This window comes from Gymnodraco acuticeps, unplaced genomic scaffold, assembly GCF_902827175.1.
Source record: "Gymnodraco acuticeps unplaced genomic scaffold, fGymAcu1.1, whole genome shotgun sequence".
In the NCBI taxonomy this organism is placed as follows: Eukaryota; Metazoa; Chordata; class Actinopteri; order Perciformes; family Bathydraconidae; genus Gymnodraco; species Gymnodraco acuticeps.
In genome coordinates, this window is record NW_022992090.1 from 911 (window position 1) to 72999 (window position 72089).

The window sequence follows — 72089 nt, forward strand, 5'->3', positions numbered from 1 at the left end:
CTTCAATATTTTCTCAAGTCGAGAGAAATGGCCAAGAGACGTCTTGATATGGGTGTAATCTGCGAGACACCGCCACCTAGTCACTTCCTGTGCGCCTGTATACAGCAGTATTGACTGCAACTTACAAATACTTGCAAATAACATGAAATATACAACCATATATTTTAAAAGTAATGTCTCAGCTCTAAAGAGCAAGGTCCCGCCACCTAACCACTTCCTGTGCCCCTGTATACAGCAGTATTGACTGTAACTTACAAATACTTGCAAATAACAAGGAGAAAATAAAATGCTGCCCCCTACGGTTTTACAAAATAATAATTTTATAATGAATCACATATGCATAGGATCAATGTCCCTGCCACCTAGTCACTTCCTGTGCGCCTGTATACAGCAGTATTGACTGCAACTTACAAATACTTGCAAATAACATGAAATATACAACCATATATTTTAAAAGTAATGTCTCAGCTCTAAAGAGCAAGGTCCCGCCACCTAACCACTTCCTGTGCCCCTGTATACAGCAGTATTGACTGTAACTTACAAATACTTGCAAATAACAAGAAATATACAACCATATATTTTTAAAAGTACTGTCAATCTCACTAACTCTCTCTCTCTCTGCTATTCTCTGCCGTGAAAAGTTTGGTGAAACAGTCTGAAGACAAGCTAGGACACGTCATAAAACCCCCCGACATCCTCTGCAGGCAAATGGTAGGGCGATGGGGGGGGGACACACACACACACACACATTTAAATTCAGAGGATGAAAAAGCAGAAAACATAACTTGTTTTGTAAAACGGTCAGCACGTCAGTTTCAAGAAAGACGTTTGCATACATAAAAAAGTGTATCTTACAGTTCCTTTTGTGAGAGAATTACACACAAATCTGCAGAGTGTCACTAAAAAGTTGTAACACAGGGACTGACATTCTGTATGGGGTTTCACACGGACACAAAGTCTACTTCATTATACTTTGTCAGCTTTTATACACAAAAGTGTATCTTTCAGTAACTTTCTCAGAGAATTTAAGCATAAATCTGTCAAAGATTCTTAACGAAATCTACTTCATTATCTACTTTTCAGCTTTTATACACAAAAGTGTATCCTTCAGTAACTTTCTCAGAGAATTTAAGCACGTCAGTTTCAAGAAAGACGACAATAATTAGTAGTTAGACATTTTGGAGAAATGTTCTCTGTCGTTCTTAATGCAAAAACAAATCATCTCTACTCCCTTTGGGTGAAGTCCAGGAATGTTCTCGGGGGGAGTGGACACTTGCTGTTACATGGCATAAAGCTTCTGCAGTGTGCCAATAAATGTATAGTTTCCCTAAAGCTCCATACATTTACACATATTGACTAATGACTCGCACATGAGGGGTAAATACAAAACAAATCTAAATATCACCAATTATTCCAGAATGTGACTAGAATAGAGTCTAGAGAATGGACCCAGGCTTTGTCTTCAGCCATCAACTAAATAGGGGCGTGCTTTTTTTTTTTGAATCACCAGTATGTTACTCACCATTGAAGACAGTGTTGAGGGGGCAAGCAAAGTGTACTCAGCAGAGCAGCATTGCATGGAAGCAGAAAGGCCTGGCTCAGACACCATGTCTCCAAAGGTTGACGGGGAACTTCCAACCAGTTCCATCACCTGTTTAGCTTGAGGGAATTTAAACACCATTAAAAATATGGATTACAGAAAAACAATATATGTAGTAAATCGGGTAATCATAATAAGGGGAAAATGTGCAAGTCTAACCTGAGTCTGGCATGAGCACTTGATCAATAAGGTGGATGACAATGTCCTTCTTGAGCACCATCTTGATGCCATTGACTGTTAAACTCTCGCCATCACAGCCTTGAAATCAAAGTAACGCTTCTAAAACAATATATTTAGAAAAGTAATGTTAGTCATGTCAAGTTATCAAGACTGCTGTGTTTCATCGAAACAGTGTACAGAGCAGGAAGAAAGGGAACATTTGTCGCCACATTAACACTACCGACTCCTCTATCAGTTTTTGCATACATAAAAAGTGTATCTTACAGTTCCTTTTGTGAGAGAATTACACACAAATCTGCAGAGTGTCACTAAAAAGTTTTTACACAGGGACTGACATTCTGTATGAGGGTTTCAACACCTGAGCTGCTGGGGGGAGGGCGTTGAAAAGGGGGTGAGTATGTTTTGGCTCTCTGGTGTGTTAAGAGTCACAGTCTTAAAGAAAAATCTGGTCAGAAAAAGTACTTAACTTTCTACCAGTTGTAAATTTGTCTTACATATAAAAAAGTAAGAGACTTACTCGTTTCCTCCTTTGTGAGAGAATTACACATAAATCTGCAGAGTGTCTGTAAACAGTCTCAAATCACAAAACTGCAGACGGCCTCAAGGAGAGACTTGAAAAGATCCATGCCGAGTGGGGGAGAAGAAGAAGACTAATTAACCAGCAGTTGACTGAAGCAAGGGACTTTTTTCTTTAAAGTAAATAAAAAATGGAAACTACTATGCAAACGCTCTGTATATATTGATCAGAATGTAGTCAATACCCTTTTAATAAGTGTGGTGATGAGGACGATTGAAAACAGAACGATTAGTGACCCCTGTGTAAACAGAATGCTGAAGTTTGTAAACTAGAAGACATTTTGGCTATTGTGCGTTCTGGCAGTACTATCCCCGGTCATTGGGAAACGATTGTAAACGAAACATTAAAGTGGTCCTGGAATCTTCATTTTCCGAAACATTCTGTAACATTATCTCAGAAATGAAACAAACATCAAAAGTGTATCATGTGCTCTCAGTGTATGCTCTGTTTGTAGATGTAATGCAATCTATGTGCAGAAAGCAGCATACACATGAATATTCTGACTGAAGTTGAAAAAAAACTCCATCACGATATCTCCAGTAATATGGGGAACTCTAAGCTGGAGACGGTCCCTGCGGATGTTGCAATCAGTATAACTATTTGAATTTTGGGGTGAAAATCAAAAAAGTGTTTTTTTTACATTTAAAAACTGTTGTCTTCATTATAGCAAGGGGGAGCGTGTCTCATACATGTGTATTACAGTCCTTCTCTTTTTGTGTTTTTTCCAGTGTTTTTCTGTGTGTCTGTGTGACAAAGCACAAATCATTTCAAACAAACCCTGAATCAAATTTAGAGAGGACCATTAAGAGTCAGATTCTTAACAAAACTCTACGGACACAAAGTACTTCATTATCTACTTTTCAGCTTTTATACACAAAAGTGTATCTTTCAGTATATTTTTTGAGAGAATTTAAGCATAAATCTGCCAAATGTTTCAAAAACAGCCTTGTTTCACTGAAATAGCCTCAAAATCACAAACTGCCATTAAGAGTCAGATGCTTTTACGGAATCTAATAAAACAGAGTATTTTCTACAGATGACTCCTCCCACTCAACGCAATAAGTTACCATCCCATTCAGCAAATCATATAAAACTAAGGACCCCCACTAAGACGACGTTGAAAGTAGCCATGAATCTGAGAAAAACCAAGTCTGATATAGCCTCCCCTTATTATCACCAGGATAACGGATATGGGCTTAATGACTGGATGTTACAAAGTAAGGGGGAGGATGTTCCCGAAGAAGAGCCCTCCTCTATATCATATCCATGTAAGGTCTTTAGGACAAAAGAGGACCACGATAACATGACATATGAAGAATATCTTTCTTTAAAAGAGGGTATTATAGATAACCTTGATAGAAACAGTATATCTCACACCACTCGCCAAGATCGCACACGACAATTAGCAGAAAAGAAAAGAAAAAGTAAAGAAAAACGAAGAAAATTAAAAGGAGAAGAAAATGAAAAGCAAACGCAGAATGCCGAATGAAAGAAAAGGACGGAAAACCAAAAAAGACAAAACGAAGGAAGGTGAAAAGAAAAAGGAACAAAGTGAAGAAATGTAATGGTGTTGTTGAGTCATTACCGGATCATAATAATCTTATAGATCATCTACCGCTAACCCGACGACTGCTGCGAATGTGTTGAACAAATACCAAAAGCAATGGCAGAGCTTTGCTTCAGTATAATGAGAGAAAAAGCACGATACTGTGGAATTGCCCAAATTGGTGACAGTGCCCAGAACATGCATTAAAAGAATGTTGGAGGATTTCTATTCCTAGTATCGGTTGTCATTACATCGAAGGATATGCCAAAACGTGTGACGACATAGACAAAGCTTTTGAAGACAATTATATGGTACCTGTCCTTACAGCTAAACAAATCCTACGCCAGGTATTCAACAGACCACAAGAAGCACAAGAAGCCCCAGAAAGGATTACATTCAGAGCTATTAACGGTGAAACCCGAAGAAGAAGCAAAGCAGATTATAATCGTTGCGGGTGAAGGATAGAGACTTTTGCATGTGATGTTAATGCATTTATCTGATATAAAAAATGCATTTGTTTACTTCCAAGAGACCCCTAAACATCTACTTGGGCAATGTGAATTGAACGATAAACCGATCACTGTCAATGAAACGCGGAGAGAAGCAGCAGTGCAAATCGTTAAGTCTATTACCTTGTATGCACTACGGCATTAACTTGGTAAAATGTAATGTGTTTTTTATGAAAGTGTGTTGAATGTTGTGTTTTCAATTAAACAACCATTACAAAATGAAAATATGTTTATTATTTTTTTGCTCTCATATATAGTAATAGTATTGTAAACGAAACATTTATAATAAATCTTCGACAGGCTGCCACCAGCCTGCAATTCCGTCACCCCCGACCCTCAGTATGTGCACTAAAGAATGGGCAAAGATACGGCTTTTTTCGGTTTTCTAAACCACCATTAGGCGTCTAAAAAAGAGTTGGTTTTACTGAGGGCACCATTTTTTGCACGTAATGGATGTCCTGTGGTGCTGGTCAGTCAGAGTTGAATAGGCCTGCGTCAGGGGTTCACACCAAAGCCATAAAGGAGTCTTTTGTCATTGATGAGCGAGGCTCATCTCTCTCCTCCACTGGCCAATAAACTTTCACATTCTCCACTTTTTTTATGATTTTGTTTTAGCTCACGGACCCCCAAACAAAAGTGCAAAGAATTGAATTAATCACAGGGAAATGAATAAAGGATTAATTTGCATTGATTTTGCTCACCACAAATGGAGTCATTTTTCTTGACATAAGGACCTGAGATGTGCACCAACCTGGTGACCCAAATACAAGAAGCATCTGACCTATGTGCTGTCCAACAAGGGTTTCTCCACCAAGTACTAAGACATGTTTTGCAAGGGGATGAAATACTTATTTCCTCCACTATATTTGACTCTTCACTTGCTGTAACAAATATGCATTTCCTCTCTGTGGGACGAATAAGGGTATTCTGATAATTCCTCATACATACTCCTTTAAACCATTTTTTAAAAGTTAAGACATTCAATGGTAACCTTGTTAACAGAAGTGGCAATAACAGAGTGATTTATTTATTATGCACTTTTTTTCCTGCAGGTGTGGCTTGAGGAAGGAACACAACGGCGGAGGAAAATGCCACAATGTCAATGGGGGTACATGAGCCAACCACCTTAGGTATAAAGGCAGGGTTGGGCTTCAGCAACACTCTCGTTTGCCCCGGGGCAAACTGAGTGCACGAAGGATGTACAGGCAATAAGGCTGTAAAACTCCTGAGCTCTGTGAAGTGTTTTTACTTATCTTTTTTATGTCTTGAGTATATTGTATGTTGCATTATTGGAGAAGCTTAGGACCCAGGGTTAGGTTTAGGGTTTTCATTGCCTAAACAACGCTGTTGTGGCATACATTAATGTCAATACAACTTGGTATGTTTGAATTGAAACTTGTGTCCAACAGTATAATCAACCAGTGCTGCTATAAGCTCCGTGGCAGGGGGGAGACGTGATGGCAGCTTTATAGCAGCACTGGTTGATTATACTGTTGGACAAAAGACTCCTTTATGGCTTTTGGTGTGAACCCCTGACGCAGGCCTATTCAACTCTGACTGACCAGCACCACAGGACATCCATTACGTGCAAAAAAATGGTGCCTCAGTAAAACCAACTCTTTTTTAGACGCCTAATGGTGGTTAGAAAACCGAAAAAAAGCCGTAATCTTTGCCCATTCTTTAGTGCACATACTGAGGGTCGGGGTGACGGATTGCAGGCTGTGTGGCAGCCTGTCGAAGATTATTATAAATGTTTCGTTTACAATACTATTACTATATATGAGAGCAAAAAATAAATAAACATATTTTCATTTTGTAATGGTTGTTTAATTGAAAACACAACATTCAACACACTTTCATAAAAAACACATTACATTTTACCAAGTTAATGCCGTAGTGCATACAAGGTAATAGACTTAACGATTTGCACTGCTGCCTTCTCTCCGCGTTTCATTGACAGTGATCGGTTTATCGTTCAATTCACATTGCCCAAGTAGATGTTTAGGGGTCTCTTGGAAGTAAACAAATGCATTTTTTATATCAGATAAATGCATTAAACATCACATGCAAATTCTCTATCCTTTCACCCGCAACGATTATAATCTGCCTTTGCTTCTTCTTCGGTTTCACCGTTAATAGCTCTGAATGTAATCCTTTCTGGGGCTTCTTGTGCTTCTTGTGGTCTGTGAATACCTGGCGTAGGATTTGTTTTAGCTGTAAGGACAGGTACCATATAATTGTCTTCAAAAGCTTTGTCTATGGTCGTCAACGGTTTTGGCATATCCTTCGATGTAATGGACAACCGATACTAGAATAGAAATCCTCCAACATTCTTTAATGCATGTTCTGGCACTGTCACCAATTTGGGCAATTCCACAGTATCGTGCTTTTTCTCTCATTATACTGAAGCAAAGCTCTGCCATTGCTTTGGTATTTGTTCAACACATTCGCAGCAGTCGGTTAGCGGTAGATGATCTATAAGATTATTATGATCCGGTAATGACTCAACAACACCATTACATTTCTTCACTTTGTTCCTTTTCTTTTCACCTTCCTTCGTTTTGTCTTTTTTGGTTTTCCGTCCTTTTCTTTTCATTCGCATTCTGCGTTTGCTTTTCATTTTTTCTTCTCCTTTTCATTTTTTCTTCGTTTTTTCTTTACTTTTTCTTTTCTTTTCTGCTAATTGTCGTTTGCGATCTTGGCGAGTGGTGTGAGATATACTGTTTCTATCAAGGTTATCTATAATACCCTCTTTTAAAGAAAGATATTCTTCATATGTCATGTTATCGTGGTCCTCTTTTGTCCTAAAGACCTTACATGGATATGATATAGAGGAGGGCTCTTCTTCGGGGAACATCCTCCCCCTTACTTTGTAACATCCAGTCATTAAGCCCATATCCGTTATCCTGGTGATAATAAGGGGAGGCTATATCAGACTTGGTTTTTCTCAGATTCATGGCTACTTTCAACGGTCGTCTTAGTGGGGGTCCTTAGTTTTATATGATTTGCTGAATGGGATGGTACTTATTGCGTTGAGTGGGAGGAGTCATCTGTAGAAAAATACTCTGTTTTATTAGATTCCGTAAAAGCATCTGACTCTTAATGGCAGTTTGTGATTTTGAGGCTATTTCAGTTGAAACAAGGCTGTTTTTGAAACATTTGGCAGATTTATGCTTAAATTCTCTCAAAAATATACTGAAAGATACACTTTTGTGTATAAAAGCTGAAAAGTAGATAATGAAGTACTTTGTGTCCGTAGATTTTGTTAAGAATCTGACTCTTAATGGTCCTCTCTAAATTTGATTCAGGGTTTGTTTGAAATGATTTGTGCTTGGTCACACAGACACACAGAAAAACACTGAAAAACACAAAAAGAAGGACTGTAATACACATGTATGAGACACGCTCCCCCTTGCTATAATGAAGACAACAGTTTTTAAATGTAAAAAAACACTTTTTTATTTTTCACACCCCAAAATCAAATAGTTATTACTGATTGCAACATCCGCAGGACCGTCTCCAGCTTAGAGTTCCCCATATTACTGGAGATATCGTGATGGAGTTTTTTTCACTTCAGTCAGAATATTCATGTGTATGCTGCTTTCTGCACATAGATGCATTACATCTACAAACAGAGCATACACTGAGAGCACATGATACACTTTTGATGTTTGTTTCATTTCTGAGATAATGTTACAGAATGTTTCGGAAAATGAAGATCCAGGACCACTTTAAATGTTTCGTTTACAATCGTTTCCCAATGACCGGGGATAGTACTGCCAGAACGCACGATAGCCAAAATGTCTTCTAGTTTACAAACTTCAGCCATTCTGTTTACACAGGGGTCACTACTCGTTCTGTTTTCAATCGTCCTCATCACCACACTTATTAAAAGGGTATTGACTACATTCTGATCAATATATACAGAGCGTTTTGCATAGTAGTTTCCCATTTTTATTTTACTTTAAAGAAAAAAAGTAAAGACTCCTTTATTGGCTTTGGTGTGAACCCCTGACGCAGGCCTATTCAACTCTGACTGACCAGCACCACAGGACATCCATTACGTGCAAAAAATGGTTGCCTCAGTAAAACCAACTCTTTTTTATGACGCCTAATGGTGGTTAGAAAACCGAAAAAAAAGCCGTAATCTTTGCCCATTCTTTAGTGCACATACTGAGGGTCGGGGTGACGGATTGCAGGCTGTGTGGCAGCCTGTCGAAGATTTATTATAAATGTTTCGTTTACAATACTATTACTATATATGAGAGCAAAAAAATAAATAAACATATTTTTCATTTTGTAATGGTTGTTTAATTGAAAACACAACCATTCAAACACACTTTCATAAAAACACATTACATTTTACCAAGTTAATGCCGTGTAGTGCATACAAGGTAATAGACTTAACGATTTGCACTGCTGCTTCTCTCCGCGTTTCATTGACAGTGATCGGTTTATCGTTCAATTCACATTGCCCAAGTAGATGTTTAGGGGTCTCTTGGAAAGTAAACAAATGCATTTTTTATATCAGATAAATGCATTAACATCACATGCAAATTCTCTATCCTTTCACCCGCAACGATTATAATTGCTTTGCTTCTTCTTCGGTTTCACCGTTAATAGCTCTGAATGTAATCCTTTCTGGGGCTTTCTTGTGCTTCTTGTGGTCTGTTGAATACCTGGCGTAGGATTTGTTTAGCTGTAAGGACAGGTACCATATAATTGTCTTCAAAAGCTTTGTCTATGTCGTCACACGTTTTGGCATATCCTTCGATGTAATGACAACCGACACTAGAATAGAAATCCTCCAACATTCTTTTAATGCATGTTCTGGCACTGTCACCAATTTGGGCAATTCCACAGTATCGTGCTTTTTTCTCTCATTATACTGAAGCAAAGCTCTGCCATTGCTTTTGGTATTTGTTCAAACACATTCGCAGCAGTCGGTTAGCGGTAGATGATCTATAAGATTATTATGATCCGGTAATGACTCAACAACACCATTACATTTCTTCACTTTGTTCCTTTTTCTTTTCACCTTCCTTCGTTTGTCTTTTTTTGGTTTTCCGTCCTTTTCTTTTCATTCGCATTCTGCGTTTGCTTTTCATTTTTCTCTTCTTCCTTTTCATTTTTTCTTCGTTTTTCTTTACTTTTTCTTTTCTTTTCTGCTAATTGTCGTTTGCGATCTTGGCGAGTGGTGTGAGATATACTGTTTCTATCAAGGTTATCTATAATACCCTCTTTTAAAGAAAGATATTCTTCATATGTCATGTTATCGTGGTCCTCTTTTGTCCTAAAGACCTTACATGGATATGATATAGAGGAGGGCTCTTCTTCGGGAACATCCTCCCCCTTACTTTGTAACATCCAGTCATTAAGCCCATATCCGTTATCCTGGTGATAATAAGGGGAGGCTATATCAGACTTGGTTTTTCTCAGATTCATGGCTACTTTCAACGGTCGTCTCTTAGTGGGGGTCCTTAGTTTTATATGATTTGCTGAATGGGATGGTACTTATTGCGTTGAGTGGGAGGAGTCATCTGTAGAAAATACTCTGTTTTATTAGATTCCGTAAAAGCATCTGACTCTTAATGGCAGTTTGTGATTTTGAGGCTATTTCAGTGAAACAAGGCTGTTTTTGAAACATTTGGCAGATTTATGCTTAAATTCTCTCAAAATATACTGAAGATACACTTTTGTGTATAAAAGCTGAAAAGTAGATAATGAAGTACTTTGTGTCCGTAGATTTGTTAAGAATCTGACTCTTAATGGTCCTCTCTAAATTTGATTCAGGGTTTTGTTTTGAAATGATTTGTGCTTTGTCACACAGACACCACAGAAAAACACTGAAAAACACAAAAAGAAGGACTGTAATACACATGTATGAGACACGCTTCCCCCTTGCTATAATGAAGACAACAGTTTTTAAATGTAAAAAAACACTTTTTTATTTTTCACACCCAAAATCAAATAGTTATACTGATTGCAACATCCGCAGGACCGTCTCCAGCTTAGAGTTCCCCATATTACTGGAGATATCGTGATGGAGTTTTTTCACTTCAGTCAGAATATTCATGTGTATGCTGCTTTCTGCACATAGATGCATTACATCTACAAACAGAGCATACACTGAGAGCACATGATACACTTTTGATGTTTGTTTCATTTCTGAGATAATGTTACAGAATGTTTCGGAAAATGAAGATTCCAGGACCACTTTAAATGTTTCATTTACAATCGTTTCCCAATGACCGGGGATAGTACTGCCAGAACGCACGATAGCCAAAATGTCTTCTAGTTTACAAACTTCAGCCATTCTGTTTACACAGGGGTCATTACTCGTTCTGTTTTCAATCGTCCTCATCACCACACTTATTAAAAGGGTATTGACTACATTCTGATCAATATATACAGAGCGTTTTGCATAGTAGTTTCCCATTTTTATTTTACTTTAAAGAAAAAAGTCCCTGGCTTCAGTCAACTGCTGGTATTAGTCTTCTTCTTCTCCCCCCACTCGGCATGGATCTTTTCAAGTCTCTCCTTGAGGCGTCTGCAGTTTGTGATTTTGAGACTTTTTTACAGACACTCTGCAGATTTATGTGTAATTCTCTCACAAAGGAAACAGTAAGTCTCTTACTTTTTTTATATGTAAGACAATTTACAACTGGTAGAAAGTTAAGTACTTTTTCTGACCAGATTTTTCTTTAAGACTGTGACTCTTAACACACCAGAGAGCCAAACATACTCACCCCCTTTTCAACGCCCTCCCCCCCAGCAGCTCAGGTGTGAAACCCTCATACAGAATGTCAGTCCTGTGTAAAACTTTTTAGTGACACTCTGCAGATTTGTGTGTAATTCTCTCACAAAAGGAACTGTAAGATACACTTTTTATGTATGCAAAAACTGATAGAGGAGTCGGTATGTTAATGTGGCGACAAATGTTCCCCTTTCTGCTCTGTACACTGTTTCGATGAAACACAGCAGTCTTGATAACTTGACATGACTAACATTACTTTTCTAAAATATATGTTTTTAGAAGCGTTACTTTGATTTCAAGGCTGTGATGGCGCGAGAGTTTAACAGTCAATGGCATCAAGATGGTGCTCAAGAAGGACATTGTCATCCACCTTATTGATCAAGTGCTCATGCCAGACTCAGGTTAGACTTGCAACATTTTCCCCTTATTAATGATTACCCGATTTACTACGTATATTGTTTTTCTGTAATCCATATTTTTAATGGTGTTTAAATTCCCTCAAGCTAAACAGGTGATGGAACTGGTTGGAAGTTCCCCGTCAACCTTTGGAGACATGGTGTCTGAGCCAGGCCTTTCTGCTTCCATGCAATCTGCCGCTGAGTACACTTTGCTTGCCCCCTCAACACTGTCTTCAATGGTGAGTAACATACTGGCGATTCAAAAAAAAAAAGCACGCCCCTATTTAGTTGATGGCTGAAGACAAAGCCTGGGTCCATTCTCTAGACTCTATTCTAGTCACATTCTGGAATAATTGGTGATATTTAGATTTGTTTTGTATTTACCCCTCATGTGCTGAGTCATTAGTCAATATGTGTAAATGTATGGAGCTTTAGGGAAACTATACATTTATTGGCACACTGCAGAAGCTTTATGCCATGTAACAGCAAGTGTCCACTCCCCCCGAGAACATTCCTGGACTTCACCCAAAGGGAGTAGAGATGATTTGTTTTTGCATTAAGAACGACAGAGAACATTTCTCCAAAAATGTCTAACTACTAATTATTGTCGTCTTTCTTGAAACTGACGTGCTTAAATTCTCTGAGAAAGTTACTGAAGGATACACTTTTGTGTATAAAAGCTGAAAAGTAGATAATGAAGTAGATTTCGTTAAGAATCTTTGACAGATTTATGCTTAAATTCTCTGAGAAAGTTACTGAAAGATACACTTTTGTGTATAAAAGCTGACAAAGTAGATAATGAAGTAGACTTTGTGTCCGTGTGAAACCCCATACAGAATGTCAGTCCCTGTGTTACAACTTTTTAGTGACACTCTGCAGATTTGTGTGTAATTCTCTCACAAAAGGAACTGTAAGATACACTTTTTTATGTATGCAAACGTCTTTCTTGAAACTGACGTGCTGACCGTTTTACAAAACAAGTTATGTTTTCTGCTTTTTCATCCTCTGAATTTAAATGTGTGTGTGTGTGTGTGTGTCCCCCCTCCCCATCGCCCTACCATTTGCCTGCAGAGGATGTCGGGGGGTTTTATGACGTGTCCTAGCTTGTCTTCAGACTGTTTCACCAAACTTTTCACGGCAGAGAATAGCAGAGAGAGAGAGAGTTAGTGAGATTGACAGTACTTTTAAAAATATATGGTTGTATATTTCTTGTTATTTGCAAGTATTTGTAAGTTACAGTCAATACTGCTGTATACAGGGGCACAGGAAGTGGTTAGGTGGCGGGACCTTGCTCTTTAGAGCTGAGACATTACTTTTAAAATATATGGCTGTATATTTCATGTTATTTGCAAGTATTTGTAAGTTGCAGTCAATACTGCTGTATACAGGCTCACAGGAAGTGACTAGGTGGCAGGGACATTGATCCTATGCATATGTGATTCATTATAAAATTATTATTTTGTAAAACCGTAGGGGGCAGCATTTTATTTTCTCCTTGTTATTTGCAAGTATTTGTAAGTTACAGTCAATACTGCTGTATACAGGGGCACAGGAAGTGGTTAGGTGGCGGGACCTTGCTCTTTAGAGCTGAGACATTACTTTTAAAATATATGGTTGTATATTTCATGTTATTTGCAAGTATTTGTAAGTTGCAGTCAATACTGCTGTATACAGGCGCACAGGAAGTGACTAGGTGGCGGTGTCCTCGCAGATTACACCCATATCAAGACGTCTCTTGGCCATTTCTCTCGACTTGAGAAAATATTGAAGAGTGAGAAAGACGAATGGCTCTTATTTATCTAACCCTAACGGATGAGGGGTGAGTGGTGGGGGATGTGTGTATGTGTGTGTGTGTGTGTGTGTGTGTGTGTGTGTGTGTGTGTGTGTGTGTGTGTGTGTGTGTGTGTGTGTGTGTGTGTGTGTGTGTGTGTGTGTGTGTGTGTGTGTGTGTGTGTGGGTGTGTGTGTGTGTTCCCACCATTTGCCTGCAGAGGATGTCGGGGGTTTTATGGTCCCCACACCTGTCTTGACTGTTCACCAAACTTTTCACGGCAGAGAATAGCAGAGAGAGAGAGTTAGTGAGATTGACAGTACTTTTAAAAATATATGGTTGTATATTTCTTGTTATTTGCAAGTATTTGTAAGTTACAGTCAATACTGCTGTATACAGGGGGCACAGGAAGTGGTTAGGTGGCGGGACCTTGCTCTTTAGAGCTGAGACATTACTTTTAAAATATATGGTTGTATATTTCATGTTATTTGCAAGTATTTGTAAGTTGCAGTCAATACTGCTGTATACAGGCGCACAGGAAGTGACTAGGTGGCAGGGACATTGATCCTATGCATATGTGATTCATTATAAAATTATTATTTTGTAAAACCGTAGGGGGCAGCATTTTATTTTCTCCTGGTTGTTACATTTCATGTTATTTTGCCGGAAGCGGGGGCGACCGGTAGGGGCAGCATTTTTTATTTTTATCATTTTCAAATTATTTTCAAATTTTATTTTGAAAACCGGCAGGGGCAGCATTTTATTTTTCTCATGGTTGTTAAATGTCATGTTATTTTATTTTGAAAACCGGAAGCGGGGGCGACCGGTAGGGGCAGCATTTTTATTTTTATCATTTTAAAAATATTTTTTAATTTTATTTTGAAAAACCGGAAGTGGGGGCGACCGGTAGGGGCAGCATTTTTATTTTAATCATTTTTAAAATATTTTTTATTTTATTTTGAAAAACCGGAAGTGGGGGCGGGACTTCCGGCGGAAGGGGCGGGGCTTATGGAATGGCGGGACTTCCGATGGAAGTGGGCGGGGCTTATGTAGGCGGGACTTCCGGCGGAAGGGGGCGGGACTTCCGGTTGAAGGGGGCGGGGCTTAGAGGTGTGACCTGTCACTTTCTATGCATACTAATGAGATTGAAGTGGTATGTGTATAACTACTGGTGTACTCTACAGTCAGTGTGTAACACAACACATTCCTTGGTTAACAAACTGCACCTCCTTGATAAGCACTAAACATTTAAACTTTAATTCCTCCACAAAGCAGGTGAGTGCAATGCCTTACATAACATAAATACCTCAGGATTAAACCAGGAGTGTTTGTTTAGTGGTGCTAGGAATAGTTTTCAGTTTGTTTTTTAAGTAATATCTTTTTGCACAAACAGGTAAGTTCAGGGTTCACTTTACAATGAAACAAATGTAGATTTATGAACAGAGAGTCCACAGCACCTGAGGCCTGTATTACGAAGCCGGATTTTCGCTTAGCAAGCTAACTTCAGGGTAAACTCTGGGTTTCCGGTCCTACGGCGCTGGTTCTCTTCTTACTGGGCTAGATCTCCATGGTAACTTATGTTCCAGGAGATCAAGTCAGTGAAAGCACCGCCTGCTGACCAATCAGAGCTCAGTGTGCGGAGTTGAAAGCGATCAAGTCATATTACTGGATAAGGAAATACAGAAAAACTGCCGTTGCAGGAAAGACGGCCGGCAAAAATCAACTGACTGAACGTGAAAATTAATAGAATGTCACCGCCCATCTTCAGAGCAATCTGACTAATATATAACATTAGCGTTAAGAAAGCTTACTTAAAGGGGACCTATTATGCTATATTGGAAACATATATTGTAGGGCCATACAAAACATGTCTGTGAAGTTGTTTGCTTAAAATACCAAACAGTTCACCCTAACGAGTGCTTGTTTCTATAGTAACCCCTGACCCGCTTCTTGCTCTTCTCTCATTGGAGGATGCTCTCTGCTCACTTTCACTTTCTCTCCTCTGCTTCTGCTTACTGCGCATGCTCCGGATAGCGAATCGGCTCATTGACTATAGCTCAATAGTTTACTACTATATTAGATCAATTTCTGAAACGCTATTTTACATCAAGCATGGGATGAAGGAGAGGCTGTAAAATACCCGGATTGTACCGATGCAATTAGCTGTTTTTAGTTTTTAAAATCAAAAGTGAAGGTACTTTGTTTTTTTTGTGTTTGATAGAGGTTGTTTCACTTGATCTTTTAGTAACATACTAACAGTTAATCATCTAAAAACACTCTTTATTCCTACAAAAACCACTCAGTTCCTAAAAACACGGACACCGGAGGACTCCCTAATGATGATTCAAGTCATTTTGTTTGGATACTTCCTGACGTGCGTTTCTGGTAAGATAACTCATGATGGCATATTGACGCAGCACTGAATGGACACTAAATGTACCTTCAGTTATGAATCTTGTAAAGAAATATTAATTTAACCTTAATGTAATTGGCACTAATTAAATGGAAAATGGAGATAGTGTTAACTTCCTACACTTACAATTAATTGTATCAAATGAACTGCTAATGTATGACCTAGAATAATTTCGTGCATAATGGATCATTTTAACATGCACAAATATGAAAAAGTAAATGTCATCAGATGTGTGAGAAGAAAGAGATGTTAGCAATACATAGGAGTTGAATTCAATGACTTGTCTTTATATAGAGTTTGTCAAATTTAATTAATCTGGAAATCAACAACTGCTTTTAAAATCAACACAACTAAAAATAATTTTAGGAAATATCTCAGAACTCTGTCAGGTAATCTGTCCCAGGTAATGTAAGGACATCATTAGGAAATAGTGGCTCCATCAAATAAAGTCTTGCTTTTTGTTCATTAGTAGTCTTCTGTTATTCATTTACCTAATTATGTTAAAAAAGTTAAATGTTATCCCCCACTTCTCGAGTAATAACTTGTCATTCATTAATTCTAGATGAGTCAACGTTTTCAAGTTTTATATTCCCTCTGTTCCTCAGGTGACGGGGTTGCGGATGTGGTTCTCTCTTGCACCCTGGTGGAGGAGGGGGTGGGGGTGGATGGGATGGGAGGCGGGTCTCAGTTCAGACGGACTCCAGCCACTCTCATCCTAAGAGACGTCCCAGTGGCTCCTGACCAATCCCTGGAGACGCTCACTCCGTTTGTCCCGCCTTCATTCCCTGACCCAGATGCCATCCTGTTAGAAGCCAAAGGTGGTTACTTCCTTCCTTTATATTAAAAATTTGGTGTAAAATGAGCATGGCCATTTTAAGGTTCATATCAGTATGTAGTGTCTCTACTTTAAAGAGTCCTCTCCTGCTGATGTTCAGGTGTATATCAGTATGTAGTATCTCTACTTTAAAGAGTCCTCTCCTGCTGATGTTCAGGTGTATATCAGTATGGAGCAGGGCCGGACTGGGACAATAAATCAGGCCGGGAGTTATACACCCAGCCAGGCCACTACCATTGTTTTTGTGCCATTTTGCTGGATTTATTTGTCAATATTTACAGCGTTGCTGCCCATAGTGATAGCCCTATAGTTTAAATCTACTACCCAAAAATAAACATATGGACATGGGTCACTATTTTAAAAAAAAAGTGCAAATCTATTTAGGAACCTATCCATGTGCACATATTTTAAGTGGGGGTGAACCTCAAATTCGCTAGGGGGGTCCGGGGGCATGCTCCCCCGGTAAGATTTTTGTGTTAAATGTTGGAGTTAAATGCATCAATCTGGTGCATTTTGAGGGGGAAATAAAGAGACTAGATCTATGGAAACACCCATATGAAACAGAACTGTATACATTTAAATAATCATAAGAATATGGCCATAACCAATAACATACCATATCCAATATTTAAAAACATTTGAACTTGTTTATTTATTTGTTTTTGGTCATTTATAGTTGTGTGTGTCTGTGCTCCTGAATCAGCCTCTCCTGTCTCCCCCCTCTCCCCCTGCTCCTCTTTGAGGCAGCAGCAAAGACTAGTTTTAGCTCTCAACAAGTTTTAAAAGTTTATCTTACCTTTTTTCACCTAGTTAACGTTTTTTTATTTTTATTATTCATGCATATTATTTAACTAATCTCGCTCCCCCCTCAAATGGAAATATGTGTTTACATAAATGGAGACCAAACCGTTTGAGACCCACAGTGATAACTTAGACAAAGTTAACTATCTAAACACTCAAGAGAGTCCTTTACCTCACCTGAGCTGTAGTTATCAGTCTCTCAGTCTGACTGGAGAGGACTCTCCTCCACCTTGTTGTTGAAACAGCTCCTTATATCGGTTAGCGCAGCTAGCTAGCACCAGATGCTAACAGCAACAATACAGTAACCGGTGCGCGCGCTCTCTCGCTCGCTCCCGAGCTTGAATGACACACATAGACCAATCGAGGGCTTTAGTGTATGATCTGTATGAAAGTGGCCATGTCGGCGGGCCACATCATGTAGACAGCCAGTCACCCTCTGTGAGGCAAGACCCCCATTTGCGCAGCGTTGCGTTCACTATACATAGGCTACATTACAAAAAGAATCCTCAGGCCAGCAGGCCACTTAACAGGCCAGGCCATCGGGAAACCTCCCGGTCCTCCTGATGGCCAGTCCGGGCCTGCCATGGATGTATAATAAGAACCTTTAGAACAATTACCTTTAGAAGTACACCAAAACATAACTGCTAACAATGTAAATGCTGTGTTGGAAAAAAAGTGAATGTAAGAAAATGTTGAGTTAAATACTTTTGGCACTGTATACAAAGCTTGGAAAAATGCCTATTGTGGCTGTCATACTTGCATACAGTGGCAACTAATAGTATTGTGAAGAAATGTCATGACAACCATCTACAGACTGTTACTGCACGCTGATTGTTGTGGTCCTATTTAGGACAAAACGTTCAGAGCTGTCCTTGTTCCAGTCCGCCCCTGATTGATTAGTGCTTTAACTCGTAAATTACCCCCAATGTTAAAGCTTGTTGATGATATGTGAGATTGTAAATTGTCATACATTCTAAAGTGTTCACTGTATTTTTTTCCTTCAACAGATACCAAACCAAAGAAAGATCAAACAGCACCTTTAAGAGCCTTTTTCAATTTCTTCTCTTCTCCCTCCTCAGAGCTATATTCCCTACATTTCTTCCTGTTTTCTCCCCATTTTTACCATCTTCATCTCTGTCTCTTTACCACTTTCTCTTTAGTATTTACACACACACACACACACACACACACACACACACACACACACACACACACACACACACACACCACACACACACACACACACACACACACACACACACACACACACACACACACACACACACACACACACACACACACACACACACACACACACACACACACACAGGTATTGTGCCCACAGGTAAGAACTTAAACTTTTCACGATTTATATATAGCATTACAATCGACTAACAGTGTCATATATTTATCAATCAATCAATCAATCAATCAATCAATCAATGTTTATTTATATAGCCCAATATCACAAATGTTACATTTGTCTCAGTGGACTTTACAGTTTGTACAAAATATCAGTATGACAATACTATATATATATTTATGTCTTTGTTATGCAAAACTTACAGGGAAATATAAAATGGTCTTATTCGAGCTGGTAACACAGTAGACGACGTTGCAGTGTATTATACTGTAGTACTGCTATAATTCTAGATTATATTATAAAAACAATTTTATATATAGGATTTCAACAGATTAACATTATCATATATTTTCGTCAAATTCAAGATAATGCTTTTACAGTGCAATGTCATGGTCAAGCTTGTAAGATAGTAGAAGTTGTGTAACCTTATGTTTCGATTACATAATATTTTACCGCTGAATTTTAGCTTTGCTTCGAAATTGTACTAAAACTAAGTAAGGGGCCATTATTGCATTGATACTAAATTAATTTACTCAAATTAAATAAAAGTGTTTTTATTCTATTCTAAACAGGATATAGTTTTTGTTGTAGCTTGGGGAGGAACTTACAGTCACGGACTAGACAAAGGAAAATTAGTCAATATTTGTATTTGATTGCATTCTGAATTTGAAACCCAGTTTTAAATGACCTTGTCTTTTATTTGTCTTTATCTCCAAAAGAATTCCAGGACCAGGTTCCACTTCGAGGCAATGCTCAAGCTGCTGCATGTCACTCAATGTGGCATGCACAACTTGCAAATTCTGCAAGGCGGTGCAGCCCCGCAAACCTCGCCTTAGCAAACGAATGGACAAGTTTGATACGAAAGCAAACACCTGGGTCCAGGCACAAAAAAAGAATAAAACTTCATTCCACCTGAGGGATCAAGCTGCATTGGTGGTATGTGATGGACTTTTTTTTTTGTTGGCCTGCATGCATAATTAATAACAGCCCTGTACTTGTTCATTCTGGATTTGGAAAAAATATTTACATTTGATACAGAAATGTAATATCTGACCATATCTGATCATAATTACGTAATACAAATCTGCTGCTCAAATCCCTAGGTAGAAATGGGCTTTGAGCTGGTGCACATTATGCAAATGTCATGACCTGCATGAACTGTGTGCCCCAAAAAAAATGTGACTATATGTGCATTCAAGTTTTAAAGCACTGTGTCAGAACACAGCTAAATACATTTGCACTATTTAATCATTTATCCAATTCAACTTACATTCGAAATAGACATTTTCATCAGTGTGTCTGCTCCCTGTCAATACAACTACTGTAGACACAGGGATAAGTTATGTTTATTTAATTTTGGCGAATCATCGCTGAATTTGATTCAATGTAATTGAAAGGTACACTGTGTAATAGTGAGGTTTCTAAATTGCAACCAACTGAGTACCTCTCCCTTTATAAGCGTGTACAAAAACCTACAGTGGCCATCCATTGCCATAACAACATGAAAGGCCTTCTCTAGAGCCAGTGTTTTTTTTCTTCCGATTGAAGTACTGTAGTAACACGGCAAAGAGAAGAGAGTGAAATAGACCGGCTCGCTATGTATATATGAAGGGCTTATTCTAAGCTAATCACAACAAAAAATAGTTATAGGTGATTATACACATTAATGGAAACTTAATTATGAATTCCATAATCAATTATATCTTATAGAACCCCTATAAATACTCCACAGTGTACTTTAGAGATAGAGATATTATCTCAACATTGTGATTGAGCCTGTGCGCAAATGCAGAACATCTAGTATACTTGTAAGGCATCCAAGTGAATACTCACCTTCTAGTAGTACAATTACCCCAAGCACAAGACTAAAAAAAATACTGCAGGTGATAAAAAATTGCGACGTTTATGTTGTAGAATGGCTCTAAACTTAATCCCACTTAGAATCTATGGCACTGTTCATAAACCACAGTGCTGCTCCACAAACCTAGATGATATATACAGTGTAAATTCCGCCAAGAGAAATGAGAAATGCAATGCAGAATAATGTTCAAAGATTCTACTTGCTGATTGCAACAATCTTAAGACTGTTAATGCATGCACAAACAAAATGTCTTTGTTATTGCATAGGGGTTGAATATTTGTGCAAGCAGTATATGTGATTTATGTTTAACAACTGGTTTTGCCTTTGTAAATAACCAGGGCATAATTGTTCTGAAATAATGTATATTTTGGTTAGTTGGAAGCTGGAAATATGTCAGGCCCTTGGAGCCAAAGGCGTCTTGTTCCTAGCCCGGCCTGGAATAAAGAAGGAATGGACCTGCGAAGTAATGATGCCAAGGTGCAATGTCAGCAGCAATGCCTCCACATGCCTCCGAAGGATGGAGGTGTTATTTGAATTTGTTGCGAAAGGTATTGTTGTCTGTTAAAGTGAATAAAGAAATTAAGTAGGTAGTACTGTAACTTACATTTTTGTAGAATTAACCAATAATGTCATTGGAAATGAAATTAGACACTTAGATGTCGTTTTCTTAATAAAGTTTAGGAGAAGCCCATAGGGGTAATTGACAGCAATTAACTTACAGCTCTTCCTTAAATCAAGCATACAAATGGAAGAACTAGTGAATTACATGATGTTGTTGATGCTATCCAAAGCTTATTTTCTTTAATCTAGGTTGGAGTCATACAGAGCCTGCAGCAGCCTCCGAAACCTCACAGCCTCCTGCGGAAAACTGGCCAGCCACATCAAGTAATTGCAGAAGTCTATTGTACCACTCTTTGTTATTGTTTTCTGACTATATTCGTTATATGAGGATTTTATAAACAGCCAGGAGCTGACCATTCAAAATGACATTTGTTGAACTGCCTAATGAGACAAATAACGCCTAAGAACTTAATGTCATTACTTTTATTAGCACTTATGAGGACATTCCTATTAGTGGGGTTAGAGACCAATGTGTCCTTTTTCTGTGATAAAATGATGTTTGCATGGCGCATTGAGTGGTTGTACTTGATGCAATATAAACTTGTGTTATTTTTGTAAGCTTCAAAGTCATTGTCACTTTTAACAGCAACTTGTATGTTTTAAAAATTGTAACCTTTTCTTTTTCAGAAGTTGTCATTGCCACCGCAGACACCCCCTCTGGTAAGTAGCACAGCATAGTTCATCGCGAATTCCAGTAAAATAGGAGGTTCTGTACATTGAAGAAGGTGGCGTACATCCATTCTACTCTTTCTACTTCTATGTAGGAAACCTATCCGAGGAGATGTACACCCTGACACTCATCCCTGTCCCAGCTGCAAGCACCTATTCACTCCCTTCACCATCGGCTGCATCCCAGCCAGGGAAGAGGAAGAAGGGTTAGTGTTTTGTTTGTGTGATTCATTACATTTTAAATAATGAGTGTTGAGTGTTATTTGCCCTCTGGCATCATGGTTTATAATAATAACACTTGTCATTTAAATGCACCTTTCAAGGAACCCAAGGTCATTTCACATATACAACAGAAATACAACACAATTCACAGATATCTTAGGGAAACCGTCTTTCCATAAATAGGGTGTGATTTGTCAAGTCACAGCTGGACGCTAACAAAAAATATTATGAAAGTTATTTAAGTTACATAATACATTTTGACATACTCCATATTTGAAGTCAGTAGATCAGGAACATTTAGGGCAAAAATCATCTATAGCCCACAGAGGTTGTGATGCTATCTATGCCCCAGTCTCTACCGTCACTTACATTTAACTTTCTTACATCTGTCACAGGTTTGCCCACAGAGCGCTCCTCCTCTCCAAGACTTGCTACCTCTGTAGCAAATGGGTGTAGCAGTACCACAGGTGAAGGGATGAAGAAGAGGAATAAGGGTATGTTTTGTTTTTGTGGTACATCCTACTGAACAAATAAATAGCTGTATTCTCCCATTTTGCACACCACAAGTTACGCACATTTCAGACAAGATATCAGATCCAGGTTTCCATAATCCCTCTCTTTTTAATAACCATAAAAAACCATAAAGGTTTGCTCAATGACTTGTCTTTATTTATAAGGTGGTTAGAAATTATGTTTCATGAAATAAAACAAAAAGGAAGTTGGACACAAATAGGCCACATTGCAGATTAGCTAATGTTCTCTTCCTATATGAAAGTCATTTATCAAATATTCATCTGGAGGATGTCCAAACCTTTTCTTCATTTGTTAATAACTTCTTATTTGCACTATTTCAGGCTGCAGAAAATGCTAAAAGCAGCAGATATTCAACTACAACGGAATTAAAGACAGAAGGGTAGAGAAGGTAAGATGTTGAAACTGACAGAGCATGAAGCAGCAATGCATTTACCCGTGGTCGCTGGCTAACACTTGTTTTTGCCTGTCTGTCTGTTTGTGTGTGCCTGTGTGTAGGGAAGAGAAGAGGTAATGGTCTGCTGGCTGCCTTGAGAACACAGCTCTTTGGTTAGCTTTTTTTAGACTGTGTGTTATAAATAAATGTATTACTTCATAACTAGTTTACTATCAGGCTTCTACAAAACTGACCCGAAGTAATTTGTTGTTTTATGATAACCCATGCATATGAAATTATCTTGTGGCACATGCAAAGATCTTATGGTTGTTTTTATTCATTGTGTTTTTCAGTGGGAGAAAATGGGAAGACACCTGGGAGCCTGCCAGTCAATTCAGTGTGTGTGTGTGTGTGTGTGTGTGTGTGTGTGTGTGTGTGTGTGTGTGTGTGTGTCTTTAGTTTGTGTGTTTCTGTGTGTGTGTGTGTGTGTGTGTGTGTGTGTCTTTAGTTTGTGTGTTTCTGTGTGTGTGTGTGTGTGTGTCTTTAGTTCGTGTGTTTCTGTGTGTTTTTCTCTGTCTCTCTGTCCTGGTATTGTATCCGGGTCAGATTGACCCGAACCTCTTATGAAGGACATAAATGCGGGTGGGCATTTTTTCATAAGTGAAAACAAATCAAAACAATTCCACATGTCCTTCACAATAAATAAGCCCCGGCCATTGAGTTTCAGGTTGAACGAAAATATCATTATATTTTTTTTTATTCATTGAAAATGGAAATCGGGTAAATTTGACCCGAACACCACACAAGGGTTATATGGCTTTTGCTGTGGTGGTTTCCCTTAGTGTTAGTATCAACCAACTAAAGACAGATTTGGGAGAAAATGTTGGGTCCCTTTTACAAAATGTAACATTGAAACACGGTTTTCTCATAACTTCAGTGAAAAAACAGCCCAAAACTTCACAGGTTTGGTAACGATGCAGCCACCAACGCATCTAAGCGTATTATGGGGTGTCATCAAATGCCGTTGCCATGGCGACAGACCACTCGCCATGAAACACGATGTCGCTGTAAGTCCAATGGACACGGTCCGATCGTCCCCCAAACTTTGCCAGCCCTCAACAAGGGTAAAGATCAAGGGAAAACAGGATCAAACAGCTTCTCTATGCATACGATTGTGTGTGTGTGTGTGTGTGTGTGTGTGTGTGTGTGTGTGTGTGTGTGTGTGTGTGTGTGTGTGTGTGTGTAAAAATACCGATTTGTTTATTTGTTTTATTAAAACATTTCCCTTTTTGCAACATGGAGTCAAATGCTTCAATATTGTGTCATGAGACACTACTACACCACATTTCAAATAGATATAATCCATGAAATAATATTATAAATATTTAGGGATTGAGATTGTGAAATCTAACAAGTACCTTTGTGTTAATCTGAACAATAAACTGGACTGGTCGGATCACTGCTGCTATCTACAAGAAGAGACAGAGCAGACTGTATCTGCTGAGGAGACAGGTATTTTGGAGTGCAGGGGGCACTACTTCAGACCTTCCATGACTCTGATGGCATAAGCAATCTTTTATGGTCTGGTCTGCTGGGGCTGCAACATCTCGGCTGCTGTCAGGAAAGTTACATGTAGTTTGGTAACAGCACCAGAATGAACAGGGTGTGCAGACACAGGAGAGCCGAGTCAAGGGTAAAGGAGCCTTGCATTAATTGTATTTATATTGACCCGAATGGTCTACAGATTGAACGGGACTTTAGTGGCACTAGATCTAGGAGTAGGCTGTCATTTTTTCACCTAGTTGTATCCCATAAGTGTGCATCTTACTGAGATTAAGGAGGTAAAACGATATTCCCTAGTCCTTGATAAACCAATCTGACAACATGAGACTTTCTGTTCTAGTTTGTTCTTAATGGCAACATGACTGCAACACATGCTCTTTGTACCAAAAGGGCAAAAATGTAGATCTGAAATACACACTTACATATAACAACAAAACAGTTCGACTTCCTAGCTGACAAAACTCCAACAAAGCAAACACAAAATGTGGTCATTGATCCTCCTGTTGTGTTCGGGTCAAATCTGACCGATGTACTACTTTCATCAATCAAAACTTTTTTGTTTTACATTCGATTGCATTAAGGTTTATGATCTCTTTCACAGTAGACATTTGAACATATACAATTGCTGATCAGCACTTTCATTGCATTTTTGATGATTTAGTCAACTTTTTAACACCAATGACCGCTATAAAGAAATGGAATTAGTAACCATCCGGATCAGATACAACACACACACACATACACTGTATGTGTTTCCCCCCCTTATGTGCCCATCCCCCCATGTGAATCACACCTGGCAAACACATACACACAGAAGTATTCTCTCCGCTATGTTTGACAAACCCTGTGACTATTCAAAACTGGATTCGGATGAGTCCACCCCGTCCCCCCCTCGCCCACCTCATCCCCAGAACTACACATGCTGGCTATTGTGTGTTTCGCAACATGTTCTATGGCACGTCTCTACTGGGAATTGTAGTTTTAAAAGACGTTTTAAGAACATAATAGGAAGTTGCCAGTATTACAACTGTGTACATCCCTGGAGGTTTAGGGGATAGGAACACTCAAATGTAAAACATATAATTAATAAATGGGTGAAAATGGCTTGTGTCCATAATGGGCAGCATTAATATATACCCACATGACAGCTAAGGTCAGAAGAGCTTTATTTAACAGCTGGTCTTATGTCTGTGACCCCTCCTGTTGTTAATTTATAAGCCTGAAACATGCACTTGTCAAGGTTCAGAGACACATTTTGCAAATATGGCAGTAGCCATCGATCATCTTAAGATAAGATATACTTTATTGATCCCAAGTTGGAAACATTTGCGTTACATCAGCATGTGTAACAGTTGTAAATATGCAGTGGTGTTTATTTGTAAATCATTTAGTATAATCACACAAATTCTGTGTTTTATATTGAATAATTCTGTGTTCTTTATTTATTGAATGTTCAATACCCGACAAGGTCGGAGATGAAAAACTTTGATCGCAGGTTCCTCAACAGTGCATTACAAGACATCTATCAATATGTGTGTACCTCCACCATTAAACTGTCGTATTCTGCACATTTTGTATACTATCTACATACATCTTATAAGAGTATAATACATAATATCAGTTAAAATAAGTGCTTACACATACAGTAGTTAACATTGCAGGAAAGCAATATATTAGTAGGCTACTTAGTCAGGCTTAATATGTATCTGTATAGCCTACCCCCAAAGCTTTTTTCTTATTCAAAAGAAGACCTTAACCTAAAGTGTTCTTTAATGTTTAAATAAAGCTTTATTAGTGTGTCTGTCTGTGTCTCCTATTAATATCTAATAATACAAATAATAACATTCAATAACGTGATTTAACCACTAGGTGTCCCTTTCTATCAGCTGTGCACCGTTATGGTGTAAATACAGCCTATCTACCAATTGGATCAAATATAAAAGTCAGCCGAATTAGTGTTAATACTGCAAGGAGACTTATATTGTGAAGAGAAATTGAAGATGTTGTTTAATTGCTGATATATTTATGATCCACGTCACATATTCAGTTTCGGCAGCAGTTATTCCTGTTTGTCTAGAAGTCTTCTCATCAGGGCTCTATAAATAGAGAACTACGGCAGATATGTAATATTTAATGCAGCCGAACCGTGTATTACAATGCCGTTATGTGATGACCTCCAAAGAGAAAAGCAAGCACACTCGGAATAAAGTATTATTTTATTTTTTTTAAACGTTTTCGGATTTCACATCAACAGGAAGTCCGGTTAACTAAAATGTCCGTGCGGAACAATACCCCAACACATTCCTTCACATTTTAATTTACATTAAAGTATTTCGTGAGACCTAAAATGTTTTTAAATATAATTATATATAATATAATTAATATGTTAGCTTATTCTGTGGTATGCATCCGTTTTTGTTTAGATGCTATGCCACTTTAGCTGTAACAAGCGGAAATGTCCCCGCTGTGGGACTAATAAAGGATTTCTGATTCTGATATGAGCCAGTTGAGGTGTGGCACAGGGTGTCGGAACTTGGACACACTTGTATGTTTTCTTATATGTAGCTGAATGCTGTTGTAATGGTACATTCAGAGGGTGTGACGAACATTGAGACTCCTGTGACAAGCTGGTTGATGGAAAATGAGTTAATTTTAATACAATTAGTTATGAGAAACATTAATAAGACAAGATATGAGCCAGTTGAGATGTTGCACATGGGTGTCAGAACTTGGACACAGCTTACATTGCCTCTTATATGTAGACGAATGCTGTTGTAATGGTACATTCCTAGTGTGGGAAACATGACAATAAATGTATTTTGTGAACTTGTGTACCTGTTTTACTTTAAGAAAGCCAGTCGAATACCTGTCGGACTATGGGTATTGGATAACATCTGTCCAGTTGGACGGAAGTGGGATAAAATAGTATTTATTTAATCAGATAACAGATATGTGAACATCAACAAAGAAATGAGTGAGTTGACACGTAAACCATGGTTTGTGAACTTCAATTCATATAGAATTTTAATGTTGTGTGTTTTTTTGCGCATATGTATCCCAGTTCACAAAGGGTAAACAACACACAAGTTCCAGGCCAATCAGAATGCAGATCCTGCAGCACCGGAGGCAGGCTTTACTGCACTCGCAATGTGACAGTGAAGGGAGAGTTCTGCTTCTGAAGATAATAACTCAGATAAAACCGTAATAACTCAATATAATGTTTTCAACCCTAAACGGCAACACTTTGTAGTTGTAGGTAGGTGTGAGTGTGAGAGAGGGCCTTCTCACGGAAAGCTGGTTGCTGACACAGAAGGACTCCCGAATAGGTGAATTGTGGTAAAGAAATAAAAAATAGAGAAAGTGCATCTCTGTCAGCAGAGCTTCTGTCAGTCAGAGGGTTAGGTAAAGGTTGAGATAGTTATCATGTGAGGAGAATTAACTAAAATACAATACATAGCAATGTTTGAACCAACCTTATGGGTTTGTTTTAAATACAAACATTTACATATTCCTCACAAGCCACATTTTTAAGGATTGTTCAAGGCAATTCATTCCAGAATGTTCACTTAGTTCAAAGAAGCAACATGCATAGTAAGATAACAACTTTTTTTCACATTATTTGAAGTGAGAGGTTGTGTGTGAGAGTGCACACAATGTTATTGGTTGACGATAACTGGCCTCTGGTCTTAATACTGGTAGGAGAAGTTAAGTACATTTCAGTCAATATCATGGTGTGTGACATTAACAAGAATTCTGACTGAGCAGAGGTATGTGTGTCTGTGTGAGGGAGGGTGCGTCCGAGTGTGTGGGTCAATTATTGTAAATGTTTAGATGTTCATGTTCTATGTGTGAGAGAGAGTGGCACACAGAGGAAGAGACTGAGGGAGCACACAGAAAGGAGAGAGAGAGGTGGGGGGGACATACACCCAGCATGTGTGCCTATGTGTATGATGTGGCTCTTTGCAGTAACGCAGGGAAATTATTGGCTCTCAACCTCTAACTGGTTGGCCACCCCTGCTGTACACCCTAGTGTCCTTCAGGGTAGGGTGGGGGAGAGAGGCGCTGTACCCCAGCGTCCTTTCCTCAAGGAGGGGGTAGGGTGGGGGAGAGAGGCGCTGTGCCCCAGCGTCCTTTCCTCAAGGTGGGGGTAGGGTGTGTGTGATGTCCTCATCAGGGTCTTCCTCACTGTCATCACTGATGTCACTGTCTTGGTCATGGTTCTCCACAGAGTCATCAGGCCATTGAGGGGCATTTGGTCCGATTGCCAGGCTGTAGGCCGAAGAAAGATGCTGGATGTGTGTGTCCACGTCAGCAAGTCTTTTCTTTAGAAGACTAGCTAATCCATCTCTCCCTTCTTGAGTCATGTCTAGGGAAGAACATAGAGAATAGAATAGTGAAAAGGCATCTCATTTTTGTTACTAGTACACACTGTGGATGTTAAGTAGTATTTGGGTGTGGTATCATGGAATTTACCACTATGTCCTCCACATGACACATGTTGCATCTGCATCCTGATCTTGTCAGCCTGACTTCTCAGATAAAGGCAGTGCTGCCTCATCTCCCTCACAATTATGGCCCTCTCCTCCACAAGTCTCCTTTTGCCCATGTAGGCATCGAAGACTTTTTTTTGGGCCAAAATGGACACCGATTCTGAAGAGAGAGGAACAGCAAGCATACCATTACCGACCAAGACATGCAACAGTAGGATAAGTGACCGGTCATAGTCCATTGACTGGGAAGCTGGTGTTATAGGTCTTGCTTAGTGCCAGAAAATAAACATATTATATAAACACAAACAAGAGAAGCTCTTACCATCACTTTGCACTTCCCATGGCCATATTAGACTGTCTGTTGTTTGCTGTTCTGCAGACAGTCTTCTCTCCACCTCTTCTTCCTGGATTTCTGTTTCAGGAGGCTGTCCGGTGTTGTACTGGCGTATTGCCGCTAAGAGTTTGGTTTTTTCCTCCCTTAACCTTTTGCGACGCAACTGCCGAATCTTATTGCTGTCTATATGACGTAATAGTAAAAAAGATTACAGAAACAATGTTCAATGGAATTTTTTAATTACATGACTGCAACTGAATAATAATAACTTACCAGTCTGTCTATAGAGGCAAGCTTTCTTTTGGCACAGCCCTAGAAATAGCTGCTCAATGGACATCTGGAGACTGATTGTCGCCTGATGTGTTGTCTTGGGTAAATAACAAGAAACACAGTTTGAGAACAAAGAAAACATTGGTGTTAATACTATACGTTAAATAACAATGTTATATTATCAAGTTAGGAAACAGCATACCGTTTGTTGCCCAGTCTCTAACATCATTAACCCATTGTTGGACTTTGTCCTCAGGGCATCAAAGCTCTTCGCAGGTGTCCTTCATTTTTTGAGTCTCACCCTCCAACATTGTGATTGTCTGTTGTAAAAAAGATGTTGCAGATACAGATGTATTTTCAAGATTTTCACCCAAATTTCCATAACTTTTCATGTCTTGAAAACAGTAATTAATCATTCAAACTTTTCCAGACCTGCGCAAGCACTCAGTATCCAACACTTTACCAGCTTGGACAATTATTTGTTTGTGACAGGTTTGCACATTAGCCTTACAAATCTAATCTTGTCATGCCTATGCTTACATGGCCAATTACCTTGACATATCTCTTGGCCAACACCACATGAAGGTTTTCCTGCTTCCGTCTGTTCCATCCCATTGCATGGACAGTCAACATGTCATTGCGAGCTGTTTTTAAAAGTAAAATTGAGAAGCAGATAATATAACTTGGGTATTTGGAAATCAACTCATAAAAACTCTAGTACTGTTGAAACAGACTACATCAAAGACAAAGATAAAGTAAAGTAAGAGATGGATAATAACTTCAAGACAGAATTATGTTGGTCTAATGACAAGAGGACATACCTGATTTTGTCATGTACTTAGTTGTGATGGCACAACGTGACAGAAAGCTGTTCACCATCTCCACTTCTTCCCCGGCCGTCGAACCAGCACCCTCCAAATTTCTCCCACTCCACACAATCTAACAAGTACACATATATTATATGTCATAGATGAATTAAAAAAAATTCTTACAATCACAATAATATAAGAGTGGGCCTACCTCACACTTTGTGGAATGGGCCTTGGCATGCATGACCGAGAGAAACGGTTGCATGCTCAGCAAATGTCGCAGTTCTGGCATTGTCTTTGCCACTTTCTCGAGGTAGGGCCAGTATTTACAAGCAATATCTGTGCAATAAAAATGCACGTTTGTAGCTTGAAACTGCGTTTGAAGGAACAAGGGGTAGGCAAATATTTCTCCTCTGAACATGTTGAGAGCTTTCAGTAGCACTCCATGTCTACATACAGCCACCTCTAACCCCTCTTCATCAAGCCTGCTGGCTCTTTTTGCTGTCTCTCGAGCAGCTGACCACTGGCTGGTACCACATGTACCTTTTCCTGGGGTCTACAATTAAAGACATTTTAATGTTACACTCTCAAAACAAGTAAAGGCTATAAAAATGATAGGAAAAAAAATGTTGTGCTTACACATTTTACATTTGTTCTGACTTTGTCAACAAAGTCTGTGACAGCCGAGTCTTCCATGATGAACGGCCCTTTAAAAAGTGGTTCATCGATCCTAAATTCAAAAATAAATATTCAATTCATTATTATCATCATTGATAGGCTACTTCTTAAATTCAATTGACATACAAAAAAGATGTACCTCTGTGACTGTCGGAAACGGTACTGTTTCCTATTCCCATCCACTGACACAGCCAACATTTTGGGAGTACAAGCTGGGCATGAGAAGAGTTCCTCACACGTCATTTTCTGGCACTCGTACTGGCAGGCCATATACTCCAGAAAGCTTCTTTGGAAGACATCTCCATGGATTTTTCCTGTCTGGAAGTTTGAGAAGCAAAATTGTTACCTTACACATGTCAGAATAATACGAGGAAACAGGAAGACTTTCACAGTGGTTGGAGGCAAGAGGGGGGCTATTAGGAGTATCCCTAACACACGATATCCTGAAAAGTGAAGGTCAGGTTAGGATTGGCAGATGCTGGAAGAGAAGGAACATTATTTCAGCTTTTGTCATATGCACCATGACTCTATACAGTACAGTACAATACAGAATCCCATTTTTTCCCACAGAAGAGCACAATGTTTTTCATCATACAAATTGTGTTCTTCAGTAAAGAACAAAAGTTGGATTATGATATGTTTGATCTTATACAGTATGTCCTACATCTACCAGTGCTAGGTTTTTAGCTCTAATGTAACACTAGTTAAACTACTTTCAGTAACATTGTAAGCTTTTCAATTTAGTTATTTTGACATAAACATATTTCCAATCAACATATTTCATCTACACAAAATAAAATGCATCCTTTCACAATGCCCTCTACTTATGCAATACTTAGTGAAAGTCATCTTACCCTCCCATAATGCTGTGTCCTCCGTTCCAGCATCTGTAAAAAAGCCTGTCTGGACAAACCTGGTGCCACAGTCTTCAGGTCCTCAAAAGATTTGAAGACATCCGTGGAATATAACGTGTCTCCGTTCACAGAAGCTGGCCAGTAACCGCTTCTAATGAGGTCTCCTCAATCAGGTGTCCATTCATAATGGCATATGTTGCACACCCTCTTGGGGAGATGCAAATCATAACGCCCTAATAACAAACACAGTTTAGTAAAAACAATCGCATTCATTACCTGTATTAGGGTGACAAAAAGAACACTTAAAATCATACCATTAATGCAGATGAAAATGACAGGCCTGCCTATAGACTCTGTAACACCTTCAGGGTCACACGAGTGTGAAGGCCTACCAGTGGGCAGAAGACGATCTGTGAAGAGAGGTTAAAAATATGTCTTAAACTACCAGCACATTAGGAAAGTTATAAAATAACCACTTGGGGCTAAATTGTGTTAAGTGAAATACCTTGGTGTCTCAAAGTGAACATGTCATTTGTCTTGACTAGTGACATTGTTGGGGGAATACATTTGAAATATCCTTCATTGAAGGACTCCCTGTTATGAAGGGTGTGTATGCTGTGTTTAGAAATGTCACAGTCATGACACAACCATTCAAGGGGCATGCATTCTCTGCAGCGAAGGACCGCAGGAGCGGAGCAATGTGAGCATCTCCTTTCCGGTACCATAGTTGAAGACAGCTGTCCAAGTGATGGGACCTTGCCTTTTGCCACTCCAATTGGGCAGCACTTTGGCGCAGGCACCATGAGGAAGAGGTTGATGGTTGATCAACCAAAAGCTCCTGCAATTGCTGAATCTCATCTTCTGGAAACAAACAAAAAAGAAAATGTTCAGCATCACAACAGCGTACTCATATTGCATCACGTATTCGTTTGATGTTATGTTGACACATTTCCTAACTTTCAATGATAGTAAATTTCATCCTACCAAAAAGCTGAGGGGGTACTGCAGAGGTTGCTCCAGCTGGTTCCACAGTCACTGGACTGTTAATGGCAACAGTTCTGGCTGAAAAAATAAATAAATAATAATAGATATATTGATAACAGATAATAATTACAGAGAACAGGAGGCAATCGCAGGCAAATGTTATGCATTAAAATAGTTCTAACAGTTCTAACCAACTCTAACTATTTATTACAATAGCCTATTTTTATACGTACGACGGAATAACAGATATTTGTTCAATACCTCTCTAAGCTGAAACATGCTGTACCAATCATGTTGCGAACAATCAAAACAAAAATGATATGTTAATCATGAATACCTGTATACATGCACAAACCTTTAGTACGTCGGCAGGTTGCCCCACTTCTGCTCCTCCTTTTTAGAGGACACCCCTGAGCATCTTTGCCTACCCAGCGGATTCTGCTCCTGCTAGATGCTGCTCTGGCCCTGTCTTCTTCCTCCTTCAATAAAGTAGTCATGCATTACCACAACAAGCTGCTTTTCATTCCCAGTGTATTCCTATTCACTTACAAGCATTACAAAATTACAAGCACATAATCAGTCAACCTAATCAGTACATCGGGCACAAAACCAATACAATTGAAATAAAAAAATGTACCTTCAGTTGTTTACAAAGTAAATCGGCAAGGAAAATGGCGTCTTCCATTTCAGGAACTAGAAATCAAAACACACACAGGTGTGTGTGTGTTTGCGTGCATATAAATACAAAAGAGAAAGTGGTAAAGAGACAGAGATGAAGATGGTAAAAATGGGGAGAAAACAGGAAGAAATGTAGGGAATATAGCTCTGAGGAGGGAGAAGAGAAGAAATTGAAAAAGGCTCTTAAAGGTGCTGTTTGATCTTTCTTTGGTTTGGTATCTGTTGAAGGAAAAAAATACAGTGAACACTTTAGAATGTATGACAATTTACAATCTCACATATCATCAACAAGCTTTAACATTGGGGGTAATTTACGAGTTAAAGCACTAATCAATCAGGGGCGGACTGGAACAAGGACAGCTCTGAACGTTTTGTCCTAAATAGGACCACAACAATCAGCGTGCAGTAACAGTCTGTAGATGGTTGTCATGACATTTCTTCACAATACTATTAGTTGCCACTGTATGCAAGTATGACAGCCACAATAGGCATTTTTCCAAGCTTTGTATACAGTGCCAAAAGTATTTAACTCAACATTTTCTTACATTCACTTTTTTTCCAACACAGCATTTACATTGTTAGCAGTTATGTTTTGGTGTACTTCTAAAGGTAATTGTTCTAAAGGTTCTTATTATACATCCATGGTCTGTAGTTCCTTTATAGCATAACGTTAGCGTTTTGCTTCTGGCCATTAGATTTATGATTTGAAAATTATAAAAGTAGGGTAGATATGTGGAGATTATCCGGCTGAACAAAACGTGCATTTATCAAGCAGGTTCGTTTTCCACAGATCTTATTTCGAGCTATTTTCCAAAATCCTATGGAGAAATCCCATTGACTCTGAGACGAGGGAACCAATAGTTGTAAAATGCTAACTCACTTCCGGGTTGTAGGACTCATCACTGCACGATATCTCCGGTCAAGTAAAGCTAATATGTGTTTAGCTAGCTCGTGCTTTAAAAAGATATGTAACTACAACTGATTTACTTGCAATAAACATTAAAATATTGGAGGCATGCGGTGCAGCACATTACCTGCGAAGTTAGACAGAGAGGAGGTTGTAGCCGATGTCCGGTGCGTTCATGGTCATCGGATAGTAATCGGTAGCATGGTGTTCACTTACTACGCGACCGCACAACGTAATGTACAGTAATTCCACAACCACATAAATGGATTAACATCGATTTAGCTGGGGCAACACAAATAAATAAATGAATGAATCTACTGGTTTCATAATTTGAACCAAAAGTGGTGCATTTTGCACTATTTTTATTTATTTTCTTATAATGTCCTATTTATATTATGTTGCACTGTTGGAGGAGCTCCGGATCTAAGATTTGAAATGCCAAAATTACACTGTAGCTAGCATCTGATAACAAAAAACCTTGACCCTTGAACCTTAGTGGTGTTTATTTTTCACGGAGTTCAGTTGCTAAGCGATCACACAACGTCACGTCCGGTATTTCCACAACAACACAAATTGATTAACATCGTAGCCTTTGTTTCTGCTAAAAGAGGTGTCGACCAGCTCGGGCCACAAGAAAATCGACGAAATCGAGTGTGACGATTAAAAAATAAATTAAAAACATCTAATTTTGACAATAAAAACCGACCAATAGGCGCGGTAGACCATTTGCTTGGCACTTCCGTGTATTTCTCCATGTTAACAATACCGTGTAACTGTCACGTTTGAAGGGGATTAACATCGATGTAATACATGAATGTAGCCTTTGTTTCTGCTGAAAGAGGTGCCGACCAGCTAGAGCCACAAGAAAATTGGCGAAATCGAGTGTGAGGATTACAAAATAAATTAAAAACATCTAATTTTGACAATAAAAACTGACCAATAGAGCCTTTGCTTGGCACTTCCGGGTATTTCTCCACTGGTTAACCTGGGTTAACAATACCGTGTAACTGTCACGTTTTGAAGGAAAAAAACCGTGACATATTCACGTTTCCCAGCATGGTAAATCGTCACATGTTCACGTCTTGCCGTGATACCGGGTTGCTCAAAAGAGGGGCAGACGACAGACTGTTTATTGTTTTTATTGTTTTTCTTTTCATTTGTATTGACTGCGCCCTTGGCTTCAAGCCTGGAAATGACAGTGGAAAATGATTTATTTTGAAACAACAATGATGACATGTGTTTGTGTGACTTAAACAGGCAGCGGAACTTGCTGTCTTCGATGTTAAGTCCATTTCCCTGATGGCGCAAACTTGAGGATGCCGTTCTGGCATCACTCGAGGCGGCGGGAAGATGGGGGCATGGTGGCACCCCGAAAACACATGAGCATCCAACACTGGAACGTGCTCTGGAGCTGGGGAACAGGGAACTTCCAGCTCCTTCATCGAGGAGAGGAGAGGAGGCTGTCAGGCCGCCCACTTCTTCTTCCTCGCCTGGTGGCTGAAAACCTGGGTCGGCTGCGCCTGAGCGGCAGCTGCCGGAACCGGAGATTTTCTTTGCCAGCTCCCTCTTGCCTCGTGCCTGGGCTAGGGACCCGGGACGGGCTGCGGTCTCTGCTGCTTCGGTATTTTGAACCGGGCAGGACGTGAGACAGCTTGAGTGAAGGCCTGCCGCGGGACCATTGGAGGTGGCGGCTGGACCCTTCGGGGGAGACAGAGCTGGAGAGCCTCGTCTCCCTTCCTTTTTGACTCGCGTCTCAACTGCATTGAAGCTAGAGCGGAGCCAAATATGCCCTCGGGAACAATAGGCATGTCCAAAACATCCTCTTTTTCCCGGTCTGGAAGGTTCGTCAGGTTGAGCCACCTGGCTCTCTCCTGTACCACCATTATTCCCAGTGCTTTGCCCGTGGCTTGGACTGCACAGCGCTGCACACGGAGGAAAATGTCCGTGATCGCTGCGATCTCATTCCACACGGCAGGCTCAGGTTTGCTCGACATGTCTTCGCAGAGCTCCGCCTGGTAGGCGGTCAGCAGCGAGGAGATGTTGAGTGCCCTGGCGGACAAAGCTGCGGCTTTATAGGCCCGTTCGGTCAACGCTGACTGGAACCGGTCTGCCTTTGCCGGTAGCATGGGGTTCCTGCTCGGTGTCGAAGCCAGCCTCGGTTGGAGGTGGGCTGCCACCAGCGGTTCCATGGGCGGCATCCGGAGCAGGCCGAGCCTCTCCATACCATCACAGTCCAGGGAGGAGGCACCCTGGATTGGGGCCTTGTTGCTAAAGGGACGGTCTCTCCACGAGACCGACACCTCGTCCAGCATCTCCGGAAAGACTGGAAGGAGCTGCCTCTTCGTCCTCGCTGCTTGGGTCAAGTTCTTCCCCTCGTAGCGAGATCTGGAGGTCTCCTTGGCCACTTCAGGCCATGGGATGTCCAGCCTGGACGCAGTGCGTTGACACATGGCCTGCAAGTCCATGCTTAGGACGGGCGAAGCTGGTGTGCTCTCGCCCGGGGGAGCGGACATCGCTCCCGGCTTTGCAGCCTGAGCCGATGAAACGAAGATGTCATCCTCATCCGAGTCAGACAGGAGGAACTCAGAGGTATCCTCTTCGTCCTCCATATAGTCCAACTCCAGGACATCCTCCGCGGGTGGAACCATGGTGAGGTCCAATTGGGAGCCCCAGCTTGACACAGCGCGGGGCTCCGCTCTCGCGGCTCTTGCCGCCACCGGGTCCCAGCCTGAAACGGCGTGGGGCTCCGGTTCAGCGGCTGTCGCTGTTGTTGAGCCCCAGTCTGACACAGCACGGGGCTCAATCTCTGCGGCGGACGCCACCATGTCTTGATTGCCGGCCGGCGAATCAGCGGACATGAGGGGGTCCTGACCCGACAAGCTAGCTTGGCGTGCTAACCGTCGGCGGAGGCTCTTAATGGTGAAGCGGGTACAATGCCTGCACGAGCCGGGGTTATCGATAGCCTCCCGGGCATGTTCCAGCCTGAGGCAGGACGAGCAGACCTGGTGTGAGTCTGTGCCTGAAATCTTGAACCCGCAGCCGCATAGCCGAGCCTCCGAGTCCCTGACTCCTCTGGTGTGAGGGAGAGAAGGGTCCATCTTCGATCGCCGGGGTGTCGGGGTGGAGTGGACACGCTAGTAACAGGTACGTTACTGAGAAAAAAAGAAAAGAAAACAAATCCAACCTTGCCGTTAGTCCGAAAGGAAAAAAGGCGACGGTGTAGATTTTATTCTTTAAAGAATATTAACTGGTGTGTTAATACCTTTTTTTTTATCTCTGTCTCCTCTGGTGTGAGAGAGAAAAGAGAACGTCCTCTTTACCGTGGTGTCGGTGTGGAGGGAAGAAAAAACTAGCAACAGGTATGTTACTAGCTTGAAGAAAAAATCAAACCTTACCGTTATTTCGACAGAAAGAACGGCGAGGCAGATTACAATATTAACTGGTGTGTTAATATTGCTCAGTCTTCTTGCAAAGCAAAAAAGTAACCGGCAAGCGCCCGTCGACCGAATGTTAGCTTTGGGTTCAGTCTGTTTACCGTTAAGCTAGCCCGTTTACTGATCAATCGAGATGTGCTCTGAAGCGAGAAGAGGTGTTTGAATGACGCTGCGTTGTAGCGCAAGCTACTTAAAGGGTGGGTGGATTCCCTGACGTTGACGTCAAGATCACCAGCCAATCAGGATTGGCGTAATGAGATTGATGCTTCTGTTTGCATACGCGTTGAGGCGCATCCCATAGTGAGACATCGAACGGAGTGTTACGGCCCGTCTACACTACAGGCATCAAAAAATCTTGAAGCTGGGCGTGTCTGAAGCTTGGCGATTTTTTGCGAGCAACGCGACCAACAACCAATCACATGAATCTCCCGCCCCCGACATACAAAGCAATAGCAATGTTAAAACGAAGTAAACTGGATATAAAATCCCCAAACAGGCGAAAACCTACCAGTTTCACCCACTGTCTCTGCCACCTCCCTCCATGCCTGGTTCCTCCGGTTTGTATCCCGGTAAATAGTTCTGGTCGGAAAGAACCGGGTGATTTGCTACCGTAATTTCTCGTTTGGAATATGAGGTCTGGCTCTCCCAGCTTGCACGCGGTTTGATTGGCTAGCGCTTGTACTGGCGGGAATTGCAAAAACGGGATTTGATTGGCTGACGCCAGCTTCGAGCAAGCATCGAGCCTCAAAAGTTGAACATTGTTCAACTTTTGACGCCGATAGACGCTCGCGATGCTTGCAACGCCTTGCCATGCTACCCACAATGCAGTTCGGCGAAGTTTGAAAATATCCTACGTCACCCCATTCAAATGAATGGGCGAAGCGTTGAAAGCATTTTTTGACGCCTGTAGTGTAGACGGGCCGTTATGAATGAGAACTGCCGTATGCAGGGGAGACGCCGACGTGCCGCACTTATCGTTCATATCACATCATCAATCAGATCATCGATCATATAATATTATATCATATATCTCCTTATCTGAGTCAGCTGAGCCGTATCTGGCCGTGCAACACTCACAGTGTCACATACTGTATGCAGACGTATTATTTTAAGCAACACATTAAGTTGACGAAACACTCGACTCAAATGTAATTAAAGTCAGATCGTGTCTTAGACGGGGCAGTGATATCATAAACCTGTTAATGTACGCATTCAAACACTCGGTAGTTTATTTATTTTTTAACCAGTTGTTCTATATTCACCTTGCAGGTGCAACTATGTGGCTTGTATCCTGGATTATATGTTTAAGTCATGGATGTTTAAAGTTCATATTTGTCTAATATTAGTTTACTTTTCATCAATGAAGTATGACGCTGCATTGTCAGTACACTTGTCCCTGTTTGTGATTGGTCAAATGTAGCTAACCCCGCCCCTTTAACGTGAATGCGCTCTCAGCTGGAGAGAGAAACCATGGCTTGATTTACCGAGTTGATAACCAGCGTCGTATGACCGCTTAGCGAGATCTCGTTTGTTAGGGTTAGTTAAGATAACTCAAACATATCCAGGGTCTGTTGAACTGGCTTCGTAGTACAGGGCACAGGTGGCTGCATAGCAGCGCTAATGTCAAAGACACAAACATTATATTTTTATTTTACCAGGATGCAGTGACAAAAATATTTGCGAAGGTTTAGCCTTCCCTAGCCTACAGTACCCGCCGCCCCTGATGATCCCAATACGTATGATTGTATGAACTATGAAAATATCTTAAAATCAATACAGATGTATTTATTATTGTTAGTCCTTAACATCTATCGCTGTGTATATCACCACCAACATCTTTTAAAAGTTGAACAAACTCCACACAGCTTAGTAAAGACTGTGAAATGCTGACTTTATTTGATAATTTCAGTCAAAACTAACGTTCATATGTCTCTTTTATTATAATACTGATGAACGTTCAAAAGAAAGCACTTTGACAACTTACCACATACGTTTTAAAATGCTTAATAAGCACCGTAACTTTCATGATATAATTTCTCGGTCATAATCGGTTGTTTCCGTGAACAACGGCCGACTGTTGTGCGACGGCAAATGCTGCGGCCGCAAGGCATTGTGGGACAGCATTTTCTCCTCTCCTTTCGTCAAGGGAGGTCCAGTGGTTCCTAAGCTAAAGGAGGTTAAAGGAAGTTTGAAACTAGAGACTAGAGAATTCGAACGGCACTTATCATGGCTGCCACTGAGGGACTTCCGGGTCATTTCACTCCGTTAGGAAGGTTCCCAAGCTAAATGGACTATTCGACTTCAGCCCAAGTGTTAAAAAATGTGTGACATTGCTCCCCTCCTTAAATTTAAATGTATCTTCTCTCGAAGCTACAGATGGAACAAACATACACTTTTCATAACTTTTACCATGCCAATCGATTAAGTAGAAATGTGAGAAAGGTGTACTGAAGTAAACAGAGAAGGTTATTTAACAGGGCTTAGTTCCAAATCCCAATAGCAAGAAAAATGAAGTTCCATCAAGCAAAGGTCAACAGGTGTACCTTCAGGCTGTTAGTGGCTGTCAATTTCTTGACATCTAGCATCTATGCCTATTGAAGTCCCACTTAGAGGTACTCCACTGCGCGATGCGAATCGGCACGCTACAGTAATTAGTGTTTGCAAACAACATTGTTCAAATGGCAGTCACTGAATGCCAAGACAATGGAGATGTCAGTGAGGTTTGAAAAGTCACTGTCAAGAGACTCCGTTATGAATTCAGACTCACATACAGTATATTCTTGTAAATAAATGCCATTTCTCAGAGTTTCTTTATCGGGTCATGACCAGACAGACAGTATTGTATGGTTTTTAGGGCGTCAAAAGGGAAGCCTAGGCTGTTAACACAACATTGACATATTATCACAACTTAATATTGGTAAATTAAAATAGCTGTGGAAGAAACTTCTGTGTAGCAATGCAGTGGGAGTCACCGACTCATGAAAGAGACACAGCACGAGCAGGAGTTCTGATGTCAAACACTGATCTTTAATGCAAGCATCGGCCGGAGAAATTCACATCACAAGTCACACAGTCAAAGGTTCTGACTGCACGGGTGGGTTGCCATGTCAAATCTGATCAGCCTCGCATCTTGGTAGACCCTTTAACTAGTTTTCAACCCACATATTGGGGGAAGGTACGTGAACTGGGAACAATGGAGATGTCTCTGACATCCGTGGAGCTTAGAAGCCAGCGTTCTCACAGTCGTAAAACCCCCCCTGTGCCCGCCAGGTCAGGCCATAAAACCTGGTAGTATCAACATACGACTGCATTATCACATTCCTTACGGGAGATAAGAATCAGGGTTGGTCGTAAATGTCAACAGGTAATAAGGTTAAATATTTAGATGTAAAGACATAATTAATCCCTAACAATAGCCAATATGTTGCTTATTTATACATCTAGCAGACATAAAGCAGCATCAGCATTCATTTAGAGATGTGTTGTAAGTTCATTATTTACTCCTATTTGACCTCTGTATGTATGTATGCAGATGTGTTTTCATGTATTTGAAGATGAAGCTAATATTGAGTATTTGTTTCTTTTTCTTAATTCATATTGTGTTATGTTCACATGTTGCACCCTTTGGTAATGTTCGGGTCAAATTGACCCGGGACATATTTCAGGGTTTAAAAAAAATACAGAACTAAATTCAACATGCACAATTCCTTATATATATTGTCTTTAACTCATTCCCCAACAATATAAATGAAATATATGATTAGTTTTTGAAAATACTCTTTGCTAGATCAAATTTAACAATGGAAGTGTCCATCGTTTTTTGTGATAAAAATGTAATTTATGTTAAAAAATATATACTGTAATAAAAACTAGGTTTACATTTTGCTCATGCTTTTCTAGGACAAATGTAAATGAACATTTTTTTCATTAATGTTTATTATTTTTAATCTGTCATATAATAATCAAAGCCCTGAAGGAAATAAAGCAATTTATCAGCAATTGGAACACAAGAACCACACATCCAAAAGTATTTGGCTGTGAAATATAGAGGGAATGAAACATCCATATAATTACATAGAACAGATATAAACACAAAGCAAATAAAAACAATTAACAGTCACTATTCATAAAATACAGTATATCCGAAAAATATATTGATGAAGTGACGCTGCAGAACATCATGTGAGTCAATGGGCAAGTCCGTTTAGGAAACACATGATGTGCAGAACTTCTTTGTGTGTATAGCACAGATGTACTTGTTGCAGTTGCTGCATGTAGTCTGTGTCTTGGAGTCCTTTGAGGGTCCACAGACCTCACAGCTGGCTGTGGGGGTCTTCCAGAAGCTGACTGTGGGGGTCTTCTTGCGGCTGGCTGTGGGGGTCTTCCAGCAGCTGGCTCTGAGTCAAGTTCATCTTCCAATTTGCTGTCAAATTCTGAGTTTACCTCCACATTATCCTCATCTTCAGAAATGTCTTCCTGTCCCACTTCACCGTGTTCCTCTGCATTCCACTCACTCTCATCCATTATTAGCTCCAAGGCTCTCTGAGCAGAATATGTTTTGGCCATTTTGTTGGTAGATAATTGTAGTTCTGCACTACACTGTAATGTGAGGTTATGTCTCTGTTTAGTCCCTCCTCCAGCATGCAGGTGCGAGGGGGACAGTGCGAGAAAATGTAAAATGTGTATACATTTCTGGAAGATCTAAAATGTTTATAATGTTCTAGGATGGTTTTGTGTACACACTACAAAGGGTAAAGATCAAGGGAAAACAGGATCAAACAGCTTCTCTATGCATACGATTGTGTGTGTGTGTGTGTGTGTGTGTGTGTGTGTGTGTGTGTGTGTGTGTGTGTGTGTGTGTGTAAGTGTGTGTGTGTCTTTAGTTTGTGTGTTTCTGTGTGTGTGTGTGTGTGTGTCTTTAGTTTGTGTGTTTCTGTGTGTGTGTGTGTGTCTTTAGTTCGTGTGTTTCTGTGTGTTTTTCTCTGTCTCTCTGTCCTGGTATTGTATCCGGGTCAGATTGACCCGAACCTCTTATGAAGGACATAAATGCGGGTGGGCATTTTTTCATAAGTGAAAACAAATCAAAACAATTCCACATGTCCTTCACAATAAATAAGCCCCGGCCATTGAGTTTCAGGTTGAACGAAAATATCATTATATTTTTTTTTATTCATTGAAAATGGAAATCGGGTAAATTTGACCCGAACACCACACAAGGGTTATATGGCTTTTGCTGTGGTGGTTTCCCTTAGTGTTAGTATCAACCAACTAAAGACAGATTTGGGAGAAAATGTTGGGTCCCTTTTACAAAATGTAACATTGAAACACGGTTTTCTCATAACTTCAGTGAAAAAACAGCCCAAAACTTCACAGGTTTGGTAACGATGCAGCCATCAACGCATCTAAGCGTATTATGGGGTGTCATCAAATGCCGTTGCCATGGCGACAGACCACTCGCCATGAAACACGATGTCGCTGTAAGTCCAATGGACACGGTCCGATCGTCCCCCAAACTTTGCCAGCCCTCAACAGCTCTACGTCAATTATGGGGTTTCATCATATGCCGTTTCCATGAAAACACGTCCCTCGCCATAAAACAAGATGTCGCTATAACTCCTATGAAAATGTTCAAAAAGTGTTCTAACTTCACATGTGTGCTAACAGTCCAGCCGTGAAGAAATATACGGGACAGTTTTGAGATTTCTTCAAATGCCGTTGCCATGGCAACACAATGCTCGCCTTGAAACACAGTTTTCTCATAACTTCAGTGAAAATACTCCAAACAGCCCAAAACTTCACAGGTTTGGTAACGATGCAGCCATCAACGCATCTAAGCGTATTAAGGGATGTCATCAAATGCCATTGCCATGGCGGCAGATCATTCGCCATCAAGTTAGTTCAAAAATTTGCAGTTCAAATATTCTGCTGCTTTTCCAAGCCTTTTTACTTTCTTTTCTTCTCTCACATTCAAGCCCCCAGTGTTCATGTATCATTTCAATCTAAATTCTTCACTTTCTTCTTACACATTACATTTCAGCATAGCAGTTTCGCATCAGCTTTTCAGCATAAAGCATTCCCACTAGTAATTTCTTCAGGAATTGCATTCTCTAGTTGAATTTTGTTGTTGAATATGTTATATTTGATGAAAACATTTAAATATTAAGAGTAGCCTACATACAAAATAGGGGGACAGTAGAAGGTAAATGATAGAAATATAGAATAGAAAATATCAAGAAGATACTGTAGTGATCTCTACAATAAAACAGTTTAGTGCAGGACGTCCAAAGATATTAACAGGAGGATGTGCAAAACAGACAAACTAATAAGGCTTTATTTAAACATTAAAGAATACTTTAAGTTAATCTCTTCTTTTGAATAAGAAAAACACTTTGGGGGTATCTAGAGATAAATATTAAGCCTGACAAAGTAAAAGAAATGTAAGAGAAATAATAAGAGTAAGATAAATGAGATGTCCTTCAAAATGGCACGCTGAAATTCATTTCCGGGTCACTACCCGGAGGACCGAGGAGTCGAGGAGGGGACATTTGAGTATTGAGAAACCTCTAGTGAGAACAGTTGTGAGGTCCGTGCAGACAGCAGAGCAGTGTATACAACATATATCAGTCAGTATAACAGGCCTACATTACTCTCTGTATTTGTATGCTGTAGTTTAGTAGATATCTACAAACAAAGTACACTTTACGAATGTAATAGTTTTTTATGGACAACTTTACCATTCAATCTCGTCCAACTGATCTTGCAGCTGTCATTACTCGGCTCTTGATAGTTCAGGCATTTATCAAACCTGGCAACTCCGGGCTTCCTTGCAGCTGTCAATCAAAGTCCAGTGGCTCCGCCCCAAAGTGCCAGTAACTTAGCATAGCCGCTCGCGGGGGTTTAATCTGCGCGCGAGGGTCATTTCATGCGCGTGTAAAAGCACATTTTCCGCTCGTGAGTAGCTTGTTTTGCGCGCTAGAATATTGACCCAAATCTGACTTCATAGCTGAGGCCCTCTGGGCGGGGCCCCCTCGGCAAGGCGGGGCCCCATGCAGCCTGCGTGATTGGCCTGTAGGGAGGGGCGGCCCTGTCCATGGGTAAAGATAAACGCAACTCACATTGGTTTCTCAAACATCATCTCTGTAAACTACGTGTATTCACTGAATGTCACTCTCTGCCTTTAACGGCTCGTTATAGCTCCAATAGCTCCAGCCCCCACCCTCCCTGTGAGCACAGTGTGCTCTGATTGGTCGGGACACGTAACATGAACGTGCCGGGCGGCACGGTCACGTGGGTTAGATGCACGTTCATAATGCAGAGGGAAATAACTCAGAATAACGTTATTAGCACATTATTACAACTTGAGGAACGAATGTTTTTTAATAAGGGCTATACAAGTGTTCATACTGGGTAGTTTATTTAGTTTAAAAAAAATTATCCAACGATTTACAGACCATTCTTTCCCCATGTAAGTCAATGGGAAAAAGTGCTTCCGGGCCTGGCAACCAAACGGAAGTGTTGTACCGCCGTTTGGCCAGCACGAATATTTTCATCTGAGTCCGGCGCACTTCCTGGGGGCTTGGTATCCTCCCTTTCGTCTCCTCCCGCACCCCTCCTCCCTCACCCCTCCTCGACTCCTCCGTGTGCATTTCAGCTTTTGGGACATCCTTCAAAATGGCGTGTCTTGATCGATTTCCGGGTCAAGTCCCGGAGGAGGGGAAGAGAGGAGTCGAGGAGGGGTATTGGGATGAGGCTAGTGTGTAGGTGTGTGTGTGTTGTACAGTGCGTAGATGCGGCGGACAGACAGGTCTCAGTTGGTTTGGTGTCCTATGCTTACTTTTAATACTTGTAAATACAACTTTTGGCCCGTAATTTCAATTCCCCATTTCAGCGGATATATATATATCCAGTCTCTGATTGTGTTACGTTATTATGAGAGTGCTCTCATACTTGTTTGATTCTGAAATTGTATATAATTATTTATATATGTGTGTGTATATGTCCGCATCTGTAGCCTGTTATTGTCTCATTATATCGCACTGTCAATTAATTATATAAGTCGTCATGAACACATCTGTCCATCAGACAGAGGGCTGCTGTGCCTCCTGTCATCATTGATGGACGTCTCTTTAAAATGACCGCTCAGAGGAGAGGAGTTCTCATTTCTCTAACCGCCTGCTGCTTCCCCTTCTCTCTCCTCGGTTCCCTTCCTCAGTCCTCCGCTAGCATCTCCTGTGGGCGGGACTAAGTATCGAGGATAGGAGTCGAGGAAAGGAGTCAAGGAGAGGAAATTAGAGTATTGAGAAACCTCTATGGACGCTTCCGCATATACACGTTCTCCTGGCGAGACCTCAAATCATCTTCGTAATATATATCAAACTATAGATCTGACACATCAATGAATCAATGTTTATTTATATAGCCCAATATCACAAATGTTACATTTATCTCAGTGGACTTCACAGTTTGTACAGAATATCAGTATGACAATACGACACCCTCTGTCCTTAGACCCTCACATCGTACAAGGAAAAACTTCCACTGGACGTAGATTCTAAAAGTACAATATACACTTCTCGCTAGAAATCTGATCAAAAAGCATTTTAATGGCCAAACTATTCCACAATTTAGGATTTTCCAGAGAGGGTTATTTGTGAATAAACGACCATCCGGAGCATTTGCAATCAACGGGAGCATGTTGTTTCTTACACGACCACTAGAGGTGCTACACTTTAAAACGTGACTGGGTCGTAATAAGTTGCTGAACAATCAACCTATTTGGTCGTTTTTTGTAGGAGGACAGGCTGTATATTTGTGGCAGTTATTATCTAAATATTGGTGTTAGAATAAATAAGATTTTCCTTGCGATGTATTAACATTGATGGGGACATATTCATGTCCGTTTCGCTAGTGTGAAAGTGGACTTTTTCTTCCATTTCTTTCTTTTCTTTTACTTCCATGTCTTTTATAACATTTATTCTTCATTCTACTGAAAAGAAAAAAGATGACAGTCATTACCACCTCCATTTTGTACGCTTTGTCCTCATCATCTGTCTCTAGGTGGCTTCATGCTGTACATGGCATAATAGTAAAATATTTCTTCCATACATCCTGAGAGTTCACAACAAACAGAAGCTGTTATGGAAGAGCCTTTGGTCACATTTTTCTCTTTCTGTGTTTGAGAAAGACACAAAAGGAGAGGAAGACAGACAGGCTGACCTGAAGAGTAATTGGCAGAAAGACAGAAAAAAGGCGGCCTTTTTGGCAATTTAACTAAAGGTGTGCGGCTGCTGCCGTGAGGAAATATCAGCCTGAAATTACAATGGGCTTTAATGGAGGCATGTTGAAGGTTTTTGTCACTTCGTGCCCTCAAGAGGCATTTTGTTGAATTATTTTTGCCTAATTATTTGTCATTTTTCAAGCTACGAGATGTTTTCCTACGTTTGTCATGAATTATGTCTCAAGAATGTAGGGTTTGGGAATTATGGAAGTTTTTAAAAAATATATGAAGGCAAATTTCAAGATGTTCTACCCTCTAGCTGTGACATCACGCACTCTAGTTAATGTTAAAATCTGAAGAAAACCTCTTTAACAAGGTCTGAACAATGTTTAATATCTCTAACAGTAAGAATCAGATTTAAAAGTTGTTTTACACGAATAATGTCAGAAAGATGTGTAACATTTTAAAGTTGGAATGAGGTTTCTGAGTGAAAGTATGAATGAACAGTTAGCAGTTGAATTCGCATGAAGATTTTTTGAAGTCTGAAGAATCTCTCCATTGACTTTAATGGTTACAAATGTGATGTATTATGGGATCTATCTCTGGAATTATAAAAGTTATGAATGAGAAAAGTAATAGCCTGCTATTCCCGACCGAGCTGAACGTTTTGATGTTCAAACGGAGTTTCTGCGATGTTCAATGTGGGAGGAGAAGAGGGCCAAAATAAGTCGGCGGAATAATAAACTTTTCGTCCGTAGAATAACAGATAGTTGGAATGCTGTTATCAGCATTCCCAATAAAATACAGCTTCAGTCTCTCGATTTGAAGCTTATGCATTGTACCATGAACCTGTATAGACCTGTAACAGTCAACTGCATGAGGAGTTGGAAAGGTAGTTTCTGAAGATGGTACAAATAACACACAGCATACAATGCCATAATAACTTTGTATTATTAGTGTAGGACACTTATGTATGTATAACATCTGAAGATGTGTAGTTTTAATCATGTTTTCACATAATTGTACAGGATATTGCTATAATATTTCACATAGTAGTTCTATAGAACTACAATATGTGAATGAAATGAATGAAATATTATAGCTGATAATGTATATATATATATATATATAATGTATATATATATGTATCATATATATTATTATGATATATAATGTAATATATCAGATATGAATGTGTATGCATCTGATTTGTAAAACATCACAGACAGAAAGGTATATCCGTCATTTAATGGTAAGCTATTGGAATTGTGATTCCATAGATGTGTCTCCCATCACCCAAAACCCCTGACTATTCTCTCAACTCACTATTTACATTCTTATATTAATATTAGGGCTGTCAAGTTAACGCGTTAATAACGCGTTAATAACGCGTTAATAACGCAAAAAATAATTAACGCCACTAATTATTTTAACGCGATTAACGCATGTGTATTTTCTTTCCTCGGCCGCCCCGTAGTTTCAGAGCGCATCGAGTTTAAAATACCATCTAGCTAATGCTGACAGCCCCGCTCCTGCTGCCCGCTTGCAGCAGACCACACTTCCACGCTCACCGGCAGGCACCGACTGGCTATTGGGAGGACCGGGAGGGTGTGTGTATGTGTGGCCCGAGCGAGAGTGAGACCTTACGTGTATTGTTGTTATTAGCATCTGGTGCCAGCTAGCTGCGCTAACGGATATAAAGAGCTGTTTAAATGAAAACAGAGGAGCGACATTTCGCCACAACTGTGCCGAGCACTTGACTTTATGCAGGTAGCCAGACAGTGGGACATTGTACGAAAAGTCAGCACACTCAGCACGGATAGTGCGCGCAACATGATTGCAGCGTCCAGGCAGCTCCCGTTCGAGCATATGCCTTGAGTTGCACATAGCTCCAACGATCCATCACACACACACACACAACACACACACACACACACACACACACACACACACACACACACACACACACACACACCCACACACACACACACCACACACACACACACACACACACACACACACACCACACACACACACACACACACACACACACACACACACACACACACACACACACACACTGTATTGTATTATTGAATGAGAGAGGTTCCAAGTTGAATTGAGGCGAATATTTGTAATGTTCAGAGATTGTTGTGTTTAATATTCATGACAATATTTGTCATTGTTTAAATTATAATAAACATTAGCATAAAGCATATTTGTCCACTCATATGTTGATAAGAGTAATAAAAACTTGAAAAATATTCCTCTAAGGTACATTTAGAACAGATACAAAATGTGCGATTAATTTGCGATTAATCGCGATTAACTATGGACAATCATGCGATTAATCGCGATTAAATATTTGAATCGACTGACAGCCCTAATTAATATATATAATTAATGACCTCTTGCCTTTGACCAGTATAGTGTTATCAACAGCTCCCGGAAATGTAAGTTCTAATATTACACTAGATAGTAAATTAGAATGTGTTTCAGCCATCAACCTTGAACAATTGAATTCAATGATTCTTTCTTCTAAACCATCAACGTGTATCTTAGACCCAATTCCAACTAATCTGTTAAAGGAAGTTTTTCCATGAATTAACATTTGTTTATTAAATATTATGAATATGTCTTTACTATCAGGCTATGTTCCACAATCATTCAAAGTAGCAGTGATAAAACCGCTTCTTAAAAAGCACAACCTCGATCCAGAGGTTTTAGCCAATTACATTATAGACCTATTTCTAATTTTCCGTTCCTCTCATAAATTCTTGAGAAAGCAGTCACAAAACAGTTGTGTGATTACTTGAAAAACAATGATTTATTTGAAGATTTTCAGTCTGGCTTTAGAACACATCATAGCACAGAGACAGCTCTGGTTAAAGTCACAAATGACCTTCTAATAGCCTCAGACAAAGGACTTGTCTCTATTCTTGTTTTGCTCGATCTCAGTGCTGCATTTGATACTATCGACCATGACATCCTATTGCAAAGACTAGAGCACTTAGTTGGCATAAAGGGAACTGCTTTAGGTCCTATCTATCTGAACGGTCTCAGTTTGTGTGTGTCAACGATGAATCTTCCATGCAAACCAAAGTGAGCCATGGAGTGCCACAGGGCTCAGTGCTTGGACCTATTTTCTTCACATTATATATGCTTCCGTTAGGCAATGTTATAAGGAATCACTCGGTACATTTTCATTGTTATGCGGATGATACTCAACTATATTTATCAATCAAGCCTGATGAAACGAATCATCTAAATACAATTCAAGACTGCCTCAAGGACTTAAAAACGTGGATGACTTTAAACTTTTTGATGTTAAACACGGCAAAAGTTATTTTACTGGGCCCAAATAATCTACGAAACAAATTATCTAAAGATATACTAACTATGGATGGCATTAATTTGGCCTCCAGTGAGACTGTAAGGAATCTTGGTGTTATATTTGATCTGGATGTATCCTTTAACGCCCACATAAAATCTATTTCAAGGACCGCCTTCCTTCATCTACGTAAAATTGCAAAAATCAGGCATATCTTGCCTCAAAACGATGCAGAGAAACTAGTCCATGTATTTGTTACCTCAAGGCTGGATTATTGTAACTCTTTATTATCAAGGTGTACCAAGAAGTCAGTTAAGTCGCTTCAGCTGATTCAAAATGCTGCAGCACATGTACTAACCAGAGTTAGGAAAAGGGACCACATTACTCCTGTTCTGGCTGCCTTATACCCTACTGTCCTACTAGGGCATTGCGTTCCAAGAATGCAGGGTTGTTGGTTGTTCCTAGAGTCTCTAAAAGTACAAAAGAGTACGCTTAAGACCTTCCTTTTTTGATAAAGCTTATAGTTAGGGCTGATTAGATTCAGCCCCTAGTTTTGCTGCTATAGGCTTAGATTGTCGGGGGACACCTTACTTCTTCCTTCTCTCTGTCTGTACCTGTGTACTCTCATGTTCCGAATAACCCAGCTTCCCCAAATTTCTTTTTGGTGTCTATCTATGCCGGGATCCTGAGTTGTGGCTGATCCTGTTGCTGTGGTCCTGAGTCCTGGATCGCGAGCCTTGGATCTTGAGTCGTGGCTGTGCCTGTTGCTGTGGTCCTGGATCATGAGTCCTGGATGGATATCCTTGTGGATTCATCTTCTTATTATAGACACACGCATTTCCAAACATTTGGACTACCAATGTTGTAAATGTATTATCTTTTCAATTTGCACACGGCATCTATTGCACGTCTGTCCGTCCTGGGAGAGGGATCCCTCCTCTGTTGCTCTCGCTGAGGTTTCTCCCATTTTTCCCTTTAAACTGTGGGTTTTCTCTGGAAGTTTTTCCTTGTATGTGAGGGTCTAAGGCAGTGGTTCTCAAAGTGGGGGGCGCCAAGGCATGACAGGGGGGGGCGCGAGAGACCAGGAGGATTATTATTGGTTATTTTAAAAAAAATCATATTTTGAAAAAGTATTGATTCGAAAATAATATGATACAGTACAGTACTATTACGTCTGGGTCTCTGTGTTTCATTAAAGCTCGGCTCTGTGTGTGTGTGCGCACCAGTACCGGAGATCGTTGTTGTTAGCTTCTGGTGCTAGCGAGCTACGCTAACGGATATAAGGAGTTTTTTCAACAACAAGGTGGAGGAGAGTCCTCTCCTGTCAGACTGAGAGGCTCAGTGAGCTAAAGGACTCTCTCAGTTTTATCTCAGTGGGTCTCAAACGTTTTGGTCACCATTAATGTAAACAATTATTTCCGAGGCACACATTTATATGATCATTATAGTTATAAAAAAATAAAAGAATAAATTAAAAACAGGTATGAAATACTATATGACATTAAAAAAAGAATAAAGTTTAAAAGGGTGTGATTTTTAAAATATCCATAATGAAAAAGTAAATCTGCTTACAGTTCTGTTTCAAATGGGTGTTGAGAGATGTATCCATAGATCTCTTCATTTTGCTCTCAAAGTGCACCAGATTGATGCTTTTAACTTCAATATTTAAAAATCTTCCCGGGGGAGCTTGCCCCCGGACCTATAGCTGATATCGAGCATTCATTGTACACTGTGTATTTTCGTGGGGATTGTTGCAGTAGAAAATTCCACTGTAGCGACCGGTACATTAATGGGAAACCCTAAATGTTTGAGCACCCTCTATGAAACCTCAAGCTACCCCACAGCACCCCAAAATAAATCTCTGGCGCCGCCACTGAGCCTGACTATTGGTGTTGGGGGGGGTCCGACTTTTTTTTTTCTCCAAAGGGTGGGCCTGACAGAAAAAGTTTGAGAACCACTGGTCTAAGGACAGAGGATGTCGTATTGTCATACTGATATTCTGTACAAACTGTGAAGTCCACAGAGACAAATGTAACATTTGTGATATTGGGCTATATAAATAAACATTGATTGATTGATTATATTCAAAGAAAATCAGTCATATCTTTAAAAACTACAAGTCCCTTTCTATCAGCTTTGTACCGTTATGGTGTAAATACAGCCTATTTACCAATTGGATCAAATATAAAAGCCAGCCGAATTACTATTGATACTGCAAGGAGACGTATTGTGTGAAAAGAAATAGAAGATGTTGTTTAATTGCTGATATATTTATGATCCACGTCACATATTCAGTTTCGCCGGCATTTCTTCCAGTTTGTCCAGAAGTCTTCAAATCAGGGCTCTATAAATAAAGAACTACGGCAGATGTGTATTATTTAATGCAGCCAAACCATGTATTACAATGCCGTTATGTGATGACTTCCAAAGAGAAAAGCAAGCACACTCGGAATAAAGTTATTATTTTTTTTTTTTCTCGGATTTTTGGATTTCATATCACATAAACATCATATCCCAACGTGTATTGACGCTAAAACATCCAATCACCGAGCTTCAAGTTCGATGTTTTAGCCTATCAAAACCTCTGAAAAAAGAAATGTGTCTCTCAGAATCGAAAGTGAAAAACCTATGGGAAAAACACAAAAGCAGTGTACACAATTTAAACCAATTAATGTTGTGTAATTATTAACAAGGATAAACTGATGTTTTTAGTGGATGAGTACTGCAGATATAGCTTTCAAATAATTTGACAGTGAGGGGAATACGGTTTTATTATGAAAACTTCGAGACAGGAAATACTTTTTGTCCGGGATCATGGTGAAATATGATCGTGTTTTGATCTGCGGAGACTTTAATGTCCATGTGTGCTGCGAGTCTAAACCTCTGGTTAGGGATGTTTTAAACCTCCTCGACTCTTTCGGTCTTATTCAGTCTGTGGCTGGCCCAACACACGATAAAGGACACACCTTAGATTTAGTATTGTCGTTTGGATTGTCTATCTCTGTGGATGAAATCTGTGCAGGAACGCGTATCTCAGACCATTTACCGGTTCTGTTTACAACCTCGATCCCTTCTGTAGGAGTCGAAGTATGTGCTCCTGCGCGTTGTCTGCGTTTAATTAACCCCTTGACTGCCTCACAGTTTTCAGATGCTTTTAATACTTATCCGATTTGTAAATTAGAGGTGAACTGTGCTTTTAGTGCGGATGAGCTTATCTCTTTGTTTGATTCAACATGCACACTAATACTGGATTCCGTTGCTCCTTTTACGCTTAGACGCAACAAAGTTCTCTCAGAGCCGTGGCTCAATGATTGTACTCGCGCTTTTAGACGAACTTGTAGGCGTGCAGAGAGAAAATGGAAAAAGGATAAACTTCATGTCTCCTAAGAAATTCTTCGTGCTTGCCTTTCCGATTATCAGACGGCAGTCAAAGCAGCCAAAACAGAGTATATTTCTCTGTTAATCTCCAAAAACAGCCATAAACCTCAAGTTCTTTTTAATGTCCTCAATTCGATCATTAATCCTTGTGATGCTTCTCCAATTGTGCTATCAACTACTCTCTGCGATACATTTCTTACATTTTTTATCGAAAAAGTATCTGCTCTTAGGCTAGCCTATACTAGTGCTACCCCAGATCCTGCTCCCTTTCTGTGCCCTTCTGTCCTCGACCATTTTGAGCCTGTATCCCTCTCTTCTCTCTCGGAAGTAGTCAAGCACCTGCGGCAGACAAACTGCACCTTCGACAGCATTCCCTCTCGCTTCCTTAGAGATGTTTTTGAATCAGTTGGAGCAAGTGTTTTATTGCTTGTAAACACTTCTCTTAGCTCAGGATGTGTCCCAGCTGCCTTCAAACATGCCGTGGTTAAGCCAATACTTAAAAAGAAAAATCTCGATCCCTCCATTCTTGCAAATTTCAGGCCCATCTCCCAGCTACCCTTTTTATCTAAAGCCCTGGAGCGAGTAGTCTACGCCCAGCTGCAGTCATTTTTAACCACGCATGGTATCCATGAACAATTTCAGTCTGGCTTTAAACCTATGCATAGTACTGAAACAGCCCTTTTAAGAGTTTTTAATGATCTGCTCTTAGCCGCCGATTCAGGTAGCCCAGCTGTCTTGGTGCTGTTAGATTTAACTGCTGCCTTTGACACTGTGGATAGTATCCTGTTGTCACGGCTTGAACAGTCCGCAGGCATTACAGGCTCTGCCCTTGCATAGTTCAGGTCTTATTTGACGGACCGTAGCTTCTCAGTGCAGTTAGGTGTCTTCTCCTCTGCCAAAGCCCCTCTTACCTGTGGGGTTCCCCAAGGCTCGATTCTGGGCCCCATAATTTTTCTATTGTACATACTGCCCCTAGGTTCAATTCTCACAAAACATAATATCCCCTTCCATTGTTATGCTGATGATGTACAGATGTATCTGCCTCTCAATCAAAATGCCAACTCACTACAGCAGTTGAAGGACTGCTTAATAGAGATTAAATCCTGGCTGAGCCAAAACTTCCTCACCCTCAATGAGAACAAGACCGAGGTCATCTTTTTTGGACCCCAACCAACAGTCTCCCCGGTTGATATTCTGGGCTCCCTCAATAAAAATATCCTCCCCTCTGTTATGAACCTTGGAGTGACCTTCAACAGCGCCTTTAAATTTGATAAGCAGGTTAGCACTGTAGTCAAGACCTGCTTTTTCAAAATACGACTATTGGCTAAGACCAAGTCGTTTTTATCTTTTAAAGACCTAGAAAGGGTTATTAACGCCTTTGTTACCTCAAGACTGGATTATTGCAATGCTCTGTATGTAGGTATGGATCAGGCTTCAATTAGACGCCTCCAGCTAGTTCAGAATGCAGCTGCACGTCTTCTCACTGGCCATAAAAAGCGCGACCATATCACCCCAATTCTGGCTTCATTGCACTGGCTTTCAGTTCGGTTCAGAATAGATTTTAAACTCCTTTTATTTGTTTTTAAAGCCCTAAATGGGCTGGCTCCTGCCTATATAACTGAACTCCTCCATCGCTATACCCCAGGCAGAGCCTTAAGGTCGGCTGATCAGCTGCTGTTGATAGTGCCTAGACCAGGCTTAAAACCCGAGGGCATCGAGCTTTCGCAGCGGCTGGCCTATAGGCTCTGGAATACTTTGCCCCTCCATGTGAGGTCGGTCCAGACCCTGTTTTTTTTTTTTAAATCAACACTTAAAACTCACTTTTTCTCTCTGGCTTTTGTTTAATTATCTATTTATTCATTTATTTATTTATTTAGTTCTTTATTTTAATATTTATAACATAACATAGGATTTCATAAAGTATTTTAAAAATAGTTTATACATTATTCAAATATAGGAATAGTAGATAGGATTACTTAGAATATAGTACCTTATATTTAATCTTTTTTCCCTTTAGACCCTTGCGGTTTATTCTTAAAAAACCCTTACCCTTACCCACCCCTCATTTTCCCTCTGCTGGTCTATGGCCTTGTAGAGGGTAACGGGGTAAAGAGTCGCTTAGTGCATCTGACGAAGAGATAGGTTGTTGTGCTCCCTATCTCTGTTTCAGAGATTATCTAAGGATATATTAACAAACAAATTATCTAAGGATATATTAACCATGGATGGCATTAATTTGGCCTCCAGTGAGACTGTAAGGAATCTTGGTGTTATATTTGATCAGGATTTATCCTTTAACGCCCACATAAAATCAATTTCAAGGACCGCCTACTTCCATCTACGTAACATTGCAAAAATCAGGCATATCTTGCCTCAAAACGATGCAGAGAAACTAGTCCATGCATTTGTTACTTCAAGGCTGGATTATTGTAACTCTTTATTATCAGGGTGTACCAAGAAGTCAGTCAAGTCGCTTCAGCTGATTCAAAATGCTGCAGCTCGTGTACTAACCAGAGTTAGGAAAAGGGACCACATTACTCCTGTTCTGGCTGCCTTACACTGGCTCCCTATAGAACACAGGATAGCATTTAAAATTCTTCTTCTCGCCTACAAAGCCCTTAATGGGCAGGCGCCATCTTACCTTAAAGAACTCATTATACCCTACTGTCCTACTAGGGCATTGCGTTCCAAGAATGCAGGGTTGTTGGTTGTTCCTAGAGTCTCTAAAAGTACAATGGGAGCCAGAGCCTTTTCTTATCAAGCTCCACATTTGTGGAATCAGCTTCCAGTTTGTGTTCGGGCGGCAGACACCCTATGCGTTTTTAAGAGTGCGCTTAAGACCTTCCTTTTTGATAAAGCTTATAGTTAGGGCTGATTAGATTCAGCCCCTAGTTTTGCTGATATAGGCTTAGTTTGTCGGGGGACATCTTACTTCTTCCTTCTCTCTGTCTATACCTGTGTACTCTCATGTTCCGATTAACCCAGCTTCCCCAAATTTCTTTCTTTTTGGTGTCTGTATACGCCGGGATCCGGAGTCATGGATGATCCTGCGCTCCTCTGTCCTGGATCTTGAGTCGTGGCTGTGGTCCTGGATCATAGGTCCTGGATGGATATCCTCGTGGATTCATCTTCCTATTATACACACATGCATTTCCAAACATTTGGACTACCTATGTTGCAAATGTATTATCTTTTCAATTTACACACGGCATCTATTGCACGTCTGTCCGTCCTGTGAGAGGGATCCCTCCTCTGTTGCTCTCCCTGAGGTTTCTCCCATTTTTCCCTTTAAACTGTGGGTTTTCTTCGGAAGTTTTTCCTTGTACGATGTGAGGGTCTAAGGACAGAGGGTGTCGTATTGTCATACTGATATTTTGTACAAACTGTAAAGTCCACTGAGACAAATGTAACATTTGTGATATTGGGCTATATAAATAAACATTGATTGATTGATTGATTCTTATCCTATATCTAATAGAACTGTTCGGGTCTTGATAGATTGAGTGGGGAAGTTCATGAGATCTTTCTAGAGGGTTATCAAGAATAACTTTTATCCAATGACCTTTTCCCTCTCTGTCTGTGTCTGTGTATTCTCTTGTTCCGATGAACCCAGCCAAATCTTTTTTCTTGTTTTGTATCTATATCTACGCCGGGATTCTGAGTCGAGGCTGATCCTCTTGCTGTAGTCCTGTGTCTTGGATCCTCTATCCTGGATTAAGTCGTGGACTTCGGGTCGTGGCTGAACTTGTCTCTGCGGTCCTGCCTTGGGTCTCGTCATGCTGCTTCCCTGATGGCTTCCACAGGATTGTAGCTGACATCCTCGTGGATTCATCTTCTTATTACAGACACATGCATTTCCTAACATTCGGTCTACATGCTGTAAAATGTATTATCTCTTCGATTTACACACGGCATCTATTGCACGTCTGTCCGTCCTGGGAGAGGGATCATGTTACGATCTCAGGCACTTAGGATGTTGGACCCAATTGCAGACAGGGAGACAGAGGTAAAGTATTGGTAAGATACTTTATTTTTCCAAAAAAACACGATGAACAAAAAATCTCACTAACTAATCTCAGGATGAGATGACAAAAAATGAGACCAAAAGGAAAATCGCTCACGTAGTGAGGAACAAAACTATTCTTGAGCACAAAAAAGCATAGACCTGACCATGACAAGAGACAATACGAACTGACACTGAACACTGGGAGACAGGGGAATTTAAACACAGGGTAACTAGACACAGGTGGGAACAATCAGGGGCTGACACTGATGAGCACAGGAGACACACAAGGAGTGACAGGTGAAAACAATCAGGAAATTAGACACACCTGGGAAACTAACGACAGACATGAAAACACAGGGAAAAGAGACCAGCCAATATACAGGGAGGAAAACATGACAAGGAGAACAGAAAAACACCCACACCTAGACACGTGACATGACATAATAATACTGACAGAAGGGACGGATAAACAAAAACAAAAAAAATCCAAAAGGTCTAGCAGGGTGGGTGGAGGGAGTCCAGAGGACTGGCCTTGACTGACAGCCCAGGGCACGGCAGAGGACCAGGAAGGGGTCTCTGGCAGACGGCCCGGGGGCAAGGCAGAGTTCAAAAAGGGGTTCTCGGGCGGACGGCCCGGGGGCAAGGCAGAGTTCGAGGAGGGGGTCTCGGGCGGACGGCCCAAGGGCAAGGCAGAGTTCGAGGAGGGGGTCTCGGGCGGACGGCCCGGGGGAAAGGCAGAGTTCCAGGAGGGTCGAAGACCACAGCTCTCAGGGGACCGGGCAGGAGCCGGTGTTGACCGGACAGGAACCGGAGCCGGTGGGACAGGTGATGTCGAGGCCTCCAACAAAACAGGACATGGGGTTGGCAGGGCCCCCGGCAGAAGAGTAGTCGGCGGGGCCTCCAACGGCACAGGACATAGGGTTGGCAGGACCCCCAGCGGAACCTCCAACGACACTTGAGTAGGTACTTGAGTGGGAACTCGAGAGAGGGAACTCGAGAGGAAACTTGAGAGTTGACTTGAGAGGGGACTCGATAGGGAACTCGAGAGGAGACTCGAGCGGTGACTCGAGAGGGAACTCGAGCGGGGACTCGAGAGGGGACTCGGGTAGGAACTTGAGAGGGGACTCGGGTAGGAGCTTGAGAGGTGACTCGAGAGGGGACTCGAGAAGGGACTGGAGAGGGGACTCGAGAGGGGACCTGAGAGGGAACTCGAGAGGGGACCTGAGAGGGAACTCGAGAGGGGACCTGAGAGGGAACTGGAGAGGGGACTTGTGTCGGTCGCCGACAGGACACAGGGAGCTGGCGTCGGCTGGAGAACCAACAGGAGACGAGGTGCTGGAGTCGGCCGGTACGCCGACAGGACTCGGGGAGCTGGTGTTGGCTGGAGAGCCAACAGGAGGCGAGGTGCTGGAGTCGGCCGGTACGCCGACAGGACACAGGGAGCTGGCGTCGGCCGGAGAGCCAGCAGGAGACGAGGTGCTGGAGTCGGCCGGTATGCCGACAGGACTCGGGGAACTGGCGTCGGCCGATGAGTCAACAGGTGACGAGGAGCTGGAGTCGGGACCATGACTGCTGGGGCCGGTACTTGAGCCGGAACCATAGCTGGAACTGGGGCCGGAACCATGGCTGCTGGGCCCGGTACTTGAACCGGAAACATGGCTGTAAGATCCAGTTCTGGAGCCGGAAACATGGCTGTAAGCAGAGTCCTGCATCGGGTCGGGTACCCGCGGGTACCCGACGGGTGACCCGCAAAAAAGGTGATTCGCGGGTGGTATTTTTTCAAACGCTTTTATCCGGGTTCGGTTCTGGGTAAAACAAAGATGATGCGGGTCGGGTCGCGGGTATTGCATAATAAATATATTAAAATAATAATAAATTAGTTTAATGTTTAAATCCTCAGACCTCTCCCCCGCGCATAATCATAACCTCTGCAGCGCATCAATCTGCTGCTGTGCGCGCCACATTCAAAATGGCTGAGGTGAAGCTCTCTAGCGGAGAATACAGCATTTTCAATAACACTTCCTCAAGAGCGAAATCCAACGTCTGGGAGGCTTTTGGTTCCTTGATGGAGCAAAGAACCAACATCCCACGCTTTTTGAGACAAATATGCAACTGCGTGTGTTAATAATTGCACGTTTTCACTGCTCATAGGCTATGCGGGTTCGGGTCGGGTTGCGGATCTTGTGCCAACGGGTCGGGTCGGGTTGCGGAACTAATTGGCAATATGTGCGGGTAGCGGGGCGGGTTCGGTATTGCACGTCGCGGGAGCGGGGCGGGAGCGGGTCTTGAAAATCAGACCCGTGCAGGACTCTGGCTGTAAGGTCCGGAGCTGAAGCCTGGATCATGGCTGTGTGGGCCGGTTTTGGAGCCGGAAACATGGCTGTAAGATCCGGTTCTGGAGCAGGGACCATGGCTGCTGGGGCCGGCACTGGAGCCGGAGCCATGGCTGCTGGGCAAGGAACCGGAACACGGATCCATGGCTGTGTGGGATGGTACTGGAGCACGGTACTATGGCTATGTGGGATGGTACTGGAGCACGGAACCATGGCTACTGGGGCCTGTACTGGGGCTGGAACCATGTCTGCTGGGGCCCGGGCTGCTAGTCTGGCCTTGCGACGACTCCTCTTAGCAGCCGCCTGAATACTCCGTGGACCTCCATAAGCCAGACGAGTTCCAGCATACGACTCCTGAACAGGAGCAGGACCTGGGGCAGAAGCATGGGTTAACTTCAGACGGATCCCACCGAGGCATATGGTGCCAGGTTGGGAATTGGGAGACAGGGAGCTAGCATGCCTGGGGCTAGCAGACCGGGAATACCACACCGGGATCATGGCTGTTGGAGCACGGGCTGGAATCCTGGCCCTGCGTCTCCTAGAGGCTCTTTGGAGACTCCGTGGACCTCCAACAGGACCGTAGTCGGATCCGAGGAAAGGGTTAGATGCGTCGGACCAGTCCTCAGGACAACTTGTGAAAAGCTGTAACCACTCCGGCAACGAACTCCTCAACCAAGGCATTTCGGCCACCTCCATTCGTGCCCTTACGAGAATAGCCTCTTTGTCCTTTCTAGAGGAAGTTCCTTTCCACTCGGCATGATAACATTGAAGGGAAAAGTCTAGATCGAACAGATCTAACTCAAAATCTTCCATATCCGCTGGGTCCATATTATGGTCAGTTCGTTCTGTTACGATCTCAGGCACTTAGGATGCTGGATCCAATTGCAGACAGGGAGACAGTGGTAAAGTATTGGTAAGATACTTTATTTTTCCAAAAAAACACGAACAAAAAAAGGTCACTAACTAATCTCAGGATGAGATGACAAAAAATGAGACCAAAAGGAAAATCGCTCACGTAGTGAGGAACTAAACTATTCTTGAGCACAAAAAAGCATAGACCTGACCATGACAAGAGACAATACGAACTGACACTGGGAGACAGGGGAATTTAAACACAGGGTAACTAGACACAGGTGGGAACAATCAGGGGCGGGGCTGACACTGATGAGCACAGGAGACACACAAGGATTGACAGGTGAAAACAATCAGGAAATTAGACACACCAGGGAAACTAACGACAGACATGAAAACACAGGGAAAAGAGACCAGACAATATACAGGGAGGAAAACATGACAAGGAGAACGGAAAAACACCCACACCTAGACATAAGAGGCTTCTCAATACTCAAATTTCCCCTCCTCGACTGCTCGACTCCTTGGTCCTCCGGTAGTGACCCGGAAATGAATTTCAGCGCGCCATTTTGAAGGACGTCTCATTTCTCTAAATGCACACCGAGGACCGAGCATCGAGCGTCGAGGAGGCTCTCTGGAGGAGCTATAACCGAGGATACACTGATGGTTCCTCCACGGTTGCATTTCCGGGAACGGTGGAGGCGTCACGCACGGCCGGACTTATCTCAGCCAATGACAGCTATGCATGCATCCCCTGGATATTATTTTAGAAACTGCTTTCATCGCGTCGCGATCTTTCCAAAGAGAACAGCTGTAAGGTCCATGCAGAAAGCAGAGCAGTGTGTATAATATATATCACTCAGCAGGGCCGGACTGGGACAATAAGTCAGGCCAGGAATTATACACCCAGCCAGGCCACTACCAGTTTTCTTTTGTGCCATTTTCCTGGATTTATTTGTCAATATTTACAGCGTTGCTGCCCGTCGTGATAGCCATAAACTTTCAATCTACTACCCCAGAATAAACATAGGGACATGGGTTACTATTTTTAAAAAATGTGCAAATCTATTTAGGAACCTATCCATGTGAACATATTTTAAGTGGAGGTGGACCTCAATTCCTCTAGGGGGGTCCGGGGGCATGCCCCCCCCCAACGTAAGATTTTTTTTTTTTTATAAATGTTGGACTTAAATGCATCAATCTGGTGCACTTTGAGGGGGAAATAAAGAGACTACACCAGCGCCTGACTACACCCATATGAAACAGAACAGTATATATTTAAATAATCAGAAAATCATAAGAACATGGCCATAACCAATAACATACCATATCCAATATGAAAAAACATTAAAACTTGTTTATTTATTTGTTTTTGGTTCATTTATAGTGAGTGTGTCTGGGCTCCTGAATCAGCCTCACTCGTCTCCCCCTGCTCCTCTTTGAGGCAGCAGCAAAGACTAGTGTTAGCTCTCAACAAGTTTTTAAAGTTTATCTTACCTTTTTTCACCTAGTTAATTTTTTTAAATTATTATTCATGCATATTTTACTAATCACTCCCCTTTTAAATGGAAATATGTGTTTACATAAATGGTGACCAAACCGTTTGAGACCCACTGAGATAACTCAGACTAAGTTAACTATCTAAACACTCAGAGTCCTTTACCTCACCTGAGCTGTAGTTATCAATCTCTCAGTCTGACAGGAGAGGACTCTCCTCCACCTTGTTGACAGTCAGCTCATTATATCCATTAGCGCCGCTAGCTAGCACCAGATGCTAACAACAACAAAACACGTAACGGGTGCGCGCGCTTTCTCTCACGCTCGCGCCCGCCACACATACACACCCTCCCGAGCTTCAATGAGAGACCAATCGAGGGCTTTAGTGTATGATCTGTATGAAAGTGGCCATGTCGGCAGGCCACATCATGTAGACAGCCAGTCACCCTCTGTGAGGCAGAGTCAGACCCACATTTGCGCAGCGTTGCGTTCACAATACATACATACAAAAAAAAATCCTCAGGCCAGCAGGCCACTTAACAGGCCAGGCCATCGGGAAACCTCCCGGTCCTCCTGATGGCCAGTCCGGGCCTGTCACTCAGTATAACAGCCCTTTATTTGCTTTAGTTTAGTAGATATCTACAAACAAAGAGTCGATATTTTTCTAAGACCATTGCTTCACATAATAAAATACACAACGGCTTATGCTTTAGGAGCTGTAGGTGTGTGTGGTACAGTGTGTAGGTGTGTGTGTGGTACAGTGTGTAGGTGTGTGTGTGGTACAGTGTGTAGGTGTGTGTTGTACAGTGCGTAAATGCGGCGGACAGACGGGTCTCAGTTGGTTTGGTGTCCTCTGCTTACTTGTAATACTTGTAAATACAACTTTTGGCCCGTAATTTAAATTCCCCATTTCAGCGACCAGAGAGAGGGGGGGATATATCCAGTCTCTGATTGTGTTACGTTATTATGAGAGTGCTCTCATACTTTAAATTGTATATATTTATATAAATATATTTGTGTGTGTGTGTCCGCATCTGTAGCCTGTTATTGTCTCATTATACCGCACTCTCAATGAATTCAAAGTAAATATGTGGGGGAACAATGTTCAGCTGATCTAACAGAGATACAGCGCTATGACAAAACACTCGACAGCTGATGCAGCTGTTGCCACGTAATAATGAACGGACGTCTCTTTAAAATGACCGCTCAGAGGAGAGGAGTTCTCATTTCTTTAAACGTCTGCTGCTTCCCCTCCTCTCTCCTCGGTTCCCCTCCTCGGTCCTCCGCTCGCATCTCCTGTGGGCGGGTCTAAGTCTCGAGGAGGGGAACCGAGGAGGGGAAATTTGAGTATTGAGAAGCCTCTATAGACACGTGACATGACATAATAATCCTGACAGATCCCTCCTCTGTTACTCTCCCTGAGGTTTCTCCCATTTTCCCCCCTTAAACTGTGGGTTTTCTCCGGAAGTTTTTCCTTGTACGATGTGAGGGTCTAAGGATAGAGGGTGTCGTTTTTCTCATAATGATATTCTGAACAATCTGTGTTGTTGTATTTGTTGTAAAGTGTCTCTACTGTAGGCTATTTTTATTACATGTAGGCCTACAGCACTTTAGCTCCACCAACAATCGTTTACAAATGTGCTCTATAACTAAAAAATAAATAAAACTTGATTGATACTGTTTTCACCCCGTGAGGGTTGACGCTAACTTTACATGGATGCTGCCGCATATACACGTTCTCCTGGCGAGACCTCAAATCATCTTCGTAATACCTATCAAACTATAGATCCTACACATCCACTGGACGTGGATTCTGAAAGTACAATATACACTTATCGCTAGAAATCTAATCAAAAACATTTTATTGGCCAAACTATCCTACAATTAAGGATTTTCCAGAGGGTTATTTAAGCAATAGCTCACGACAGGCCGTGATATAATGAATTTAAAATCGCTAAGGGGCGTGGTTCGGCCTGACGCAAAGCATTAAATCACCTTAGCTGTGATATAATGAGCATATACCACGGCCAGGGGCGGATCTAGACAAATATTCCTGGGGTGGCAAGAGGGTGGCAGGAGATTTTGAGGGGTGGCATCCCCTGACAGAAGTATATGCTGATTTAAATCGCAATCATATCAATCAATTAGGGGTGTAACGGTACCCGTACTGAAATTATTCGGTACGGGCCCTTCGGTTCGGTACACGTGTGTACCGAACGAATATAGCGTTAAACGTAAAAAATTTAGAACATGAACAACTTTCTGGAAGTAATCTCAGGTATATATCATAGAGCGAGCAAGTCATTTCATTGGACGAGAGGCATACTATGAGAGCTGGTCACAGGGATGCGTTCAAATGTAGTCAGTAATTTGAGGAACTGTCGAAATGGCGAACGCAGATAAAGTTGAGCTCGAAAATCCTCCAGCATCATTGAAGTCTCCGGTTTTGGAACATTTTGGTTTCGCAGTTACGTATGACGGACAAAGACAGGTGGACCGAACCAAAGCTGCTTGTCGGCATTGTTCAACTAACATTGGTTACGCGGCTGGCAATACATCAAACTCATTTGAAAAGGCATCACCCGAATGTGAATATCACCGGTACCAAAAGAAAAAAGACTGAAGTGCAAACCCAACTCCCACTAGCATTTAAGCCTCCACCACTCGCAGAGAGTTCAGACCGAGCCAAAGCTATTACAAACGCCAAGTATCCTTATGTTGCCATGTTAGCAAAGCGCTACCTGGCTGTATCTGCTGCCACTGTCCCTAGAGAGGGTGTTCTCCACAGCAGGAGGCATTGTTAGTGCCAGCAGATCTGCCATTTCAGCAAGCAATGTGGACAAGTTCATCTTTCTTTAAACAACATGAAAATACAATGACAAGCAAGTCCTAATGTCAAGCTGGCTGCTTAGGTACTAGTACAGTTCAAATACAGATTATTTCAGTTCATCGAAATACTGCACCTTAATGTTTATTTTACTATATTTTGTATTTATTTGAATACATTAGTCACAGTTTAATAATAATTGAAAAATTGTTTTTAATGTTTTGTGATAATTTTTTCTGCTGTACCGAAAACGTAACGAACCGAATCGAACCGTGACCTAAAAACCGAGGTAGGCCTACGTACCGAACCGAAATGTTTGTGAACCGTTACACCCCTACAATCAATGTTAACTTGGAAAGCCACCAGGGCTCGACATTAAGGACTGCCCGATGGCCCGGGGCCATCTAGTATTTAGCTCGGGCAATGAAGCCTCACCTGCTGGTTGCCCGATCGGGCAATCTATTATGCCAGTATCATGCAGCTCACGGATCCAGTAATGAGAGACCCGACAGTAAAACTAAACTTATCTATAACTAGTTTAGGTAGTTTGAGAGGTAATTAAAATAACTACGTGTGATATTCTAACCTAAAGTGTGTGTTTTGTCCGCTCACCGCTGCATGTGATCATGCAGAGCTGCGTGTCGACTCGTCAGCAGCAGCTGATCTCTCTCTCCCGTCAGATTAGACTTCACTCGCGTTTATGTCCATATCGATCAGATCCAGCTAGTTCTAGCTAATGATATGACTACCTGCTTATTAAAAGACACCTAAACAATAAGTGTCGCTATGCAACCGGATGAGGCCACAAAGTATAGCGCAGCATTATGCATTTGTTTACATGCCCACCGGAACCCCGAGGCATTACCAACAGATCAACGCACAATCAACCCATACAGGACATCTCTTTCTCCACATTAAGTGTTAGACATTATAATTGACTATTCTTGTCTGTCACATACTCTTCTTGTCTGTCACATAAGTGGCGCAACTGAAGCGGTATTGCGCTAAAGGGAAATTATTTTGACCGAAGATATTTAGATTTGCCGGCTAACGGGAACTCTGACGTCGCCATTTTTTACATTACATTACATTACATTGCATTTAGCTGACGCTTTTGTCCAAAGCGACTTACAATAAGTACATTCGACCAGGAAGACACAACCTTGAAGAAAACAGAATCATATAAGTATATCAGGTTTCATAGAGCCAAACATTTCAAGTGCTACTCAACTGGCTTTAGGTAATCCAGTCCTTTATTAGTATAAAAGTGCTTCGTTAATCGTTCTAACGCTCGAAGTGGAGTCGAAAGAGATGAGTTTTCAGTTTGCGCCGGAAGATGTGCAAGCTATCTGCCGTCCTGATGTCAATGGGGAGCTCATTCCACCATCTTGGAGCCAGGATAGCAAACCCACGTGTTTTCGCCGATGGGAACTTGGGTCCCCCTCGCAGCGAGGGCGCAACGAGTCGTTTGGCTGATGCAGAGCGTAGTGCACGCGCTGGGGTGTACGGTTTAACCATGTCCTGGATGTAGGAAGGGCCAGATCCATTCGCAGCACGGTAAGCAAGTACCAGTGTCTTGAAGTGGATTCTAGCAGTTACCGGAAGCCAGTGAAGGGAGCGGAGGAGCGGAGTGGTGTGGGAGAATTTAGGAAGGTTGAAGGTTGGCATTTTGTGTGCTTCGCGGATGCGCTCGGCTCCTCTCGACTGCTGCTCGGGTCTGCTCGGGTCTGCTCGGTCAGCTTCCGGATGAGGAGGCATTCGTTCGACCAATTTAGATAACATTACAAACATTTTTAACAGGGGCCATAATAGTGTAAATAATGTTTGTTTTGGCAGTTATAACTGAATGTAATGTTTTCTACTTTTTTTACATCTGGGAAGGCATTTGCCTTCATCAGATGGAAAGTGTCTTGAAAGTGTCTTGACCAACAGTATTTCTTAAAGCTATGCAGGGCATGCAAGCGTTCATCTTATAATTCAGTCTAGAGAATGCACCAGACAGCATCTAAGACCTGCAACGATCTAAATGTTCTAGGGGGAGGCCCCCCAAACCCTTCGTGCGTCATTTTGTCCGCGCGCATTTTTCAGGGCAATCTCTATTGGGCTCAGGGCCATCTGTAAATTAGCTTAGATGGCCCATAGGGCCATCTCCCAAAATCCTTAATGTCATGCACTGGCCACAATATTAATATTTTAACTCAATCACATAGGTGATATTATTTTGGCACATCAGTAAAGCCTTACATATAAGGTGGCAAACGTAATTTAATGAATTTTAACTGAACAATAACTGAATGAGTTTGTCTCACTCTTAGACGAGCAGGGGTACCAAATCTATGCAGACTGCTGCAATAAGTACATTAATTAAATGTCTCATCGATGTTTGTCTGAATGAATATGATACTATTAACAATCATATTATTCCTATCAGCTGTCAATCACTGTTAATAAATAATAATAATAATAGATTTAATTTGTTAGCGTTTTTACAGGTGCTCAAAGACGCTTTACAGATATAGTGAAGAACTGTTATGATTCACATATTCATTTATTATTGAATAAACTATATTTTTTGGAGGAGTTAATGATGAATGTTCATCAAGATGCTTGCTCGCCCTCCTTCAAATTTGAAAACAAGTAATTATATCATTATTGATATACAGTTACAACCTTGACTTTACATCAGAAAGAACAAACATTAAAGAAGTGACTAACTGCATCAGTTAGGGTTAAAAAAAACGTGTATTCAGCTAAAACATCGCTGCAGTTATGATCCAGTGGAAGGTCCTTACCTACTGGCCTAGTTAAATCAAAGTGGTTACTTTCTATTGGCTGGGCAGTGTAGTTTTACACACCGTCTTATTTTACTTTCTCAGGACTTAAAACAGTTTTTTGGGGGCAGACCCCCTCAAAGAAAAAAATATATACACGCATACAAGGTCATCATCTTAACAGTTTGTTATTCTCATCGAGTCATCCGTGAGCAGAGCATCAAGTTGGCATGTCTATTACAGCTGAATGCGGCGATTACTATTTTGTTCAGCAAAACGCCTCACAAACTTATTCAGATCAACAGCTGTAGTGCGTTTTGATTCAATGCTGAGTACAGCCAAACTGACAGTCTCTTCTCTGTCATTGTAGACCGCAAATACCTCATTCCTTCAGTGCTTGGGTCCGAATGCTTCTCGTTTTGCGCCGTCCCCCGGTTCAAGTGAATTCGTCACCAATCATATTTCCACTCTCGCGCCAGGACCGGGGGAGGGGTTACATGACGTGCATCTTGTGCTGCATTCACTTGCACTCGGACATTAGAGACTTTCTCTCATAAATGTCCGATGAGCCACAACTTTTCTTTCAAAACAAAGATGCCAACTGGGGTGGCAGCTGGGGTGGCAAGGCTATTGTTTAGGGTGGCAGTTGCCACCCCATGCCACCCCGGTAGATCCGCCCCTGACCACGGCCTGTCGTGAGCTATTGCTTTTATGAAACGGTTACCAAGTGTGGCAATATGAAAGAAAAATACACACTTTTAAATAGTTTTTTCATTAATAAATAATGATGTTCAAATAAAATAGTCCCTCCGTTGCCTTCTGCACCAGACATAGTGCGAGGTGGTTGCTATGCAACAACACTAACAGCTAGCGAACATATTAGACAGAGAGCGTTGATCCATTATTTGGCTATTTATTTACATTGATTTGTATGTTGCCGTTTATTGTGCACCCACTGAAAAACTGTCCAGCATCAGTAGAATGGCTAACGTGGTTACTTGTATAGGTTGAGGTTGTTCTAGGCTGTTGCTTGGCATGGCGAGAATATTGCTCCACTTTATCCGGTCCCTGAGATTCGGCTTCCAGTAGCTGGAGAGAGCTGTGGCCACTAACGGTCATCATTTCCCTGCTTTGTTTCAAGACCCGCATCAGAAAGCTTTTGAATGGGGGTACTTTTCCAGTTGGTGCTACTTTAAAAGTAGCACAATTCATTATGTCAAACCTTGGAAAGTATCTAGATATCCCTGCCCTAATGCCAAAGGAACTGTACACTGAATATGTTTTTGCCGTTTGATGTCTGTGTCTGGACTGCTGTGTAAAAAGGAGGGGTTCTGCCCCGTTACTTCTCCGCTGTTTTCTTGTCCCAGTTTGAAAAGCAAAACTGCAGTTTGCTTTTCAGCCAAACTGTATAGAGTTTTTCTCAGACGCGGAGGGATACTGACTTGTTGTGAAAAGTAACTACAATTCTACCCATGGTATACGCTCAGTATATCACGGCCAGAGCCATATATGGCTCTGATCACGGCTAAGAACCAATCAGATTGCTTGATTTGACTTGTCCGTTTTATAATTGTGAATATACGACCCTCCGTAGCGTTTGCATTCAACGGGAGCACTAGAGGTCGAAAACTTTAAAACGTGATTATAGGTCGTAATAAGGCTTGAACAATCGACCTATTTGGTCGAGTTGGAGGACTTGTTGCAAATATAGTTCGTACCTTCCAATTCTCTAAAAATAATGATGACATCTGCACCATCTGTCACATTTTACTTCTTATTTCGTCCTACTTTCTTTGGTGACTCATATAGGAACATGCCTTTTGTGATAATGATGTATGGTACCTGTCACATATACACCCCTTATTCCCATGATCAGAGTAAATATCTAACCCTGTGCTGGGTTGGTATGGAGACATGAAGTCCAACTGAAAGATCAAAATGATCCCGTATTTGCTATATGTCGATCATTCTATAAATAACACGGTGGGGTCTACTCTCCAGGGGGAATGTTGACACATAATAAAGTGTAGCATCCTTTTCTGACATAGAAAATAAAAAAATATGAGATATTTATTTGTATTAGATGTACTTTTGGTTTTGTTATTACATTTAATTGAATTTCAGTTATAGTGGTGCACACCATAGAGATGCTGAGCCCCTTTGATATGCAAACTATCCTTTTTTCACATAGGGCAGCTATAAGGGACCGCTGTTACATGTGTCTAAATCAAAGCCTATTAAAAACACTTTAATGTATCCTTATGGAACCTTGTTCATTCATGGTTCATTTACATAGTTACTATAAGGCTTGCCTATACCTTATTTGTAAGGGTATCACTTTGTTTGTAAAAATCCATAGCCTCCTGGCCTAGATATTTTCACTTACTTTGATTTCATGCTCATTCACAGGTTGATTCACAGTGCGTTCACTTGAGATATCCTTTATTCTCTGACTCAAAGAGGCTTCACGGATTCAGCTTTTCTGTGCTATGCCTGGTAAAATAGCTCCATTCAGCCTCTCTCTAGTATAAAGATCCCTAATGATCCACACAATGCCAGTATTCAGGTACTTTGCGCAAAACAAAATGTTCTGTGAATAATGGACCCTCTTTTTCTTGTCAGCTTTAAGAAACCTACCTTGCTTCTAAAGACGTGTACAGCAGAGTGGAGCAGACCCTTCCATCTGTTCCATCAGGAGATAGGTGATAGTCAGTGTTCATTTTTCATCTATTACAGTGAAAAGAAGATTGTTGTGAGTGTCAACCAGAAAGCCACCTCCGGGTCTGAAAAAAGAGCCAATGAACAACAGCCCTAAACTTGCAATCCCTTAAATATCCAGCAGGGACAACTCCACAGGTTCCAAAACGACATTTTATAGAAGTCAATGAAAACAATGCCTCAATTATCACTTGACTTGTTACCAATCAAACTGCCCTTTGTGTTCTTGTGCTTGTTTGTGAACATCAGAAGCTTCAATAAATAGCTCACAGTTTTTTATCCTGCTGTTCCGATAATTCGTTTCTTGATCTATCTAAGAGCATGTTTTGGTGTTTCTATCATTGAAATCCATGATGTTAGCTCCAAACAAAGTCAACAGAATGTGGTGCCTGAAAAAACACAACAGGGGGCTTAATTGTTGTGAATACACTTTTAAATACCGTATATTGATTTTTTCGTTCACAAAAAAGTGTGTTATCTTCCAAAAGTGTGGTTTGTTAACATTTAACAACGATTTAATGAAGTTCAGTGCATCCTTGGCATATTCACAGTTTAATGTTGTCCTTAAGAGGCCTTGCAGATTAAAAAAAACATTGCCTTCTATTAATATATTTCCATTTTAGCCTTTATCAACATATCCAGATCACTAAGGCTATGTCTGCATTGTACATGTCTCTCCAAATGGAGTTACCTTTGTGGCTCGTCTATTCAGATATAACATAATATAATATACATGTATTCACTCCCATTTCAATAATTACTTTACAGTACATTGCATATATGTGAATACGTGACTGAATAGTGTTTCGTTTTATGTCCACCATGACTCTTTCCTCTGACAGCGGGCTGAAAAGAGACAGAGGACTGAACGGAGGATGACATTAGCATCTAATTTCAATCCTCTAATTTTCCAGGTTATTAATGCTTAAGGTATAATAATTATATATATTTCTTACATCGTGGTGAAAAATATTCTGCTTGTGTATTATAGTGTGTACTTTTTGCTCCACTCACCCTTTTAAGTTAAGTTGTGTTCAATCCTACATAAACAATCCTTCACCTTTCTCATGACCTTCGGATATCATAAGGGATGAACTTACCTCCCCGAAAGATGCAAAAATTCCCCTGA

The 72089-nt window shown here is 41.1% G+C and overlaps 2 protein-coding genes and 2 long non-coding RNA genes across 5 annotated transcripts; 1 reads left to right on the plus strand and 3 right to left on the minus strand.

Annotated features, from left to right (window-relative positions):
* The first annotated feature begins 15344 nt into the window (after positions 1-15344).
* On the plus strand, positions 15345-18545 carry LOC117537486. The gene is made up of 4 exons (XR_004567724.1): positions 15345-15531; positions 15641-15722; positions 16356-16568; positions 18394-18545. It is a non-coding gene; the product is annotated as an uncharacterized LOC117537486 (long non-coding RNA).
* A 9850-nt stretch (positions 18546-28395) lies between these two features.
* LOC117537441 lies at positions 28396-29912 on the minus strand. Its single transcript, XM_034202654.1, has 5 exons — positions 29889-29912; positions 29690-29783; positions 29405-29599; positions 29066-29242; positions 28396-28958 (listed from the first exon to the last, which is right to left on the minus strand). The coding sequence occupies exons 1-5, from the start codon at positions 29910-29912 to the stop codon at positions 28729-28731; spliced, it is 720 nt and encodes a 239-aa protein (XP_034058545.1). The 3' UTR covers positions 28396-28728.
* LOC117537491 lies at positions 29725-31221 on the minus strand. 2 transcript variants are annotated; one of them, XM_034202725.1, is made up of 7 exons: positions 31135-31221; positions 30915-31051; positions 30714-30795; positions 30508-30625; positions 30239-30330; positions 29889-30006; positions 29725-29783 (listed from the first exon to the last, which is right to left on the minus strand). In XM_034202725.1, the coding sequence occupies exons 1-6, from the start codon at positions 31189-31191 to the stop codon at positions 29947-29949; spliced, it is 546 nt and encodes a 181-aa protein (XP_034058616.1). In that variant the 5' UTR covers positions 31192-31221; the 3' UTR covers positions 29725-29783; positions 29889-29946. The 2 variants fall into 2 exon arrangements, with proteins under 2 accessions (XP_034058616.1, XP_034058615.1); XM_034202724.1 differs by having other exon boundaries at positions 30707-31051.
* A 1544-nt stretch (positions 31222-32765) lies between these two features.
* On the minus strand, positions 32766-33398 carry LOC117537440. Its single transcript, XR_004567719.1, has 3 exons — positions 33367-33398; positions 33012-33089; positions 32766-32888 (listed from the first exon to the last, which is right to left on the minus strand). It is a non-coding gene; the product is annotated as an uncharacterized LOC117537440 (long non-coding RNA).
* Positions 33399-72089: the final 38691 nt, after the last annotated feature.

Coding starts and splice junctions, on each gene's coding strand:
- LOC117537441 (XM_034202654.1), bottom strand. CDS start 29,912: ATGTTAGAGACTGGGCAACAAACG. Junction 29,784..29,888: donor TAGAGACTGGGCAACAAACG/GTATGCTGTTTC, acceptor TATTTACCCAAG/ACAACACATCAGGCGACAAT. Junction 29,600..29,689: donor TTGCCTCTATAGACAGACTG/GTAAGTTATTAT, acceptor TACGTCATATAG/ACAGCAATAAGATTCGGCAG.
- LOC117537491 (XM_034202724.1), bottom strand. CDS start 31,191: ATGGAAGACTCGGCTGTCACAGACTTTGTTGACAAAGTCAGAACAAAT. Junction 30,626..30,706: donor CCCATTCCACAAAGTGTGAG/GTAGGCCCACTC, acceptor TGTACTTGTTAG/ATTGTGTGGAGTGGGAGAAA. Junction 30,007..30,238: donor TGGCCAAGAGATATGTCAAG/GTAATTGGCCAT, acceptor TTTTTACAACAG/ACAATCACAATGTTGGAGGG.